The 72,089-nt window shown below is 36.1% G+C and overlaps 1 protein-coding gene across 1 annotated transcript; it reads right to left on the bottom strand.

Annotated features, from left to right (window-relative positions):
* Window positions 1–22,335: 22,335 nt before the first annotated feature.
* Window positions 22,336–33,706, bottom strand: LOC120067169 (transmembrane protein 120 homolog). The gene is made up of 10 exons (XM_039018641.1): window positions 33,194–33,706; window positions 32,917–32,995; window positions 32,686–32,780; window positions 28,615–28,719; window positions 27,751–27,830; window positions 25,324–25,414; window positions 25,131–25,238; window positions 24,806–24,892; window positions 23,017–23,085; window positions 22,336–22,887 (listed from the first exon to the last, which is right to left on the bottom strand). Exons 1-10 carry the CDS (start codon window positions 33,431–33,433, stop codon window positions 22,744–22,746), a joined length of 1,098 nt encoding a protein of 365 aa, XP_038874569.1. The 5' UTR covers window positions 33,434–33,706; the 3' UTR covers window positions 22,336–22,743.
* Window positions 33,707–72,089: the final 38,383 nt, after the last annotated feature.

A 72,089-nucleotide genomic window follows, 5' to 3' on the forward strand; every position in this document is an offset into this window, starting at 1 on the left:
TTTCGAAGAGCAGAATCGAAGTATAGTGTATTCATACATCTTTTTCACTTTATTTTAGGGAAAGATTATTTGAGTCTCTTAAGTTAAATAAACTAGGCAGAAAATGCTGATATGTATGTATTTTCTTAACAAATTAGTATTTGCAATTTCTGAGGGTCGTTCTAGCTCTATACGAAATTCTTAATTAATAATAAGATAAATCAATTTTTGGGTTTTTGGGGGAACTCCATAGATTTAGGTAGTATGGCGATACATTTATACAAAACTTCTACCCATTTAAGAAGTAACCATATAAACGAAGGAACCCACTATTTTTTTTATACATTTCTATTTTGATTTATTTACTTTATGTTTTTTTTTTTTTTTTTTTTGATACCTAGTATGAATACAATTTGGCCCCTTATAGGAAGGGCCAAGCAAGGTGGACAATGGGTGGGAGAAATGGATCGATCTAGCAACGATGGAATTTATATTATGTTTACTGAATCACATGAAATTTTACCTAACTTCATAGGTGTAATAGATGTAATGCATGAATTACATATGAACATAGGAATAAAGAGACTTTAATACTCAAATTGGAATTTGCAACAACTACAAATGAAATACAAAGGAATTGGTAAATTCTATTTAGACTTATGGAGTTTTGTAGAAAATATCTATATCAAAACAAGATATTATGCATGGATCAGGTATATCATGGCGAATTCTTCAGAAAAAATTGTGTCTTCCACAATGGAATCTGATAAGTGAGATTTCGAGTAAGTGTTTACATAATCTTCTTCTGTCCGAAGAAATGATTCATTGAAATAATGAGTTACCATCGATATCAACACATCTGAGATCGCCAATTTAGTATATAGCCAAAATGGTGTATAAGTATATGGATAGGGTTGGGATACCTTATCTTGGGGACACTATGGATGCAGCCTGCTTTGTATATTGATACAAACGATATGATCCCAAAATCGTTCATGTGGGAACATGCGAGTGAAAACATCCTATGCAAAAGATGTTTGCATAAGACTGGACCACGGAATAGTCACTTTTCTTTATAACGATCATTTACTGTCAAAACTGACTGTTTCAATTCAATGATCTAAAGTAACTCGATCTCAATTTTGAGCTAACTATAAACTCCTATTTATTCGGGATTATCCTTTAATTTGCATGAGTGAGAGTGTATCAACATTGCTGCTCAATAAGCCTCTCGTTTTAGGGGTAAGACTGGATAGATAGCTGAGGACATAGTCCTGCAAGACGAAATTCACTCCTACCCATCTTAAGGTTAGCAGATAGGTTGTTCTTTTAAGTATTAACTCCTAGTCTTGAACAAAGGGGTCCTACCCTCTCTATGGCTGAGAAGGACTCAGTTTATTGGTAGGACTATAAACCAATTGTTTATTACAGGACCAGTGGAGACTTAAGGAGCAAGAAGTATTATAGGGATAAAACGGTAATTTTAACCTAACTATAAATATGAACAACCCGTGAAGGATTGACTTACTGATTATGGTTAAATCAAGTAGACAAAAATATATCTACAGTGAGGAGAGTGCAACCACTGAGTTATAGTGGAGTGTCTTGGTAGTTAACGAATATTGATTAATTCAGTTAAAAGAGTTTACCCAATTAATCTCAAATCATTGGAGCTCATGATCTATAGGTACATTAGGTCCCTCTACTAGCTCGTAAAAGAATTAAACTTGAGAATAACATGTTAATAGAATTTGAAATGTTTAAATTTGGTTTAGGGTTTGGATTATTATATTCGATATAATTAATGTTTAATTAACAAATTAAACGGTTTTAGAGAGTTGAAAATATTTAAATAAAATTTAAACATTAATTACATGAATAAAGATTCATGTTTGGATCAAGTATTTAATAAATTTAATATTTGATATTATATTAATTAATTAATTATTAATTAAATTTGTTTAATTAAATAATTATTTAAAATAAAGTGTCCTAAATCAATTTGAATTTAAAATTATCAAATTCAGAATTAATTCTTTTAATTTAATTTGATTTTATCTGAATATTAAATTAAAATTAAAAGGAGATTGATAAAATAATAGAAAAGTGGGATTTTTCCACTTTTCTCATTACAAATTACACCTAATCCATTATTCTAGTGGGAATTTGAGTGTCATTCCCAATTAAATCAGGTTGCCTGGTCAATTTCAATATGTATCAGTTTTAATTTCAGTGAAAATGATCATATGAAACGAATTTTTGAAGGAAAAATTCCTTGTCAAACCTTTCTTCTTCAACTCTCCATTTTCACCTCAAAACTCTCTCAATTTGGATCCCACGATCCAATATAAGGTCTGAGAATAATAGAGAAGGCTTTTATGATAGTCTACTTCAAGGATTGAAGAAGAATTTTAACGAGATTTGGAGCAATCAAGAGGATTCATCAAAGGTAATCTCTTGAAACCCTAAATTCTGGAAAAACCATGAACATGCATGCAAATCCACTAAAATTGATGTAGTTAGAGTGCTTAGGATCCTAATAGCTTCCTTATGTTGAATGTTAACTCCATCAATTAGTATCGGAGCATGATTTAAGCACTTAATTCACGTTAATTTTAGTTAGATGGGTGTTTTCATGAGTTGCATGAATGGGTGCTGAAATGGATATATCAAAGTTTTGGCGTTAGATTTCTCTTCAATTATGATGTAATTATTGTAATTGGCTCTTTGTTTATGGGTCTTAATGTGTCATTAAGAGTCTGTAAATTTGAGAGTCAATAGAGTTGCAATTAGGTTATAATTGAAGAAGATTTGAAGCATTCTCAACTGTAGAAAGTAGTTGGTAAGGCTTCTGCCTCACAGTATTGCAACACTGCCCTTGGAGTGTTGCAATACTGTTCAATCTCTAGTCCAGAGCACGCGTGCTACCAACCAATTCAGTCGATTCGGGTTGTGGAGGTCTGGTTCAACCTATTTCAGATCGGTTCAGCCCAAATTTCTTCCTTGGAGGTCTGGTTCGGGAGGTTTGAATCTGGTTTGGGCAGTTCAAGACCTGTTTTAAGTTATTTTTGTAATAATTTTAGGTTTTTTCTTGCTTAGGATGCTAAAACTAGTCCATTTCAGTGTATATTTAATTATTTATGCATTTTGAATGTATGTTTAATTAAATTAAATCTTATATGTGCATAAAGTATGTCATACAGATTTAAAATCCCACCATAGGAAGCACATATCATGCATTGAAAGTATGTTATAATATGTTATAATATATCGTATCCATGATTTAGGATTTCATGTCTTTAATATAATTGTTATATTAAATTATGGAATGCTTGATGTATGTTATAGCATGCCTATATTTTTATAAAGTGCTATAAAATGAATTAGACATTTAAAATCTATAACAAAGATAAGATGCATGTTGAAATGCATCCAAAAAAATGCATTTTTTGGACTTAGAATTTAGTTAGTTTTATGCTTAATTTGTGATCTTTGATGCTTTTATTGTTTAATTGTAGAAAATCAAGCAATTGGATGAGAACAAGCAATTTTGGAAGATTAATGACCAAAATATCCCCAAGAAGGTCAAAGTTTTGACATAGAGCATTTATCAATGGAGAAAAAAGAAAGAAAATTCGGAAATCGGAGGCAGGACAGAGTTGAACAAGTGTCGCAACGCTGGCCCATGACACTACAAGGCAGAGAGCTCATGGAAATAGGGTAGCGTCGCAACACTATTTGTAGCATTGCGACGCTATGATTAGTAATGCTGAAATTACTGTCAGCATTGCAACGCTACATTGGACCGCTGCAATGCTGCAACTACTGCTTATATAAGCAGTTTGTGGCTGAATTGATTCAGGATAGGCACTTTTAAGGCTATTTTGTAAGCGAAAGCAATATTTCGGTGAGCCTCTTAGAAAGTGTAATTCTGGACAGAGGTGGCATCTCGGAGCTCAAATGATCGAAGATTTGAAGAGATCGTTGGGTTGCGATTCCGGATTCGAGGACAAGAGTCAGGAACATGGCTTACAATTTCTTTCCTATTTTATTTTTTGTCCTTTGTGTTTGGAAACCTAATGAATGGTCTATGTTTGTGTTGTAATCATGAGTGACCGATTTATGTTTCTAGGGCATTGATTTAGTTTTTTGGATTGTGATAACTGAATTGGTTGTTTCTTGGATTGAATTTATGCATAATTATTTTAGCATGTTAACTAATCACTAATTGAATGTTCTTTATTTAATGTCTGTCTCGAGAGAAAAGGTGTTGAGTTGGATCTAGCATGTTAAACTGTTAATCGAGTATGCATGAGAGTGATAGAAGATTAATAGAGATTTTTTACGGAGGAACTTAATGTTATGGCTAGTCAAGCGATAGAAGAGATTCGGGTCAATAGTTAGTCATTAGAATGGGTTGAGCTCGAAAAAGGATACCTGGATAAAAGATTCCTAGATCTATAATTTGCATGAAACAATCTAAGGTCCAAATTATTAATTTGGTTGATCTGTTTAAAGAAATCATATCCTAGAACGTGTCTTTGTCTAGTTTCGCCCCAATGTTATCTTTTCTTGCTTTTTAGGATTAGATTAGATTAATTCTCATCATAGTCTGGTCCCCTAAATAAAATTAGATAGATCTCTGAATAGCTAAAAGAGTCAAACCAATTCCTCAGAGGATGATACCTAGTCTCTTGACCATTTTACTATATTATAATTTAACGTGTGCGCTTGTGCTACCATCACATGCTCACTTATGGTTAACAAATAACAACTTGTTTTAACAGTTAAAATAGGTCTTTATCTTGTAAAACTCTAGTTACAAACTCAATCGGACTATAATCCTGCCTAAGACTAGAGGTTTTTAAGTTGAGGGTTTACGGAACACCTACTACTTAGGGATTATAGCCGAATTTTTTAACGTTGTTAACCCGATTTTATGAGCAAGCGTGAGCAATTGAGGTAATAGAATAGTTTTATCACTTAGACATCGTAGTTTAAATCCAAATATGATCGTTATACTTGGATAATCACCTAGACTTAGGATGTTTTTTAGTCGGAATATACCTAATTAATAATATACCCAAACAAATAGAACACTTCATTGGGAGATTAATAGTATATATGATATATTATTTTTAGCTTTCACGTCCCTAAGAGTTCACACTATGAGATCCATGCTCGGCTTCGTGTCGAATTTGTCGCAACTACTCCATTCAAAAAATGTTTGCATGGGTCAAGAACAAGGGGAATAAGGAAAGTAGTTCATAGTAAGTAGGTGAAGAAAATGTGTCAACATGTCCTATAGTCTCTTCCATTAGTTCGAATCGTGAGATTCTTATGTTGGGCTTGCTGTTGTTTTTAAGTGGTATTAGCTAGTCGTTTTTCAGCGACTATTCCCTCAAAGGGTTGTAACATAGGATTCAGAACAACTTAAACTTCAATAATTAATAAGGTTTCTTAGTTTCTTCTTTAGCATTTTCTTCCAATTCGAGGGCTTGTTGATATCGTTCTATGAAATCTGAAAATGGAGGGTCACACTTACAAGAGTTACTAAGTGTTAGTAAGTTCTTGACCGAAAACAGTAACTAAATAACTAATGGAATAAAGAGTTATTCTAGAATTAGTATTTAGTCAAGAATGTCTTGCTTCAATGAAGGAACATTTGACTGCCCCTCGGTAGCATCTATTCTGACTCACTAAAATATCGTTGCAAATAAATAAAGAGGGTACATTATTACTTTTGCTAAAATGAATTTGGATTTAGATGCAGTTTTCTGATAGAATTTGATTATGTTTCAGCATATGGAATTCAATATCCAAATTTTAGCTTCCGATAAATTTAACAGCGAGGGTTATTCAAACTGAAAATCGAATATCAATACAATATTAGTAGTGGATGATTTGAGGTTCGTTTTAATGGAGGAATGTCTCCCAGTTCCCAGCTCAACTACAAATCGAAATGTTCGGGATGCATATAGTAGGTGGGTTAGGGTAAATGAAAAAAAAAAATCGAACCTATATCTTAGCTAGCATATCAGATGTGTTAACTAAGAAGCATGGGAGCATGAACACCGCTAAGGAGATCATTGAGTTGTTATAGGCGATGTTTGGACAATCTTCTCATCTGTTCGACACGATGCTATCAAACACATTTACAATTCCTGAATGAAGGAGGGGATCTCTATTAGATAACATGTCCTAGACATGATGGTCCACTTCAATATCCAAGAAGCAAACGGGATTGTTATAGACGGAAAGAGTCAAGTCAATCTCATCATGGAATCTCTTTCGAAGAGCTTCCTGACATTTCGTACAAAAGTTGTGATGAATAAAATAGAATATAATCTGACTACTCTTTTGAATGAGCTACAGACTTACCAATCCCTGATGAAAATAAGAATCAAGAAGGGGAATCAAATGTGTAACCCAAGGAAAACTTCAGAAGGGATCGACATCTAGGATGAAACCTTCTAATAAGAAGTCTAGACCTTCTAAGGATAAAAGTATTCAAATGAAAAATAAGGGAAAAGGAAAAAAGAAAACTCCTGCAAAGAAAGACAAGAAAAAGATTGCAAAAGGAAAATGTTTTCATTGCAATGAAGATGAACATTGAAAAAGAAACTGCCAAAATATCTTGCTGAAAAGAAGGTTGAAAAGGAAAAATAAGGTAAATTTGATTAACTTGTAATTGAAACATGTTTAGTGGAAAGTTGTCATTTGATCTGGATACATGATTCAGGTGCTGCTAACCATATTTGCACTTTTATTCAAGAAACTAGATCTTGAAGACAGTTGACAAAGAACAAGATGACTTTCAAGGTGGGAACATGTGAGGTCATTTTGGTTCGTGCAGTTAGATATCTAAATTTATTTTTTGGAGATGTTTACATTTGGTTAGAAAATGCATATTTTGTACCTGATATGAAAAGGAATTTAATTTCAATCTCCTGTTTATTAGAACATATGTACAAAGTTGCTTTTGATTTCAATGAAGTGTTCATTAGTTCAAGAAGAGTTCAAATATGTTCTATAAACTTGAAAATAACTTGTATGTGTTAAAACCAATTAAGGCGAAAGCTGTTTTAAAATATAGAGATGTTTAAAACAGCTGAAACTCAAAACAAGAAATGAAAAATTTCTCCCAAGCCTATCTTTGGTACTTAAGACTTAGACACATAAATTTCAATAGGATTGAGAAATTAGTAAAGAATGAACTTCTAAATCAGTTAGAAGACAATTCTCTACCTCTGTGTGAATCATGTCTTGAAGGTAAAATGACTAAAAGATCTTTTCAGGAAAAGATCTAAGAGCCAACAAACTTCTAAAACTTGTACATTCAGACCTCTGTGGTTTGATGAATATTAAAGCTCAAGGAGGATCTGAGTATTTCATTAGTTTTATTGATGACTATTCAAGATATGGCTATGTTTACCTTATGCATCATAAGTTCAAAACTCTTGAAAAGTTCAAAGAATACAAGGTAGAGGATGAAAACTTATTAGGTAAAAAAATTAAAACACTTCGATCAGATCGAGGTGGTGAGTATATGGATTTAAAATTCTAGGACTATTTGATAGAACATGGAATTCAATCCCAACTTACTACACCTAGTACACCATAACAAAATGGTATAGTTGAAAGGAGAAATAGAATCCTATTAGACATGGTTCGTTTGATGATGAGTTTACCTCACTCTTTATGGGGATATGTAGTATAAACTGCGTTATATATTTTGAACATGGTTCCCTTGAAAAGTATTTTAGAAACACCGTACGAGTTATGTAGAGGACGTAAAAGTAGTTTGCGTCACTTCAGGATTTAGGGATGCCCAATACATGTGTTGGTGTAAAACCCAAAGAAATTGGAACGACATTCTAAAGTATGTTTATTTGTAGGATATCCCAAAGAAACAAAAGGTGGTCTGTTTTATGATCCTCGAGATGATAAAGTGTTTGTATCAACAAGTGCAACATTCTTACAGAAAGACCATATAAGAAATCATCAACCTCACAGTAAACTAGTATTGAATGAAATGTATAGAGAAACTACGGATAGATCAACAAAAGTTGTTGATCAAGCTGTTCCTTCAACCAGAGTTGTTGATGAAACTGGTCCTTCATATCCTTCCCAAGAATTGAGAATTCCTTGACGTAGTGGACGGTTGTTCAACAGCTTGACCGATACATGGGTTTAACAGAAACTCAAGTCATCATAACTGGTGATAGCTTAGAGGATCCATTGACCTTAAAACAGGCAATATAGGATGTAGATCGAGTCCAATGGATAAAATCCATGGACCTTGAAATAGAGTCTATGTACTTCAATTCAGTCTGGAAACTTGTAGATTAACCAGATAGGGTAAAACCTATTGGTTGTAAGTGGATCTTCAGGAGAATACGAGACCAAGCTGGTAAGGTACAAACCTACAAAGCTAGACTCGTGGCAAAAGGATATACCTAAAGAGAGAAGGTAGACTATGAAGAAACCTTCTCTCTATTGCCATGATCAAGTCTATTAAAATACTTTTATTCATTATCGCCTTTTACGATTATGAAATATGACACATGGATGTTAAGACAACCTGCTGAATGGTTATCTTGAAGAAAGTATCTACATGTCTCAACTAGAATGGTTCACTGAACAGGGTCAAGAGCAAAAGATTTGCAAGCTTAAAAGATCTATATATGGGTTAAAATAAGCATCTCGATCTTGGAACATAAGATTTGACACTGCGGTCAAATCTTATGGCTTTGAATAAAATGTTGGCGAATCTTGTGTTTACAAGAAAATTATCAACAAAATTGTAGCCTTTTTGGTACTATATGTTGATTATATTCTACTAATTGGGGATGAGGTAGGATTCCTTATTGACGTCAAGAGATGGCTAGCATCGCAATTTAAAATGAAAGATTTAGGAGATGCACAGTATGTTGTTGGAATTGAAATAGTTCGGAATTGCAAGAACATAACGTTAGCACTATCTCGAGCATCTTATATAGACAAGATGTAGTCTAGATATAAAATGCAAATTTCAAAAGAGGTTTATTACCTTTTAGACATGAAATTCATATGTTTAAGGAAAAATGTCCTAGGACACCTTAAGAAGTTGAGGATATGTAAAGAATTCCTTATGTTTCAATAGTTGGGAGCTTAATGTATGCCATGTTGTGTACACATCCAGGCATATGCTTTTCAGTTGAAATAGTCAGCAGGTTTCAGTCTAACCCTGGATATAGTCGTTGGACTGCCATTAAAAACATTCTCAAATATCTTCAGAGAACGAGAGATTATATACTTGTGTATGACTCTAATGATTTGATCCTTACTAGATATACTGATTCTGATTTTCAGACTGATGTAGATTCTAGGAAATTTACTTCGGGATCAGTATTAACTCTAAATGGAGGAGCTATAGTATGGAGGAGTATAAAGCAAAGTTGTATTATTGACTCCACCATGAAGCGAAATATGTAGCTGCATGTGAAGCAGCGAAAGAAGCAGTATGGCTTAGCAAGTTCTTAACCGATTCGGAAGTAGTTCCAAATATGCATTTGCCAATCACCCTCTATTGTAATAACAGTGGAGCAGTTGCCAACTCAAAAGAACCAAGAAGCCATAACCCGAAAAGCACATGAGCGTAAATACCATCTCATCAAGGAGATAATATACTGAGAAGACGTGATCGTCATGTAAATAGCCTTAAAAGACAATTTAGTTGATCCATTTACAAAGCCTCTCACAAGTAAAGTGTTCGAGGGTCACCTAGTCGGACTAGGACTACGAGCTTCATAAATCTAGGGCAAGTGGGAGAATTCATGGGTATATAGTTGCCCTAGTTTATTGTATTTATTCTCTCATACTCAACATTGTATATTTGTATATATTTAAACCCACAGAAGTTTTAATCCAAGTAGGAGTTTGTTGGGCTATATGTGCTAAATCTCGTAGTTTGTAAACTTTAGATATATTATATTCAGAATAAAGATGTTATTGAGATTGTTTCAATAAAGTTGTTATTGAACATATAAATTGCATTTATAAATTCCTAAATCCACTAAACTAATAAACCCATGGCTATAACATGAATACTTAAACTTTATGTAGAGACATAAAAGAGAATCAAGTTTTAGTATATGACCAAAAAAGTCTATAAGTATATGGATAGGGTTGGGTATCTTATCTTGGGGACACTATGTCACACCCCCTCCCGAACCTACCTCTTGAATCCGACTTGACTACAAAGTTTACATCAACAAGTTTACAAATTTTAAATAACTTTTACAATAGTAGTCCCATCCAACTACAAACTTTAATCTAGTAACGATCTAACTCGTGGCAAACTTTGACCTCTTGTCGCAACCTGGACTCTTTTGCTACCTGCAAGGAAGACATAAAAGTAAAAAAATAAGCTTCAAGAAGCTCGGTGAGTGGTATACAACTTAGAGAGTCTCTTACAACTTATAACAATACAAGCATATCATAAGTACGAGGTTAACATCCAACCCTCAGTCTCGAATGAATCTATTCTCAACCCTACCTACATACATGGTAGATAGTTAAACTAAAACTCAACATTCTGTTCTATCTTCTATGTGTACATAGTTTCTTCTCTTTTAGCTCAGAAGCGAGGCCTGTTAATCCTCTGACCATCCTATATGAGGCTCTTCCCATAGGCTCAGGCACTAGGCCTCATGACCCCCTAACCATTCCGTGAGATTCTGCTCCGGGCTTAGGAACTAAGTCTGCTGACCCCCTAACTATCTCGGCCACATATTCTCATGTTCATTTCGGCTATTCATTCACAACATAACAAAAACATGAAAGATATGCTTAAGACCTTAAAGGCACCACTCATATTGATTGGCAAGAACCTTTCTCTTTCTCCAAGTTCCTTGGTTTCCTCTGGCTTCCTTTTGAACCCTAAATTCCAGATTCATTTAGAAGCTCAGATTACTCATCATTCTAGACCTTATTTTGAGACACTTTCTTCTACAAATAGGTTTAGAAATGTCTTAACTTACTTATATTAAAATCTCAGCTCATAGCGTCTTATGATTTTGCCGGAATCTTTAAATCATCAAGACTGGTCCAAGTTTACCCGAGAACTCGACTCTTCTGCCTTTCCTTCAATCTCTAGCCCGGTTCCTTTCTGCTTCTTCTTCAGTAGCCCTGCCTTGAAAACTAGACATCAGAGATTTCGCATGGCTTTGGAATCACTTTAAATGCACGAGTAGTTTGGAAGCACTCCTCGTTCCAAGTTGCTGCTACTTCATAACCTCACTGTTCGATAGCATCTCTACCTTTGAGAACCACTTGATCAATGCATGGTCTTGCTATCAACGCAAGCTCTTCATGATCAACGCAAAGCTTCTTCCGAATCTGCCCTCAAACACTCTTCCTAATGTCCTTTGAAGAGAATTTGTGTTATGAATTGAAGAGAAGCCTCGAGGTGGTATTTATAGGCCTTTAGTAATAGATCCCCATCATCTCTTAAGGTTCCAATGCATGACACCTCCTACTTAGGAACTTTTGGAATGTCTGCACCTTGCTTTGCCACCACCTATTTCCATGCCACTTCCTACTTGCATGAAGTTGTGTTGTCCTCCCCATGCACAAGTCCTCTTTGTATGAAACCCTATTTGTCCACTTCCTTCTAACTTAAGCTCAAACTCCTCTTGGTCTAGCCACTTGTCCGGATGAATCTATCAGCCCATAACTCCTCTTATTATCGCATACCCTTCATGGCCGCATGCTTACTTAATCACCCTCCTTTGTGCCATATTAACTTCAAGTCAGCGGAACCTTGCTTGGCCGTATACTTCTTTCCTCACATGGCTCACCCTTGGCATATGTGTTCATTAAGGTCACTGCATATCCCTTATTGCATGCTACTCGCGCTAGCCTTGTCATATGTGCCCACATGCCCCTCGAATGTCTTTGGCGCATAATTCAATCTTAGCACATAGCACATTACCATCGCATAGCCAAGCCTCATTAACGCATGATTAGGCCCTTCAGCGTATACCAATCTCGGCTATAACTCTTAGCTAACTCTATGCGCACAACGTGTTTCTCATGTCCCACCTAGTCATATGCATTCAACTAGCTCCTCAAGGCCAATGCTTAGTCCACATGACCACATTCTCCTTCCCATGCCCAACCTTACGTTTGGCGCATACCTCATAGACCATCGCAGAACACCTTCAACAAATGGTCCTTCAAGACCTATCATCGCATGAGCATCGCACAGCCTTGCCATGCTCATCGCATAGCTTCAGCGCCTATCGCATAACTTCATCGTGTAGTCCTAGCGCACACCACACAACCTTGCACTCATCGCATAGCTTCATCGTGTAGTCCCAGCACACACCACACTAAAGGAAGTCATAAACAGGGATTTCCATGAGTAGTGGAAGGGATTGTTTCAAATTCCATTTGAATGAACACAAACAATTACAGTCTAACCAGAAACTAACAAGTTATGCATCAATAGAAATTACAGTATATTAGAAAAGATTCAAGGGATAGAGTATGCATAACTTTGAAGAACCATTCTTCAAGTATCCCTCGAACAGTCTCCAATGCGTCCAACAGCAACACTGGGAATGCAATGACCGGAAGAATACGACCATGAACACAACGATCGTCTGAATGCTCCTCGAACCCAATTGAGTTCAACTCGATTCACGAACTAATTAAAGACACCACCAAGTGTTATCTTGGTATTCTCGGCGTGAGAATCTAGGAGTTGTGGGCTTTGTATGATTTTGGCTTAAGGAAGACAGGAGGTTTATGATTGAGTGGACGATCGAGTATGTGGGAGATACGAACAGTGTCTATCGCATAGACAATGTACTTGATCGTTTAGTAAATGTAACCTATCGCATAGACTTTGCTACTCGATCGTGTAGCAACGATCAAAAGAGTAACTATCACATAGTCAACTCTTAGCTGATCGTGTAGATTCTGATATGCTATTGCTTAGTAAAACTCTTTTACTTGATAGCTTTTTCCATGAGAATGTCCGAATGAAAAATTACTTCTAATGGAAATACATTTTCCTTTTATCTCAAGGTTACCATAAAACTTCCAATAATCTCCTATTCAATCGATTATTAGAGAAAAAGAATTAATTATCATATAATTAATATATTATGAATAAATATGATAACCAACTTATCATATTATATTTATAACCTATAGTTTTAATATTTCATCATATGAAACATATAAACTATAATTCTTTTTTTTATTTTATAGTACTTAATATAAATCATATTTATATTAAATCCTCCAACTAATTTATCTCATACATCACACCAATTATATCACATATAATTGAATTTCCTATTGTTAATTTGAACACTTCAAACTAACCTCAAAATCTGATTCTCAACTTGAACCCATTGAGCTACCAAGGGGACCGCATGGACCTGTAGCTTGAAACTCTAACGGTATGTAAATAACTGACTAAACTCTTTAGTCAAGAGATTCATTGTTCGTTAACTGTCGGGCACTCCACTAAAGACCGACAACTACACTCTTCGCACTACAGATATATTTTTGTGTCCATATAACCAATCAACAATTCGATAACTTTTCACAAATTCCTTGTAAGTACAGTTGGAACAATTTACTCTTTTGGCCCTATAGTTACATCTAACTCCTTAAGTACCACTGATTCCTCTAATGAACAATTAGCCATAGTTCTACTATGACCGAGTCCTCTTTTCCAAAGAGAGGATGTGGCCACAATGTTCAAGACCCGGAATCAGCCCTTAAGGGAGCAATTTATCTACTTACCCCTGCTTCAGAGAAAGAGTGAATTTCGTCTTGTGTAACTGAATTCCCAGCTCCCCAATCAGATAAATCCCCAAAAAGATAGACTTGTTGAGTTGGCAATCTGGTCACTCTCACCTATACTAATCAAAGGACCGCCCTCAAAAGCAAGAGTTCCCAAAACACTCAGGATTAAGGTCATGTCACCTATGGTCATTTTAGTGAAATGTTAGTCTCAATTATCAAAGATGTTATATAAAGAAAAAAATCATCTCGTGGTCTGGTCTTATACAAACTCTTTGTATAGGACACCCTCGCTCGCGTGTCTCCACATGAATGGTCAGGATCAGACCATATGTAGCACTTTATGACATTTAGGTTATTACTATCCCTTATTGCATGCTACTCGCGTGTCTCCAAAGCGGGTCGTATCCATAGTGTCACCAGGATAAGGTATCCCTCTTTTATCCTTATACTACAGACCATTTAGGTTATTACTTAAGGCATGATCCACTTATATGTCTCACATATATGCTTAAGTTTACATAAAATAACTACGGATCTTAGTTTATTGGATATGAGTAAATGCAAATAAAATAATTCTTATTTTATTAATAGAATGTGTACAAACTATTTACAAACTACAAGACTCTGGGAGAATTAGGACACCAATCCCAACACACACATCCTTGCGCTTATCGTAAGCTCATCGCTCGCTACCTCAACGCACGTTGCCTTGCTCTATCGCATAGCTCTAGCGCGCATCGAGTAGCTAGCACCTTGCGCTCATTGTCGTGCAAGGATGTGTGCTCATTGTCGTGCTCATTGTCTCAATCATTTAGCTTTGCGCTCATCGTCTAACGCTATCAAGCAACCCCGCAAGTAGCTATACGATCATCCTCACGCAACGCTCCAACGCCTAGTGTCCATGCTCGCGTGCAACCGAATGCATCTTTGCTCGCACCTGGCCCATCCTCGTCACTCGATGACCTTTCCTCGCTGCTTGCTGACGTAGCCTTTTTTTCATCTCAATGCATGAGCAGCCCTTGTCACGCCAATGATCAACCAATATACATCCATCATGGTTTGACCATCGTTTAGTGCTTTAGCTGCATATCCTATACCAACGCATGATGCCCTCACAATCCTCAACGCATGGTTGTCCTAGGCTTCAACACTTAGCCAAATTTCCACCTGTTAAGCTCCAACTCAAAGCTACTCAAACGTTTACTCCAATACTTTTGAATTTTTCTTCCTTTTGACATAAGATTTGACTTATACTTGGTTCATTTCCTTAATTACTTGCTTAAGTAGGGAAAATAGGATTTAGGTTTCACACACTATGAATACAACCTACTTTGTATATTGATACAAACGATGTGATCCCAAAATCGTTCATGTGAGGACATACGAGTGGGAGCATCCTATGCAAACAAATGTTTGCATAAAACCAAACCACGAAATAGTCACTTTTCTTTATAACGACTGTTTATTGTCAAAACTGACTATTTCAATTCGATGACCTAAGGTAACTTGATCTCAGTCATGAGTTAACTATAAACTTCTGTTTATTCGGGATTATCCTTGAATCTGCATGGGTGAGAGTGACTCAACATTGCTGCTCAATAAGCCTCCCATTTTAGGGGTAATATAGATAGCTAGGGACATAGTTCTGCGAGACAGAATTCACTCATACCCATCTTAAGGTTAGTAAATAGGTTGTTCCCTTAGTATTGGCTCCTAGTCTTGAGCAAAGGGGCTTGCCGTCTCTATGGCTGAGAGGGACTCGGTTTATTGGTAAGACTATAAATCAATTGTTCATTAGAGGATCAGTGGAGACTTAAGAGCAAGATGTATTACAAGGGCAAAACGATAATTTTGACCTAATTGTAAATACAAATAACATGTTGTGAACCCTGAGCCCTAATTTCTCTACTTGAGTATGTTCCCTACTGAGACCAATGTGGTGAGTAGGTTGATGTGAAAATTGTTGGGGTTGATGCCCTAAAGTCTCGTGTCCTGTAGTTTGTAAATTGTTTGTACAAACACTTGTGTTGTATAATATATGATATTTACTTCACATATTAATTTTGCTCAGTTGTATGTTTTATTTTCTTTACCACAAATCAATAAACATAAAATCCCTGGTTATCTGTATGTAACTTAAGCATGTATATAGTGACATAGAAGTGGATCATGTCTTGAGTGATAACCAAAATGGTCTCTAGTATATGGATATGTGAGGGAAACCTTATCTTGGTAACGCTACGGATGCGGCCCGCTTTGTGGAATGGTCACAAGTGTTGTGACTTGTCACAGATGGTCTGATCCTGATCATTCGTGTAGGGGACATGCGAGTGGGGACATCCTATACAAAGAGTTTGTATAAAACCTGACCACGAAGTGTTAACGTCTCGTTATATAACACCGTTCATGACAAAGACTTCATTTCACTAGGATGATCATAGGTAACATGACCTCAATCCTGAGAGTTAGGAACTCCTGCCATTGAATTCGGTCCTTTGATTTGTATGGGTGCGAGTGGCCAGGTCGCCGATTCAAACCTACCATTTTGGAGATTCATCTGATTTGGGAGCTAAGAACTCAACTACACAAGATGGAATTCACTCCTTTCCCGAAGCAGGGTAACTAGATAGATAGCTCCCTTAAGGGCTAATTCCAGGGCTTAAAAGATGTGGTGTCATACACCTTCTCTTGGCCCGAGAGGTGTTCACACATAGTTGGACTATGTTGTATTGTTCATTAGAGAAATCAGTGGTACTTAAAGAGTGAGATGTAACTACAGGGGCAAAATGGTAAATTGACCCAGTTGTATTTACGAGCATCTGTGAAGGGTCATCGTACTCATGATTGGTTATATCTGATGGACACAGAAATATATCTATGGTAAGAAGAGTTCAGTTGTTGGTCTTTAGTGGAATGTCTGGTAGTTAACGGATGGTGGATTTCGTGGCTAAAGAGTTTAGTCAGCTATTCACGTACCGTTGGAGCTTCGAGCCATAGGTCCATTAGGTCCCTTGAGTAGCTTGGATAAAGTCGAGAATCAGTGTTTAGGTTAGTTTGAAAAGTTCAAATTGACAAGAGGGAGTTCGATTATATATGATATAATTGGACTGGTTAATTATATATGATATAATTGACTAAATGTATAAGATATATTATTTTGGAGGAAATTAGATATAAATATAATTTATATCAAGCGGAGGATAAATTACTATAGTAGATATGTGATATCAAACTATAGGGTAAGAATGTAATATGATTATATTCATTAATTATTAAATTGGTTAATTATATGATAATTGGCCGAAAACTTCTCTCGGTCGTGCGTTAATGGGAGAATCCAAAGTTGGTTATTGTAATCGAAGAATGAAATGAAAATTTGTTTCATTTTGCAAAAAGTTCGAAAAGATTCGCAATCAGTATGAAAACGTAACGATCGCATAGCTTGAGAGCCTATACGATAGTAGCTCATTGTCTAAACGATCGAACACTAGCGCCTAAACGATCGCACGTCTGTCCCTAAACGATCGTTTAGCTTTCTTAAACGATCGCATAGTGTGCTGCATTTTCTAAACGATTGTCTACCTTTTATTAAACGATCGCTTAGTAAAACCTACACGATCGTGTAGCTTCTTCTAAACGATAAGCATCATTGCTATACGATAACTCTTTCTCTCATACTTGCTTATCGTCTACACGATTTATCTTTTCTCCGACCTCTACCAAATTCACCAAAGATCACACTTTGGATTCTCACTCTGAGAATACCAAGGGCTCCAATTCTTGGTGTCGTCCCTACTGTTTACTTGTTCGCGCTTGTTCAAGTTGCTACCATTCATGTAGACGATCGTGCTACTGCAGCCGACTAGTTTGTGGGCGATAGACTTCGCGTAGAGGTGCTTCCACTACTTCTGAATTTGACGTTTGAAGAGAGTCTTCAACTGGTATGAGAATTTTTTCCCTTGTATTTTTATTGTTCGAAGCATGTCATTAATTAGTATTAATTTGCATAACTATCTGTTGGAACGTATATGTTGTATTTCAGCCACAATGAAATCTAAAAGATCTGAATACACTCATGGATGCTCTTCGTTAAGAGTTCCTTCAAAACTTAATGTGTAATGGTAGAGAAAATGGTGAAAAGTTAGAAGAAAATTTTGAGTTGAAAACTTGATTCTTGGGTAGAGCTTGAAAAATTGGCTAAGTATAACTCATGCGTTGGAGGCTATAAAATTGGCTAAGTTTTGTGCCATACGTTAGCCATGCTCATTTGAGAGGTTATTTGGGTGTTGAAGGAAGCCAAAGTGTGGCCAAGAGAAAAGCTATGTGTGGAAAGGCATGCGACAGCCAAAGTCTTGAGAGGTTAGCAAAGCATGCGGTAGCCTCAAGTGTGTGCAAGCATGGGTGCTAGGCATTGGAGTTGCGCGCACTGGGCGATCGTGCAGCAATGAGCGGGCACTGAACGATCATGTAGAAAATGAGCGGCGCTACACGATGAGTCTGTCTCTTATACACATCTAGATGTGTATAAGAGACAGGTGCAACAAAGTGTGTCGCTGGACGATGCGAAGGGTCGTGCTAAACGAAAGCGCTAGACGTTGGACGATAGCGTTAAGGGATAGGGCATTGGCACTGTACGATCGGCATCAGTGCTAGGCGATGACACTAGGCGATGGTGCTACGCGATGGGCATGGGCGCTAGACAATAGCAGTGTTGTGCTAGACGATGGGTGTCAACACTACACGATGGGCATCAATGTGCTATGCGATGGGCAAGATCGTCAAGTGACAAGCATTAGCGTGAAGTCACTAAACGATGGGGCGGTGAGCTAAACGATTGGACTTATATTGATCGACATTAATCACTGATTAAAAATACCAGATGTCCTTAGCACCAGATTTAACTTCATGAAAAATGAAGTGTCACGTTATGCTTTAATGAGAAGCGATGGAAAACAGTATAAATAGGGGAGGTCGAACTTCAAACAATCAGTTTGATCAATTCCTCCGTGCAAATTTAGAGTTCTTGGTGTCGTTGGAAAGCTCTGAGAGTCTACTTTTAGAACTGCCGAATGAAGTCCTCATCGAATTAAGGCTGGAGAAGGAGAAAAAGGACCAGAGGTTCTGTTCTTAGGTGAATCCGAGCCATCATTAAAGAATTGAGTCTCTAGGACATACCGCGAGAAGTCTAAAGCTAAAATTTTGAGGTAAAAATACTTGAGACAATTCTTAACAAGTTTGTAGAAGGATATTTCTTAAGATCAGCTCTAGAATTCGAGTTATTAATTTTGTAAGATGAATATGGAATTTCATGAACAAGCAGGCAGCTGCTTAAGTTGAATAAGCTGACAGCTCGAAGGAAACGCTTGAACAGACCAAGGGTTGAGTTTTTCCGTGCATTAGACCTACTATGTAGGTCGAGAAGAGCTTGTAGTGGAGTCTTGGACGCATAAGCAGCCTTGAGGAGGACCATATGTAGCTGTAAGAACACTTAGAGAGAAAAGTGGTGGTTGCTTACGTGGTGTTGCGTTTGTGAGGAGCGGTTGGAAGCTTTGCATGAGCCTAATCTCAAAGAAATTCCTAAGTGTCTAAACCTACAGCAAGGTATGTTGTTGTGAAAGTCTTCAAGAGGAAGGCTAAACACAAAGCTTACTTAAGGGTTAGTCTCAAAAGGGAGATTTATGCTAGTAGCTAATATATGCTTTTGTGTCCACATGATTGACACCAGTAATAGAAGCATATCGACCCTTGATGAATAGTTCTAAAGTTGTGAGTGACTAAATATTTACAATGTTTTAAAGAAAAATTATTCTCATGCTAGCTAGTTTTACAAAGTAATTTCCAAGCAAACCATGAGTAATGTTTTATACGCATGCCATGTATGAAAGTTTATAGAAAAACTATTTATGTGTGTTTAATTACACAAAGCATGTGTTGTTATCTTTAAAGACATGTTTTCTATGTGTTATGTTTTACATGCTTTAAAGATAAAGTCATTGTATGACTAGTTTTACTTGAAACTCAATACCGAGGGACATTTGAGAATGCATCCGAGCAGCTTGATACTGAGGGACAAGTTTTGAGAAGGTATCTAAGCAAAAGTACTTAAGGTATGACGGTACTTAGTTATGGCCATGTGCACATAGGTAGTTTGAAGTCAGAAATTGAGCAAAAGGGTTCTCTCTTGACTAAGTCAGAGATTGAGCAAAAGGGGTTCTCTCTTGACTAGCAGTTGACATTGGGATTTAACCACAGCAGGGTTATTCTCAACTAAGGAACAATTTAATATTTTATGATGAAAACAGCTTTATGTGCTTTATGCTTGGAAAATGTTTATATTGCAGTACAAGGTTACTGTAGACATTTATATTTCAGTTTAATCTCTTTATTGAGATTTTTGCATGAGAATTAGTTTTCTTTCTTAAGTCACTCACTGGGCTAGCAAGCTCACCCCATTTTCAAATATTTTCCTTTCCCCCAGGTAGCGGTCAAATCCTCGGAGGTAGCCTTGCATTTGATCTACCACCCAAGACAAATTTATTGTAACCCGTCTGTTAGGTAGTTACTATAAATAGTGTACACATGTTACCATTGGTCATATTGGGACTAAGTTTTTGGGTATTGAGACTTGTGAAACTAGTAATGTAATCTTTGTAAATATTTTGTGTGTTTAAAACTTTATGTTTTTAGCCATAGAGGCATTCGCTGTGTATATTGCATGTAGGTATCAGAGTTATTTCTGCTAGAGTTATTAGGCAATAAGTGAGCAAAATGGTTGATAACTGCTGCAATTATGTCATTTCCTAGGCTCAGAGAGTCGTCTGAGAGAGGGTGTGACACATGTGAAAGATCAACTTATTGATTATGGTTAAATTAAGTGGAGAGAAATATATCTATAATGAGGAAAGTACAACTACTGAGCTACATTAGAGTGTCTCGATAGTTAACGAATATTGATTAATTGGAGTTCATTATATGTAGGTCCATTATGTCCTAATCGTTGGAACTAATTATCTGTAGGTCCATTATGTCCTAATGAAGGTCTAATATGTCCCTCTACTAGCTTGTAAAAGGATTAAACCTTAACGTGTTGAGAGAATTTGAAATGTTCAAATTCGATTTAAAGTTTGGATTATTATATTCGATATAATTAACGTTTAATTAACAAATTAAACGATTTTGAAAAGTTGAAAATATTTAAATAAAATTTAAATATTAATTACATGAATAAAGATTCAGGTTTCGATAAGGTATTTAATTAATTTAATATATGATATTAAATTAATTAATTAAAAAAAAATTCTTATAAATAGAAAAATCCCAAAAAATTTCACTTTAACAAAAAGTTCTACTTAGAACTTTTTGCTATAAATTTAAAATATTTTTAAATATTTTTTTATATTTAAAAAGACCCCTTAAATAAATATGTTTAATTAATTAATTATTTAAAAAACATTTTAAATTAATTTAAATCTGAAATTATCATATTCAGAATTAAATTCTTTTAATTTAATTTGATTTTATCCAAAAATTAAATTTAAATTAAAAAATGATAAAATAATAAGAAAGTGGGTTTCCCCATGATCAATCTCAGTATATATCTATTTTAATTTCAGTGAAAAAGATCATGCAAAACGAATTTTTGAAGGAAAAATTCTTCCAATTTCACCTCAAAAATCTCTCAATTTTCAATTTGGATCACACACGTCCAATCTAATATCTGAGAATAGTAGAGACAACTCTTGTGATAATTTACTTTAAGGATTGTTGAAGAATTTCGTAGAAATTTGGAGCAATCGAGAGGATTCATCAAAGATAATCTCTTAAAGTCTTTAATTTTGAAAAAACCATAAACATGCATATAAATCTACTAAAATGGATATAATTAGAGTGCTTAGAATTCTAATAGCTGTTATGTTTCGACTCCATCCATACGACAGCTTCACGAGTTGGCCCAGCCTGCTACTCAATGCTAGCAACATCACAAACATCATCCTTAATTTATAGGATGTCCATCTAATAAAATCTTAATTTATAGGATTTCCACATAATAAAATGATGGCTAGAAAAGTTACCAAGCACCGTCTTGCATCTTCAAAACTACACAACTTCTTGCATCCACAAAGTAAAAAATAAAATATTACATGTTTCATCCAAAGCACTTCATTACAATGTTTATCAAGGTGTACAAAGTTCCATGGTACAAAGATGATGTTAAATGATCAAAGACCATTCACAAGTACAATAAAACCTATTGAGGATGTCATATTCTATGGTATCAGCTCAAGAATTTCTGTTCAACTTGATACTGGAATGGCTAAACCTTTTTTTTTTTTTTTCACCCTATAAAGTTACATTCAGTCTTCATAATCAAGTATAATCTGCAGAATTTGGTTAAAAGGAAAGGTGATTCAAATTTTGTTGGGATGTAACCTAGGTAGGCACGAGGATTTAACCTTGCTCAAAACCTCTATGCTCACGAAGTTTCTATATTACCCTCGTTTCGAGAACAATGCTGAAAGATCTACCCAAAGGAAGAACATGGGAACATTTTTGCTAAGTCGATCCAAAATGAAAAGGACCGAAAACTTTGATAGTGAAAACGTCCAAAACCATTGGTTTTTTCCATTGGAATTAAAGACGATAAACAGCTGAAATTACAATAAGAAAATTCAAAAACTCACTAGCTTGCAATGAACAGCAATCGAAAAGAGAAGAATGTAGAATGTTACATGGTAACTGGAATATGAGTCCTGCACTTAGTAGCACTTCCATCTTCTCCAGGGAAGAACCTATGCAAGACCAACTTTACATGATAAAAGTGAATTGAGTCAAAATGATATAAAAAAGGGGAGGAAGGACAATTCTCACAGCTCAGCTTCGACAAAACATATTCAAGACCTGGAAAGGTGAAGAATAATAGATCCTACAAGTTGTTAATTTAAGTAATCCTACGTATTAAGAATTGGTCTGGCCCAATTCCTGCTTGCTCTTGCTTCTTTTCATCTTTGCCTTGAATCTTGATTTTGCCATTAAGGTTTGAACTGTATTTGAGAAGTTCCCAACTGCCATTAGAACCAAAAGGAATCCACAAAATAATACCTGCACCGGAGTCCGGACATTTATCCGTCAGTTTGTATCTAAGCATGTGCCATGTTTTCACAACCTTTTCAGCAAGTTTGAAATATTATTTTGAATTAGAACCAGTAGAAACAGAAAACAAGTAATCACCTGCCATTCAGGAACCACGCCGACTAATGCAGTCTTGAGGAGAAGTAAGCCAACGTATGCCTCAAAGCCCTATAAAAGTAAATTAATATATTACTATAACTCATATTATAGTTCCATTATTTAGTAATTGACCATAACAGATTATGATTGCTAAATGCCCTTCCTAAACAAAGATGGTTCATACTGACTGACCATCATAAATCCACTGAACCGCAAGCATAGCTCAACTGTCTTAGTAAACACAAAGTTTGGTGTTCAAATCAAAAAATAAATCCACAGTGCCACCATTTGTAAATAGCGAACAGTAAAAAGAATTCCATTTACCATAATGCACAAAATTTCCATAATAACCAATCATACCCTGTGAAGCTAGATTAAAATAATATTTCCATATCACCTAAAATTCAACAAAAGTCTTCTCACACCACCACATGGATACCTAAACCATCCTGAAAAGTTGTATTTATACCATATAGCAGAAGGGGTTTATGCCTTTGAGGAGAGAAACCTAAGCTCTATGTGAAGGTATTCCGACTTAACTAATAACATTCTTTCTAATTTGATATCTTACAACGTTGCTTAAAGTCTAAAAGTTTTACCATCTCTACTTTCAAGTATGTTTATATGAAAAATTAAATGCTACCTTCTACATTTTTTGAGATTCTCTTAGTGAAGGGTAAAAACATTATTTCTGGTAAGCATTAAATAGAAAGAAATTAACCAAAAATAAAAATACCTAATCACTAATATCTAACATTTAAACATGACTTTAGAACTCAAGGACACAATTGTACAACCTATAGAACAGATCCTCTTCAAGTAAGGTTGTAACTATTAAACAAAACTGTCATACATAAGAGTCTTTCATGAATAACTAATCATATTACGTCATATATATATATATATATCTATATGTTTGTTAACTTTTCAGAAAAATAAAGCACTTAGGTGGAAAATTGTTAGCAAATAATAAAAACAGCAAGAGTGTATTAAAAAACTGGTTGGGTAGTTTTTATAATCTAACCAGAAAAAATGAACTTCAAAATAGAAAATTCAATTAACATATTGAAATTTTGATCTTTTAAATTTTTTGTTCCACAATAAATTTCTACGAAAGTTTTAATATCCATCAGAAAAAAAAAATTGTAGTTAAAGAATTTTAGGCACATATAATCAATTTCTTAACTATACAAATGATAGTAAGTCAGAGCTTGTTTTTGTAATTTTGACTCCAATTCATTAGACAATGAGAACTACGTTAAAACAAAAAAGGTGGGTGCATTAAGACGCCCTCTACATTAATTCCAATTAGAGGAAAGGTAGTTAAATAGGAAAAGAGTTTTGCTAGTTTGAACAGACTGAAAAGTTGCTTAAAACACTAAGACCCCGTTTAATAACCATTTGGTTTTGTTTTTGTTTTTGAAAATTAAGCTTATTTCATCTACATTTCTTCCAATGATTTGCATCTTTCTTAAGTACAATAGATGAATTCTTAGCCAAATTCCAAAAACAAAAACAACTTTTTGAAAGCTACTTTTTTTTTAGTCCTCAAAATTTGACATGGTTTTTTAAACTATTGGTAAAAGGTAGATAATAAAGGAAAAAATTTGGAGGTAAGAGTAGTGTTCATAGACTTAATTTTCAAAAACAAAAACCAAAATCAAAATGGTTACTAAACGGGATCTAAGGAAATAGCATTAACCAGCCATGAAAAATCTAGTTTCCACTAACTTGTTCATCAACTGCCATGAAAATTTTGGAACATGGAAAATATTGAGGCTTAAGTCACCTGTAATATAAAGAGTATAGGACACAGTATCCATAGTTGACCATCTACACCAGCTGTTTCTCCCCAAACGACATCCATTCTCTTAGCCTAGTAATAAAAAGAATAAAAAAGGAAATCAATAGATTGATAAAATGACAGAACAAGCAACCACCAATTAAAAACATATGCAACATTCATAAATGTTTATTATCAGATGCTTAAAATTTTGAGTGCCTTGGGTAGGGAAGGGATAATGAGCTCCAGTCATAGATTATATTGAGGCGACAAAAATTAGAATATATTGCGATGAAGTTGAATGCAACAAGAATGCAGTAGAAAATGGCACCTTCCCAAGAGCAATCCGAGTATAAAGCCTCTGACGCTGATATCTATTTTGTAGAAGCATTGCAACTCCTTGCATCATGGCCCACTGTAGGAAGAGTTGTACACCTCTCTGGAGAATAATTGAACCCATGCTGTTAATCCAATGCATAGAGTACGGTATGTATTTAGCGGGGTAATAAACAATAGGAAAAAACCTGCTTTTGGGCACAATTTGGCTGTCCTTTGATCTCCCACGTAAGACTAACAAGTGCCATAATCATAGCGCAATAGTGATGATATATCCACCTGTAAAATCATGACTCGCGAACTTTACCATAATGTTCGTAGAACTAACGATGAATCATAGAGCATAATAGTGATGATCTATCAACCAGCAAAAGCATGATCACAAACTTTGCCCGTGTTATACCACGACACTACAAAAACATTGATAAAGTACAAATCCTATGCACATCAATCAAAAGATAGAGAATAAAGTTGTTTACAAATCTGGTGTAACAGACATCATTCCATCAAGCACCAAATGTAAATCTGAAATTATAACATATGCACTGACAAGAGAACACATTCATGATAACCTTTTTAATGCCCAACCTTTTTCTTCAAAAGTGCCCAGGAAAGAGAATGATTGCTTTCACCTACTTCAGAGTGAAAGAGTGTAATGAAAAGAGGTAGTTTTGTGGGCTTTTACATAGGGACGGTGGGTTATGGAGCATGTTAATCACTTTTTAGAAAGAAAAACAATTTCATTGATAAATGAAATATAAGAGTAAAACTCCAAAGACCAAGAGGTGAATTACAAAAATAGTCTCCAGTGTGAGCATGTTAATCATAACCATCTACGGTAGGTAGATGAGCTTTACTACTGTAGATTGCTAGATTGTTAGTGAGGAACTATTTCCATATTGTAAAGATCTTTGAACTGTAACACTAACTATAAAAAGGTTGGGGACTTCAAAGACCATAAGAAAAAAGTAAACAATGTCTTCTCAACTCTTCTCTCCAGATGTTTCCTCTTTGAGGATTCCCCTTTAACCAAAGATTCCAGATGAGTCAGGAGAGCACTCTTTATCTGTAACACCTTCTCCTGCGCATTGAACCTTTGACCAACTATCGTTTGGACCTCCATATTACCAGCTGAGTTAGGAAGAATCCAATTAAAGATAAAGTCTATAGACTTCCCAAACCACTCCCTGATCATAAAACAATTGGGTCTTAGACTCTAAATAGCAGAGTGGTGAATATGGAAATATTCTGCTGCTTTTAAAAAAACTTCACTTTTTTAATAAGAAACCGAGCTTTCATCAAGAAAAATGAAGAAAATGTACAAGGACACAAAAAAAACCCGCAATATAAGCAACCCAAATACTAACTACAGGAATGGACTCCTACTCAAGAGGATTAAACCAAGATCAGCACGTCTCTCACGGTAAGCATATGATTGAAGGGTTCGTTTTGGCATTGATAGCCCCATAGCAAGATCTCTACTTGAACTGGAGAGCCTTACTTTGTCCAGAATATTCTTGGCTTGGCTTGTATCCTTGGCCAAGTATGCTTGTAATGTTGTTAAATTTGTTTTGTTGGCTGTTTTTGTTGTTGGTTTTAGGATTTGCCGAGGATGATATGGGGGTGTTATCGTAGTTGTTTTGCTTACTTTTGTATCTAAGTATTGAACTCTGATCAATAATCTCATTACATTATATCAATGAAGAGGCTTGTTTCTGTATTAAAAGAAAACAAAACAGAAGGGTCGGTAAACCTACTCCATGATCTCTCAACCTCCCTAAAAAAATTTGATGTTCATCATGCACCAAACTCAACTCCACCACAACACGGCAAAGAAACGATTTTGTCCTTAGCATCACTTGTGGCCAAAGATGAGTCCATAGTTCTCAAACCTGAAAGGGTTAGAACCCCATTTGACATTGAGAATGACCATTCGCTTCAATTGTGGTCAAAGTCAGAGTTAGTTCTCAAGTTGAAAAGGGTCCGGGCCCATTTGATGTCCTTATTTGATAAGAATAGGGAAGAAGATAGTGTGAATCAAGCTTTTTGGACATAACCAAATGACATGAGATGAAGACCTTTAAGTTCAACCAAGGAGGCATTTGGGGAGGGAAAGATATATGAGCTTAGAGGAATTGATAAATCTATTAGACCTCCCATAGTAGAAGAAAATTCACGGGGGCTCCTTAGACATTAAGATCACCTCCCAAAAGCCACATAGAAGTATAGAACTACACGAACCTTGTAGATCCCAAAGATCACTCCAAAAATCCATTCTCTCCCTTCAACCAGAAGGCTCGTAAATACTAGACAGTCCCCAATTGAATTCACCCACCATCCACCATCCACCATCTTAACTGTGGTAGAAGGGAATAAGAATGAGAATATCCATTGTCCCTTGAAGAACCAAATAATGATTTTTGTTTGGTTTCACTTGTGTAGCCTTCTCTTTTGTACTTGTTACATTATCCTCTATGAAAACTGATTTCTCATTATAAAAAATTTCAAGTATAAATACTTGTAACCTTAAATAGTCAAAGCTACCATAAGACTATTTTAAAATAAAACAATGAATAACAGCATAACAACGAAAGCAAAAGTTGCAGCACACATACCAAGGGCGAATGTCACTGCCATTGACTCTTAGTATGTTTTCACGCAATGCCAATCCTGTGTATAGGAACAAGAGCCATGCCTGGAAAGAAAAATGATGTGTTGAGCTTAAATGAATCTTCAAAAGGCATTGAATACACTATATGAAGATAACCCTAGAAATGCCCAGAGAACAAGATTTCAAAAATTACATCATTAATAGAGATATAAGAGAAAACAAATGAGATATCCTCCCTTAAAAAGCACAAAATTACAAGAATTTAGATCATCTAGGGCACATTTAGTTTGAGTTTTGCATCAAATGAGAAGCCTGAAATAGGATGATTAGAAACTGAAAATGGGAAGCACGTGCTTATATTTGCACAGGAACAGGTTCCATATGCCTCAAAATGATGAATGTAGAGTACCGAGTACAAACAATGTTTAGATTTTAATGTAATTTATAGAATGTTAGAAAATATTTCTGTCTGTCTCTCTCACACACATATATTTAATGAAAACAACAATTTTTTATATAAAATTAAATTATGTTTTCTAAATTAATTAGAAGTATTAAATTAATTTTTTTTTCCTTTTAAAAGAGACAAGAATATATTAAAAAAATAGAACTAAGCAACAGCCAAAGAACAAAGGAATGAGATGATCCTCAAAATAACTACAAAAGGAATATCTTCCAATTGTGAAGGATTCAGTGACGAATGCCAAGTAGATATAAACATTTATATTTATCTCGTCAATCATGAGGTATTTGCTCCACAGTCCCTACTACCAAGTATAGAAGGAGCCAACTTGTACAGAAACAAATTCAATATGCATCAAAACATTCAATTAGGGAAAGAAGAACCGATTTAGGGAAAAAAAAATACCTGGTACAGTTGAACTGGAAATGCAGGCAAGCATCCATCCCAAACCCAGCCTCTTAGAACAAGCAGCAGAGATGGGAAAAGGAGAAAAAGAAGAGCAGTCCTGTCCTGCTTGAAAGAGATCAACGTGAGGGCACCTCAAGCTAAAATGACATAAGATTTGCCCCAAAGAAAGAAGGAAATCCATTTTGACAAATATCATTAACATAGGAATGTCGAGAACCACCCAAATTGAGAAAAATATCATGTAGTAATTACTAAAGAAAGAAGATTACAAACACCAGTAAGTTGCTTGAGACATTTAGCTACAATCACCTCTCACACCACTCGGTAAATTTGTCCAAAATATGCATTAGTTCCTAATCATTATAATCGCATTTGTCCATAACAGTTTTTTTTTTTTTTTTTTTTTTTGCCTCTACCCTAAAGTCTAAACTTGATTCTACATAGAAGTTGAATAATATTATTCTTAGTGCTTATGTCCAAAACCCATGAGAGGTAGAAATCTTGAAATAAGACCTGCCAACATTTCTCGTCAACAAAACAATGCAATAAGTGATTTATATTTTCACTTCCCGTTTAAAATCTTTAAGTCAACTTTGTCTCCAACTGTAGTTTAGTCTATTACAGAGGCAAGATAGAATTGACCAGAAAATTAACTGTAAATTTAAGAGAAAAGAGAAAAGACAGGAAGATAAAACTCCCGGCAAGTCCCTACAAAATTTCCTTTCACTCTATGACAGTTAGCTGAACAGAAGATGTGCTCTAAAACTTAGATATCCCCCTAGAAAATCAGAAGTCAGCTGAATGTATTCAAATAATTATTGACACGATGGCATAGCTTTGCATAAATCAGTAAATTTTATTGAGCTGGTAGGAAGAGTTGATAGGCCAGGATTCACATCATTAGGGACTTCTTAAACAATTACCATCATAGAAGCCCTTAAATCACTTTGATTTGTCTCCTAAGATTATTTTTCTTAATAAAAATTGGCTTGGTTAACAAAATGAGAGATTGATAATGTACTGCTTGAAGTAGACTGGAGGAATGTGATAACTATACACCACGTCCATGAACTCCTGGGGTGGGTTTTTTTTTTTTTTGGTTTATGTTTTTTGTTTTTGTTTTTTTTTTTCTATATTTTATTTTTAAATGAGAGAAATCAGGTTTCAGTATGATAAATGAACGCATAAAACATAAAGCCATGAAAAAGAGCTCAAAGAAATGAAGCCAAGAAAAAAAAATTGAATAACTGTAAGGGGCTACAACTATTAGGATTAACACTCTTTTTTTTTTGGATAAGGGATCCACACTATCAACGCTATATATATAGAGATACCCAAAGGGAGGCCTTCAACTGAGACACTTTGCAAAATCCTCCAAAGACCGTTTTCATCCTGAAAATTTTCTCCTATATCTCCCTAAGCAAAGGATGCCGCCTGCTACCAAATCACCCTTCATTAGTAAAAGAAGGGTGAAGAAGCACCTCCAATAAATGAAAAAGAATAAATCCTCCATCACCTCCATTACAACAATAATGGTGGAGACTTACCTCATCCGTTAGATCCCAACAACCCCTAATACCTAACGAATTCGTTCACCTATTTGTCTTTGAATCTTTCTTTGGCTCAATAGAGAATTTGATGAGCTAATAATTTATCCTTATATGTGATGCTTATTCTAGTAAACAAAGAACAAAATTTTTTTTCTTCGGCAATACCTCCATATAACATGATTGGAGTCAAACTAACAATATATCCAAAATTCTATAAGATTTTTGTAGTAAAGTAACATCTCTGTATAATATGAACCAAGCCACCATATGTCAACGCCAAACACACCACTCGGGTCCTAAAACCAAAAACCAAAGATGAAGATATCGAGAAGAAATTCATTATGTGTATTCTACCAAAGCAACCAAATAAAACAAAAATCAAACCTTCTTTGGGATTTAATCATCCATAGCAGCAAATAAAAGGGAAGATCAGCTAAGCCGCAAAACATGTAAAAAGAGATTTGCAAGAGCATGTTCCGAAAGAGTTGATAGTCCAAAATTGGAAATCACTAAATTTTGGGAAAGCAATCCCAAGAAACATAAAAGCAACGCCAAAAAAATCTGAATGTTGTGGTTTATAAGGGAATCTCCAGAACTGAGAGTCACAAAAAAGGGAGGCATCCAAACAAAGTTTTGAGGTAAGGTTGTTTACTTGAGATCCAAAGACAACTTGACCAAACTTTTGTTATTATCTGTTCCATTTGTATAAAGCCTTAATTGTCCAAATAAGAAGCTGGTCATCAACTGGAGACTTAACTTTAGAGCCCACTTTTACCAGAAACATTATTGTATTAATGACAAGAAATTAAAATGAAAAGTTAGATCAGGATTTACCCAAATGGACAAAAGATTGCAATAATGGAGAGAGAAATAGCAATGAAACTACTAAGACTGAAAGCACAAACTAGAAGTGTTCAAAAGAATAATGCACTGACTCCAGATTCTTTTCTATATTCTGGAACAAGAAACATCATCCTATTTCTTTCATATTATCATTACAAAACAACGCCATTATGCAATTAATTCATAATACCTTTGATGTAGATTCAAGCAAATGCCGAAGGCTAAAACTAGGCCAAATATCCCTTATACTTTGAGGCCCAAATGATGTTTTATTTCCAGAATCTGATTCTTCTCATATTTCCTTTTCTGAACTTTGAAAAATTCAGAAATGTGGAGATATTATTTGCCATAGCAAACCAAGGCCGGTCCTTAGCTCTACTCTAGGAGAAGAAGGACGCCAAACATTAGAGTCCATCCTATAATCGCTAGAATTCACCTTCTTCCATAAAGTCTCCTTCTCTTGACAGTCCAAAGCCACTTTGAAAGAAGAGATTTATTCAGATGATGTAACGAGTCAATACCAAAACCACCATACTGTATAGGGAGCAAAATCCACTCCAATTGACAAGGTGGGAAAAGCAACAATGTTTAAAATCTCCACCGTCTCAGAAAAAAAAATTCTCACAATCTTATCCATCTCTTGAGTCACTCACAAAAGGAGCCTTGAGAAGAAAAAAGTAACTTAAAGGAAATGTGGTTGATTGTGCAACTGTTAGTCTTCCCCTTTAGAAACCAACATACCTTTCCCACTTTACTTAAATTTGCTCTAAATTTGTCCACCATGAGCTCCCAAAAACTCAAAAAAGCTGTAATTACCTCCCAGAAGGAGACCCAAGAAAGTGAATGGTAAAGTTTCCACACAACATTCAAGGATCGAGGCTAGATCCATGAAACACAATTCTATCCATCCTTTTGAATGTCTCTCCCTAGGTTGTACAGCATGTGCAGAAATATAGTTCCAAAAATGTGGAACCTCATCCTCTCACATCCATTTTTATATGAAGCTGTGATGGAAGCTCTTTGAAATTTTCAGGACTACTCTGTCCTCCGTTCCCTAGAACTTTAGAAAGTTCATTTTGCAAATGCTTTCACAGCGCTCTTGTTCAAGATAGAGCAAAGGTTTTCAAACAATTTATGTAGTTATTCAGTATCTCCGATTTTCCGATTGAAAAGGGTGATTTAATAACTCCTCTGGCATAGGGTTAGAGGACACATTCTTCACATACTGTAGAAATCAAGGACATAGTTGTACAATCTATAAAACAGATCACTTCGTACTGTAACTTCCGTTCTATTCTATCAATAAGCGTTTGTTTCTAACCAACTTCAACCGGAAAATAAGCCAAAATCTAGACGGGGTAAGATTAACTAATCAGGCCCATCTGAAGCTTCACTATCCAAATGCATAGAAGAAAGAATCTTTCAGTCAGCTGTTGATGGCCTAAAAAAGTAGATCACCTAATATAGGTGTTCAAGTAAAATACAAAAGCGAGGGAAAAAATAACTCTTATAACAAAGCACTAATTTCGGAGAGTTCGAGGTATGCCGTAGCCGTAATTATTGAAAAGTATAATCAGGATGCAAATTACTACAACATGCAATAAGGAGTAGCCTCTGGGACCAAAAGGGAAAAGATTTGAGATAATACAATACAAAGAGTAAAAGAAAATCATACTCTGTAACTGTTATATTCCTCTTTAACTTTCAACTGAACATCTTTCCTTGAGGCACGCACATTAATAGGTCCCAGAAACATCTGCAAGAACTTCCCTGCCATCAAATTACATACTCATACTCAGAAACTAAATGCAACAAGAAGCATGCGGACGCTAATCCTCATATTGTCCTTCAAAAGAGAAATGACATCAATTCGCGATCTCTAAATACAAAAGGAAAGAACTCTAACCTTGCGGCTTCCCAGGAAGAAACGATGCAACCTCTCCATCGACCATCATACATTTAGCTCTTTGCAAGTCATCTTCCAGCTGATTCACGCAAACAAAGAACAAAATTTAAAAAAAATTAGGTTAACCTGACAGCTAGCACGAACAAAACGTAAATAAACAGCAAAAAAAAAAACTGAAAAAAAAAAAAAAAAAAAAAAAAAAAAATGATGAATCGATCCGTCGATTTCAGAACGACAGATTTGAAATTAAATGCGTAGAAAATTGAAAGATATAGACCTTTTCAGCAAGCTTGGAGTCCAAAAGCTTCTTGGAGAGAAGCGAATTGAGTAAAGAACGAAGACGGCGAATTGAAGACTCAAGAGAGAGAGCACGCTGGCGGAGAGACTGTTCGTCGCTGGCTGTTCTGGAGATTAGAGATGCAGCCGAATCATGCAGTTCCTTCGCCTGCTCCACCACTCTCCCAACTTCATCCTCGACGTTGTGCGACGAATCGGCCATGTTGTCGGTCTCCACCATAACTCTCCGCCTTTGAGACGACGGTGAATCCGATCTTTGTTGAGGCTGCAAGTCCCCAAAGGTAGAGGACGAGAAGGCGAATCTCGTAGGCCACCGCTTGAGAAGCTAAATAGAGAGAAAGAGAGAGAGAGAGAGACTAATGGCTGTTTCTTCTTCAGAGATTCACATTCACGTAACCTTTTCTCTCTTCTCTCTCTCTCGCGCACACACACGTAATCTCTCTCTCTTCTCTCTCTCCAACCGAGTCCTACTCCCAACTCCAAACTCACACGCTCCTAACTTTCCTATTTAGAACCTGAAGATACATTTTTTTTTCTTTGAAAAACATTATGATACAGATAAATTTAACATATAAATTAATTATAATAATACAAAATACAGTATAAATAATGAAATACAATACAAAAAGCGTTGAAGTACACTAATAAATAAAATGCAATAAATGACTTGTACTGATCGTAAAAGAAGAAAAAATATTAGAAGGAGAAGTATGAAGAACTTTTTTGTTGAATTGTTGAATATATTCAAGTGGACTATATTTTAGTACACTTTGTGGGAATTTAAATGTGAATATAAAGATTAGATAATTCCAGGGTTTGATCTTTTTTTCTTTTAGTTTTGGACTCGAGTAGTGAGTTTTTTAAATAGGCTACCTAATTTTATATTGGGAAAAATTAGATGAGTTAGCTAATCTTTTTCTTTAAAGAAAGTAAGCGTAAAAATAAATAAATCGCACAGATACATATCTGGAAAGTATCTAGAAGTATTGATATCTGATACATGTCTAATACGGATTTTTTGACTCACATAAAATATTTGTGTCTCATAGCTACCTGCCTTTCTAGTTCAACTATTGCGAGCAAGGCCAAACTGAGCAAAACTCAATTGATATATGGATATTTTTGAAACTACGTGTTCTTTGGTTCAGATCTCTGAACTCTTAGTTGTACTAAAAAAACTATTTAGTTGGAGATAGAACTATCGAACCATATAGATTTGTGAAGATAGTAATTATTAAATGCACCTAATCTCATACTCCCCCATTATTAACACAAAAAAATCTATTTTTAAAAATTAAACAAATGGGCACATATCAATTTTTTATTGGGTGCAACCAGGGTTAAACAATAGATGGGTGCATGATGCATCCAAGTCCTTCTCTTGTGAAAATTGGACTCTTAGTCTTTGACTCATTTTTTACTTGGCTATCCCACCTTGCTGAGTCATTCCTTTCCACGATATTGAACTATGGAAAACTAATAAAATAAAGAAATAAATCTATTTATTGAGAAAAAAGAGAAAAATTATTTATAAGAAAATAATATAGTAGATATTCTCCACAGATATTCAAATATGTGATAGTTTTTTGTTTTGAATTATCGATTTCAAGTGGATATTCTCCATAGAGGGGAGAGACTTTCGAGTATGGAATGGTGTCTAATTACTATTCTAATAGTCAATTGATTTGATTATTTACTCTAATTAATTATACTGTATTTGGTTGCTAGAAAATACTCGTAGAATATTAAGGAGCATTTGGTCCCAAGTTGATAACATTTTCTTAATTTTAATATAGTTATTAAAAAGGAAGAGTGGTTTAAAAAATGTAATCAAATTTCTTCCTCAATTAAAATATAAAAAGTATTGAAAAGGTTTTAACTCTGTCCTTATTTTTAGTTTTAATATAGTTATAAAAAATTTAAGTATAAAATACGTAATCAAACTTCTTTCTTAAATTAAAGTATAGAAAAATGTAATTGAAAAAAAAATTGAAAAAATCTTAGAAGAAAACCTACACACAAACTGGGGTTGCTTTTCGGAGAGATAAAAAGTTAAAATACTTTTAAATTGACCACTTTTAGATTTTAGAAAATCTGATACAAATTTAACATTTAGTTTTCACTTTTATACTTAAAAATTAGATTTATTTTATATATTTATTATTCTCACCTAATCAAATCCATCTTCTAAATTCATTAGTTGAATGCATCTATATTTTAAAAATATTATTCTATATTGATTTTTTTTTGGAAAAATAAAGCTATTTCCCTCCATATTTAAAATTTAATTTAGACCAAACAAAATGTATCATATTGAACAATTATTTAAAATTTAAAATTATAAAAATAACCCCTTAACTAAGTGATTAGAAGTTCAAATCTCCTTTAATATACTATTACTAAGAAATATAAGAGATCAAATTCAACACCAAAATGCCTAAATTAGTTTTTTTTAAAAATAGTAACATAACCCTAATGGACTGTTAGAATATTCTTCTAAAACAATTTTTATTTTCAGTGTTAGGTTTGTTTTTTTTTTTATTTAATAAATATTTGTAGTTAAATTTTAGTTTACTTTTGCATATAGAAACTAATTAATCATGTAGTCATTAACCATAAATATTTATTAGGCACCAATTTAATAATTTATAGGCTACTATATTTTTCTAATATTTCAAATAGAACACTTTTGAAAAAAATAAAAAATTTCTTTGAAACAAAAATTGAAAATTAAGAAGAAACTCAAGAACCAATTTAATTGGATTATGAAAAGAACCCATTTGAAAGGACAAGCTTTTAATTAAAATTGACTTTAAAGAACTTAGACCCATTCGGTTTGTGGTCCAAAAATTTATTTTTGAAAATAAAGAATTAGTAGAAAATAAAAATGAATTTCCTTTTTACAATATCCGAAAACACGATTGGTTCCAAATTAAAAATATGAAAATTGAATTCAAAATTCAGAATTTGTGTTTGGTTGTAAATTTGAAAATCTGATAGAAGACTATTTTTGTTTGTTAAAATTCATTATTTTAGATAAATAAAAACAATAATTTAATTGTTTTGTTATTACAATGAATTTTTATTGTTAATAAGAGAAAGAAAAATAGTGGAAGGAGATTACACGATGGAGAAATTGTTTGTGATTTGTGAAAATACAAGTGATAAAATATATAGAATTAATGTTGATAAGATCTTACAAGTTTGTAGAATTAATGTTGATAAGATATTGCACCATTTAAATTAGTGGTATTGTTCACACAAGATTTCCAAAGAAATTTAATTCGTGAAATTTTTGTATTGATTTTAGTGATGTATAGTATAGTGAATACAATCTCTAATGTTTAATCCTTTTATGTATTCTCTCAAACAGGGGATAACGTTTAAAATTTCTAATTCTTCAATCTTCGAGGAGTTGTTTTAAACTTCAATTTTCTGGAATTCAATGAAGTTCTAATCTTCCAAATCTTCAATCTTTAGAAGGTTGTAATCTTGAGATGATTTGAGTTTCAATCTTCTAGAATTCAATGAAGTTTTAATCTTCCAAGTCTTCAATTTTCAGAAAGTGGTAATCTCGAGATCGATCAGAACTTCAAAGTCTTAAGAGCTTAAGAGCTTTAGTCTTGATCTATAGACCTCTCCAAATGAAATGACATGGCCTCTATGTATAGAGATTTCTCATGGGTCTTGTATGAACTTGGGCCCAGTTGTTATTGACCTTGAACCCAATCTTTAATTTGACCCAAAATTCTATCATGGGCTTGAATTGGATTGGGCCTGAGCCACTTTAATTAGTCGGCCTGATCCATTTTATAGTTTCCACAATGGACCCGACTTTCATTGAAATGATGTGGCAAAATTTAATCGGTTAAAACTTCTCATTCAACAAATGCTCCCTTTTCGAGATTTATGCACATCTATGTGGTGAATGAATCTTGAAAAAGATAATTTCAAACTAAAGTTTGATTTTTTTTACTTCTTTTGAAGCATTATCTTGATCAAATATGAATTTGACTCATGATTTGATTTTGCATATATTTGCATCAATTGGTCAAAGCACATATTTGGGCTTTTTGAAGATAAATATATTTGTGTTCACAAAGTCACCAAATTTGTAGTGAGATTTGGGATTCATCAACTTTTGCTTGGGGGATAGAAATTTAGAATTTAGATGCTCCCATTTGATGTCTTGCAATCCCACATTGTGGGATTTATTCACCCAAACATTGATTTGGAAAATGTCCCAACTTTCAATTAAGGTCAAGTTTGGAGTTGAAGTTGAGTTTGGATAGATTTGAGTCGGTATATAACACATTTTGATTAGTACATTTTGATTTGGGAAGAAATTTGGATATGTCCAAATATAGATCTTTAAATTTGAACTATGTTATGTTGGAAAGAAATGAATGAGGACTCAAATTCTATGGTAATTTCGCTTCAACTTATATTTGTGCTCCAATTTTGATGGACTCAAACAATATCCAACTTTTAATTTTGAAATTAGATCTTGGATGTTCCTCATTTTGATATAGAATGCTCCCATTTTTTTCTCCCAGAATATTTTGGCCAGATTTAAAATCCAAAAAATTATATCTCGTTAAATCCAGAACTGTCAAATCTTAAATCTAAAAATTTAAACTCCTTCTTAGGTTTAGATTTCAAATTCAATTCAAAATCTAAATTCTTTTGAGATTTGATTTTTTTTAAAAAAAATATTATATCTTTTCCAAACCATGATTTCTTTTTTCTGTAAACTGGGATGAGATCATTAGAAATCACATTGAACATCATTTTAGTAATTTTCTTGAACAAAATCTTACAGGTGAGAAAATAAGTCGCAAATGAGACTTGAAAGAAAAAATGATTTTACTTTCTCCATCTTCCACAGTGTGGATTCAAATTAATCCTAGCTTTTTTTTTCGTTTCTTCTTATTGATTGTCTTTTATACTTCTTTTTTTCTTCTGAATCTACTGCTTATGCTAGCCAGTTTTTCTTCTCTTTTTTTTTTTCGCCATCGTTAAACAACATAGTAGCTATGGCTGACGTCGCATGTCATGGATGGTGGTGGGCGTCAGCCTTTTTTCTTCTTAGTTCATTTTTTTCGTCATCGTCATCACCAACATATTCACCATCGTCTGCGGAAGAGGTTAGCGATACTTGTTCCTCCACGACATTGAGAGATTGATTGAGAGAGAGGGTGTTGTACGGATGACCTATTTTTTGGGTCCAAAATGTCAATTGACCCTCTGTTGACATCATCACCATACCAAATTACGTAAATTGCCCTCACAAGTGCCTCACGAGGTAAGTTTCGCTCTCGTCTGATTAAACACTCTCACTCTCACTTGAAATTCCCTTATTTGATGTGATTGCTCGTTAGTGTACGAATGATTTGACAATTTTCACGACTGAAGCCTCAAATCAATAATATCTAAACACAATACAATGGTGATTTCTTTAAACTCTAAACTCCATTTCACTGGTGATGACTTTTCTGGTTTTCGACGATATTTTGTTGAACGAAGATTTTTCGAACGGGGATTTCCAAGATGAGGCTTTTTCAGAACGGAACAGGTTTTTCAGAAAGGTGTTTCATTATTTTGAGTCTGTTTAATTATTTTTGCTGTGTTATTTCTGGAAAGGTAGCATTACGAAATCTTGTATTGGGAGAAAGAGAGCGAGAGATAGAACGAGAGTGAGAGAGAGCAAGAGTAAGAGATAGCGAGATTAAGAGAAAGCGCGATTAAAGGAGAGCGAGATTAAGTGAGAGCGAGATTAAGAGAGAAAGCAAGATTAAGAGAGAGAGCGAGATTAAGAGAGAGCGAGAGTACACTTCAATTGCTTGTACAACTTAATGACAAATGTTCTCTTGCTTTGTAGGATGATAGAAAAGTGTCTACTTATTCGATATGGAGGTGAGTGGGATGAGAATGAAAGTTCGTATATTGGGGCAGAGTTGACAGGAATCATTGTGCCTGTTACATTGAAGTATGAAGAACTTAAATCTCACATTTACAGGATTACAAATGTCAGTTCTTCAGAGTTTGATCTTATACTGAAAGTTAAATATAAGCTTGAATATGAAGCCCCTCCATAATACATAAGGAATGATGATGATGTTTGCTTCCTTCTTTTCTGAGAAGAGCTTAGTAGACTTCAGTTATCTGTAACGTTGAAATCGAATCAGGACGAAAATATTAGAATGAGGTTTGGAAATGTGAGTTATGATGATACGAATGTGGACAGACAATACGAGGAATCATATCAGTTTCATCGAAAAGAGGATGATATTTCATTGTCTACCAACACTATACCATCAACATTATCACTAGACAATGACCGCACTAATCCAGCAAGATTGAATTCAGAATTGGGCGGTACTTTAGTTATTGGTAATGAGAGATCATCTAGACTTGATTACATGGATTGTGGTCATCCATAACAAATTTGTGGTCCTTCAGTGGATGTTAATGAACAATCAATAGAATTGAATGAAATGGATCGTGATCATGGAGATGTGCGTCGTTCTACAACAGTTTCGGTGGTTCCACCATCTGTGTCTTCAAGTTATAGGGCAGATTGATTATGCCTCGTACCTCTTCATCTGGGATGGAAGACGTTGAAGTTGGTCAACTATTTTTGAGTAAAAAGGACTTGAAAATGTGATTATCTATTTTGTCCATCAACAAAAATTTTGAATTTAGGGTCAGGAAGTCAACCAAATCTTTGTTCACTATCAAATGTATTTGGGAGACTTGTAAGTGGAGCCTTCGTGCAGTGAAAATGGAAGGGTCTGATATATTTAAGATCACAAAGTATTGCAATTCGCACACATGTTCCATTAGAATTCTAAAGCACGACTATAGACAAGCAACTACTACGGTTATTGGTCAGTTGATTAAAGATAAGTTCACAAGAATAGGACATAATTATAAACTTTGTCATATCGTTGAGAATATGAGGAGAGATTATGTCATGAACATAAATTATGATAAAACGTGACGTGCAAGGGAAGCCGCATATGATCTCACTAGAGGTACTTCAGAATACTCATACTCCATACTACATGTTTATGGAGAAGCGTTAAAAATAGAGAATCCGAGTATAGTGTTTGAGATCGAACTTGAAGATGAGGTACATTTCAAGTATATGTTTATGGCATTAAGGCCTCGTATTAGAGGTTTTGCAAGCTGTCGACCTGTGATAATTGTTTGTAGGTCGCACTTAAAAAGAAAATACAAAGGCACCATGTTGGTTGCGGTTTCTATGGACAGGAACAATCAATTATACCCACTAGCATATTAGTGGACAATGAAACCGAATTGAAATGCAGTATTGGAGAACCCGATAATCTGATGTTTGTGTCTGATCAGATGATATCTATCAGTAATGCTATTCATACATTTTTTCCTACGACATTTCATAGATTGTGCACGTGGCACATAGAACAAAATCTTATTACAAACTTTAAGGATAGTACGGTTGTTAGGATATTTAGAGATGTAGCAAGGGCATATCGCTGTCTCTTATACACATCTAGATGTGTATAAGAGACAGGATACGATCGTTAGGATATTTAGAGATGCAGCAAGGGCATTTCGCATGATAGAGTTCCAGACAAAATGGGACGAACTTCGTAGTTTTCGAGACGGCGCTGTCACGAAATATCTAAAAGGCATTGGTCTTCAAAAAGGTGGGCACAGGTTTACCAAATAGAACGAAGATATGACAACATGATGTCCAATAGTGCAGAGTGTTTCAATTCGTTAGCTAAAGAGTATTGACTATTGCCCATAGTATGCTTGATTAAACATGTTAGAGGAATGCTCCAATCGTGATTCTACGAACGAAGGAATTACTGGGCATCTCGAACGACATTGCACTCTGACTTCTGTGAAACCCGATTGGTAAGTGAGGCCGATAAGGGCAGACGATATCAGGTTGAGCCTATTGATTGTTATTGGGTCCACGTACGAGATAATTGATTGGACGGTATTGTGAATCTTCACACAAAGGAATGCACGTGTAAGAAATTCAACTCACTTGGTACCCCGTGTTGGCATGCAATTGTTGCTGCCAAGGAACGAAATATACCCATTCAGAGTCTTTGCAGTTGATTTTATATAATGGACTCTTTAATGACTGCGTATGTGGAGCCTATAAATCCACTTGGGACATATCTGAATGGAAGAGACCTCTTGGATATGTAAAAAAGACTATCCTTCCTCCAAAGTTTGTGGCACAAACAAGGCGATGGAGAGTGAAAAGAATACCATCCAGAGGAGAATTTTGCAAACAAATAAAATGTGGTCGGTGTGGGAATTATGGGCATAATAAAAAAAAAATGTAGCGAACTGCTTACACCCATACGACGTACTGAAAATGCCAGAAACCATGACACAAACACCTCTCATCTAGTTTAATTTATAACTAACTTTATCTTGTAACGGTCTGTTAGTATGTGTTATAAATACCATTGATCTGACCCCAAAGAAGAGTTTTACATACTTGTAACATACTTTCTTGTTTTTCATACTTGTAACATACTTTCTGTGGAGTAAACAAAAAATAATAACAAGTTGGAGTATTTCTATAATAGCAATCTTCCTCTTGTAACATATTTTCTATTTTTTCAAAGTCTCGCCCTCTCTCAAAGATTCGCTCTCTCAATCTCGCTCTCTCTCAAAATCTCGCTCTCTCAATGTTTGAACTTTGAACCTTGAACTTTGATATAATGTTTTATATACCATTGATATAATAAAAAGAGCAGTAGCTTAATTATACATGTTTTGATAAAATGTATAATAATGAACTTTGAACTTTGAACTTTGATAAAATTATTTTATACATGTTTTACATACATAAAAATACAAGTTTTTACATACACAAAAAATTACAACAAAAATACATGTTTTATACACATAAAAAATATGGAGTGTTCGCCCACAATTGACACACTAACTGCATCCTATATTCACTCATTTTCTCCTGAGTGATTACGGACAGATCAGCACCAGTCACCAGATGTTCTAGTAATTTTATTGCAAAGATGTCACAATCAAGCAACCCGTGCTGTATGTCGGCATTCATAGGTCGCGAGATTTTCCAACGGGATATGGATAGGTCCAGCTTTGAACGATCCACGTCACAGTAATGAAGTAGGGATGGTACTGTGATAGTCAATAGCTCCAGCCAATTCACCAGCTTTGTCATTGGTATGTATAACGGAAGTGAATCAAACACGAATATATGGTCTCTATTAATTTCCATTACAAGGACCATCCAGTGCTCACTGATATTCATTGTTGTATACATGAAATCCACATCTGCCCATTTAACATCGAATTTACCAGTGACGTAGTTCTTATACATGCTATGAAGCACAGACACGGATACGACTATACGATATGGATACAATTGGATATGACTCGTCAACTTTTAAAAAACTAAGTTACGGATACGTTGAATGATACATCATTTTTTATATATTATTTTAATATATATTTCTAAAAAATGAGGATACTGATACATTGAAGGTACATTTTCTCTTGCTTAAAAAAATAGGTTACCTAGTTTTAGATTAAAAAAGATTAGATGAGATGTTTGTCTTTTTTCTTTTAAAAAAGTAAGCGTAAAAATAGATATATCAAATTGCTTGTCAGATACGTATCTAAGAAGTATCTGGAAGTATCAGTATCTGATACGTGTCTGATACAAATTATTTGCCTCACATGAAGTATCTGTGTTTCATAGTGTACGTTTCTTCATCCTCCCATGCTAGGGCAGCCTCTTGTTTCGTCTTATTCTTTAATCGTTTAAATATCTCGCCACGAGCATTAAGATGACTCTGCCAAATAAAATGATAAGTTAAGTAACAAAATATACCATAGTAAAATGACTCTGCACAACAAAATATATCAAAATTTACTGTTACATCAATTGGCAAGATGGTGAACTTGTGCATGCACATGTCAGGTCGGGTATAAAATTTTTATTTCATGAAATGAAATAAAGTATTTATGGTCTGCACAAAAAATTACCATGTCAGTAAAAGTACAAGATATCCAAATGTAAAGAAGTCAAGACTAGGAAACTTACATCGCACTCAACCCACGAACTCGGTTCAATCAATTCCTTGAAAAATTGCTTGGCAAGTGGTTTAAAGGAATTCTCTCGAACCTTGTTATCGGTATTCTCATATGAGATTCAGCCCATCATTTTTGTAAAGATATTAAGTGGAACATCATGTGCTACGTTGTATGCGACAATCGCTCTGGATAGTGACGTAGCGACACCTGGGAGAGGATACTTAACCATATTTTCTTCTTCACTTGAGCTAGAAGTGTATATTTATCAACAACTTTCCTCTTATGAGTAGTTCTTCGAGATTCCTACATAAACAGATAACAAAAAATTACTCGTTAAGAAATATAAAAATATAAACAAAGATTACTGATAAATAAATTACTCACCAGTGTAACTCCTTCTGTGGTCGTAACAATACCCGAAATGTCGGCCTTTGGAATGTCAGACATGTCGGCCTTTGTATGTGGCATGGTAAGTAAGTCAGGCATGTCGGCCTCTGTTTGTGGGACGTCAACCTCTATAGGTTCGACGTCAGTGGGTGATGTTTTGGTATCAAGCTCTAGAGGGGGGATGAGAGTAGGTGAAGTGGTGGTATATTAAGGCTCTACAGGAGAGATGGGAGTATCAGAGGCAGTCACATCAGTGGTATCAGGATCTCGAGATGGGATGGGTGACCTTGTCATTTCCTCATTCACCGTGGAACCCTTCAATTAGTAAAGTAAAATGATGAGTTCACGAACACGTAAAGACATAAAATGATAGTAAATGCAAACCTTGCACATAGACTGCAACAGTGACGGGATGGCCGACAATTGTCCTTTCATGTCTGTCATGTTTTCCTCCATATTGGATACACGACTATCTAAACTTGATATATGGCCATCCAACCTCGATAGTGAGCTGTCAATGGTCCACAGGTACGAAGAAATTGAATCGTTGGGATTGGCTTCCTCCCTGCGGGCAGCACACTCAGGACAGTTTTCATCCATAGATCGCTCTCTATGGGAGTCCACAAGATGGACATCAGGTGGGTTCAACTCGTCCTCATCACGTACGTCCCCCACCACATCATGGAACATATCATTACTAGGTGTGTATGTCCCTCCTTCCACTCTTCCACATTCAGCATCCTCGTGCTTAGAATGCTCGTGTTCATCCCCTCCCTCCACCCTTCCACATTCATCATTGTTACCTCCACGATGATCATTATCGTCGCTTTCAGAACTACCCCCACTACTCGACCTATTGCCACTTTCAGCACTATCATCATTGGCACCTAGATCAAATATAGGTCGTCTGTGAAGGATCTCATATCTAAGAGTTCCATGAACGCGTTCAGATCGCTCCAATCTCACAGTGACCGAAATACAATAATATTCATTCAACACATACAGTTATGCAAATAAACTCTAATTAACGACATGCTATAAACAAAAAAAATCAAAGGGATAGAGTTCCATGCCAGTTGAAGACTATCTTCAAACTTCAGAACTCCAACGCAGCGGAAATCCTCCAAGTGATCTACCAACGCCCGGCGGGAACGTCGACTGCAGTAGCATGATCGACACGAACTTACGATCGCTATGGGGACGACACTACCACTAAAGAGTCTCGGGTATTCTCGGAGTGAAAACTCAAAGGATGGGCTTTGGTGAGTTTGGTAGAGGAAGGAGGAAACACGAATCGTATAGGCGATAATTAAGTAGGAGGGAAAAAGCCACTATCGCATAGCAGAAATGCTTATCGTTTAGAAGAAGCTACATGATCGTGTAGGATTTACTGAACGATCGTTTAGGAAAAGGTATACGATCGTTTATTAAATCGGCACATTATACAATCGTTTAGAGAAGCTATCCGATCGTGTAAGCGAGAGTGTGCGATCATTTAGCGCGAAGTGGACGATTGTTTAGGCGGAGAAGATCTATCGTATAGTCTCTTGAGCGATCGTTTTTTTTCACCAACGCGCCCTTCACGAAATCTTTTGGGTGAATGACAGGCGATCGATTGCATGACTCAAAAATGAAAACATTTTTCATTTTAACCCATTGGTTTACCATAACCGACGTTGTCCACTAACCCAAGTCCAAACGTGATATTAGGATTAATTATCATATAATTGATAAATTAATTAATTAATAAATATAATCATATTATATTTATATCCTATAGTTTGATATCATATATCTACTATAGTATTTTCTCCTCTACTTGTTATAAATCATATTTATATCTAATTTCCTCCAAAATAATGGATCTCATACATTTGCCAATTATATCATATATAATCAAACTTCCTCTTGTCAATTTGAACATTTCAAATTAACCCAAATACTGGTTCTTGACTTTATCCAAGCTACCCAGGGGACCTAATGGACTTGTGGCTCGAAGCTCCAACGATACGTGAATAGCTGACTAAACTCTTTAGCCACGAGATCCACAATTCCTTAACTATCAAGCATTCTACTAAAGACCAATAGCTAAATTCTTCTTACCACAAATATATTTTTGTGTTCATTGGATATAACCAATCATGTGTACGATGACCCTTCCAGATGCTCGTAAGTACAGCTAGGCCAAATTACCATTATGCCCCTGTAGTTACATCTCACTCCTTAAGTACCACTGATTCCTCTAATGAATAATACAACATAGTCCTACTATGTGTGAACACCTCTCGGGCGAAGAGAAGGTGTGTGGCACCACATCGTTCAAGCCCCGGAATCAGCCCTTAAGGGAGTTATCTATCTACTTACCCTTGCCTCAGGGAAGGAGTGAATTCCATCTTTGTAGCTAAGTTTCCAGCTCCCAGATCAGATGAATCCTCAAATGGTAGGTTTGAATCGGTGAACTGGCCACTCGCACCCATACAAATCAAAGGACCGCCCTCAATGGCAGAAGTTCCCAACTCACTCAGGATTGAGGCCATGTTACCTATGGTTATCCTAGTGAAATGAAGTCTCTGTCATGAACGATGTTATATAACAAGACGTTAACACTTCGTGGTCAGGTCTTATGCAAACTCTTTGTATAGGACGCCCCTGCTCGCATGTCCCCAACACGAATGATCAGGATCAGACCATCTATGATAAGTCACAACACTTGTGACCATTCCACAAAGCGGGTCGTATTTGTAGCGTTACCAAGATAAGGTTTCCCTCCTATATCCATATACTATAGACCATTTTGGTTATCACTCAAGACATGATCCACTTGTATGCCACCATATACATGCTTAAGTCACATACAGATAACCAGGGATTTTATGTTTATTGGTTTATGGTAAAGCAAATAAAACAAGTAACTGAGCAAAATTACAAGATGTGAAGTAAATATCATATATTAAGAACACAAGCGTTCGTACAATCTGTTTACAAACTACAGGACACGAGACTTTAGGGCATCAACCCCAACAGTCTGTCTACTGGGGTATCCCAAAACTCCCTCTCAGCGTCTGTCATGACAATACCCTCTTTAACCTTTATCTGCATTAATAACTCAGTAAACTGGTTAATGTCAATTTAACAACCAAATAAACATATTATGCATAGAGTGAACGTACATTATTAGACTCAAATATCTCTCTCTCGAGTACTTTGAAGAACACTGAGTGGGAGCATGACTATCGTAATATGCGAGGCAAAGCCACCTTACTCCTTCACTCTGCAATGTTCCAAGTTATCGATGCAACTAGGATCTCGTACGTCTATACCTAAATGAAATTTAACATATATTAAGAACAATAGTAATGTAAAATCAAACAACACGATTATTATGTTAAGCAAATTTACCTGGAACGCTTGTGGAAATCCACGCAAAGAGACTACTTCACGACGTAATTTTTATTTTCTTTCACCTTCATCTTGTATAGACTACTCTTATCATTCAATGCAATCTTTAAGGCATCGAATGTCTTCTCCCAAATAATGATACCTCAGTCTAGACTGTTGTAGTACTCTATGTTTTGGACGTACTTAAAAGGTTTAAGGGCCACTGCATTTTTCTGTTTGTTCTTTCCCATCATTGCAAACTCAGTATAGTAGATTAATGTGATCTTCACAGTATCCTCATCATTTTCAAACTCCAACTCCTTGTATTTTTCTTCTAGTAGACGAACATGTAAGGTGTCCTTCGTCACTCGATTACCAAAATACTTGATTGCAAGTTCATACGAGCACTGCTCATTCTGATTAACTCGCGTAGGGGATCGCCACAAACTAGTCATCAAGAAAAAATCATCCTTCGAAAAAGTGACGGCCTTTCCATAAACAGAGAATGAGATTGAGTCAGATCTTGTCCTCTTTACTTCTCTCAACAACATATGATGGATAATTGGGCTGTTAAACACCATGTCAACATTTACAAATCGCCCAAAAACTGTTATCTTAAACATCTCGAACTGCCTTGAGGTAAGTTTCTCCTTCACAATCTTGTTTGCATTAACAATGTGGGCCAAGCTCGTTACTTGACCGGGAAATCGGTCGACTACGGGTATTCTAAAATATGTTGACATCTTAAATCACTCCTACATGAAATAAAGATTCAATCAGTAAACTCCTTCAGAAAAAAAATTGTAAAAAACATTCTGTTTAAGTCTTGCTGGTATTGCTCTCGCTAACTTCGCTCTCGCTGGTATCGCTCTCTCTAGTATCACTCTCTCTGGTGTCACTTTCTTTATTGTCGCTCTCTCTAGTGTCGCTCTCTCTTACCTCGCTCACATTCTCTCTTTTTACTTGTCTTCAACCACATAACACATCGAAAATAAAAAAAACAAACAAAAAAAAAATCATAGGTTCACAGTATTTCTAAACCCTAGAACGACCCACCTTTTCTGGTGTCGCTCTCTCTAGTATCGCTCTCGCCGATTGCACTCTCACTTATCTCACTCACAAACTCTTTTTACTCATCTTCAACCATAGAACACATCGAAAACCAAAAAAATAAACAAAAAAAACCATAGGTTCATAGTATTTCTAAACCCAGAACAACCCACAAAGCCCCATTACTAATCAGTTTAAGACATTTTCAAGCACAGATTGAAAGATTTACCGATCAGATTCGATTTGTCGGCGACAGTGGAATCGTTTGCAAGCCCAAATGACAGATTCTAAAGAGTTTTTAGTTTAGGAAAACTTGAATGAAGAGTTTTTAGTTTTGGTTGGTCTTCAGTAAAAGGGTAAGAAGACGAAGAGGTAAGGGCAATTTACGTAATTTGGTATGGCGATGATGTCAGATCAATTGACATTGTTTTTTAGAAATGGGTCATTTGACATTTTGGACCCAAAAAATGGGTCATCCGCACAAATTTCCCCAAATAGTGAGAAAGGAGAGAGAGAAATTGGGGGAGGGACGGGATGAGAGGGTGTAGAAGAGGGGAAAAAATTGGAGGGTGAGAGTAGGAGAATGGAGCAAATTAGGTTCAATATTTCTTTTTTTTTTAATTCCACTTTTTTAATTTTTATTAGACTTGCCTTTTTTTTTAATCATCATTCGATTTTGATACTTTTTCTTTTCTTTTCTTTTCTTTTTTTTATCATTATTATATTTTTATTTTTTCCCTTTTTAATTTTTTTTAATTTTTATTAGACTTGCCTTTTTTTTTAATCATCATTCGATTTTGATACTTTTTCTTTTCTTTTCTTTTCTTTTTTTTATCATTATTATATTTTTATTTTTTCCCTTTTTAATTTTTTTTAATTTTTATTAGACTTTCTCTTTTCTTTTAATCATGATTAGATATTATTATTATTATTATTTCAAATTTTTACTTTCTTTTCCAACTTTGTAGTTTTTTCTTAATTTTTTTAGCCATGTTTTTTTAAGCTTTCTTTTGCTTTTTTAGTATCATTAGTTTACTTTCTTCTGTTTTTTTACAACGTCAATTGTTTTTTCCTTTTTTTTACTCTATTTTTTTATCAACCCCTTTTTATTTCTAATTTTTTTGTTTATTTTTCTTTATCAATAATTTTTTTACAACAACTTTTTTAGTGAAAGAATTGGATTTGTCATTGTTTTTTATTATTATTATCTTCTACTAATTTTCCCCCATATTTTCTTTCTTTTTTTTTCTTTTTTTTTTCTTTTTTGTAGAAATGTCTTTATACATGACTGCTACCTCCAAATTATCGTTGACCTTCGAGAGGTCTAGATTACATCTGCTGACCTTAGAGAGGTCTAAATCATTTGTTGACCTTAGAGAGGTCTAAATCACCTGCTGACCTTAGAGAGGTTTAAATCACCTACTGACCTTAGAGAGCTCTGGTTTGTGCTCGAGTGTCGTCTAAGAATAGTGACATTAGAAGGCTCCTCTATGAAGCAATTAGGATCTTAAGCACTCTAATGTCATTAATTTAGATTAAGCATGCAAGTACCAAGTTGTAAAAACAAAGTTATTGAGAGAAAACCTTGGTCTAACTCAAAATTGAAGCAACTCGTTGGTTATTTCTGATCATGAACGGTTCGAGGACTACTGCTAGAGTCTTCCTCGCCATTCTTCGATCTTAGAACAGGTTGTGTGATCTGAATTGTGATAAATTTGAAGGGAAAAAAAGTTTGAGAGAGTTCTGAAGTTCTTAATTTGTGAGAGGGTAATCCAACTTCATAAGCCTTCAAGCAGAACCAATCTTAGCCAATTCTGCTTCTATTTAAAGAAAAATTCATGCAAATTATGCATGAACAAGTGGGATTTGAGGCGTTCAAAGTAGAAAATGTGGAAAATTCCACTTTGATTAAAATTCAATTAAAATTTAATTTCTAAAATTAAATTTATAAGAATTTTTAAAAAAATAATTTAATTAATTAATTCTAATAATTAATTTTAAATAAAATTAGTTTTAATTAATTAAAATTTTCAATTAATAATAATTTAATATCAAATATTAAATTATTTAAAATTAATTTTAAATAATTAATTAATAGAGAAATACTTATAAATAGAAAAATCTAAAAAATATTTATACTTTATAACAAAAAGTTCCAAAACTGCTTGTATTTTTTTTAACTTATTGCTATAATGTGTAAATATTCTTAAATATTTTTTATATTTAAAAAGACCCCTAATTAATAATATTAATTTAATATCAAATATAAAATTAATATTTAACACCAATCCTGAACATGAATCCCTATTCACGTGTCCAATATTTAGTCATATTTAAATATTTCCAACTCTCCAAAACGTTAAGTATATCGAATATAAATAACGATCATTTCCTAAGTCAAAATTGAACAAATTAAATTTTTTTTATCAAACTGTTATAAGGTTTAGTTCGATATGAGCTAGCAGAAGATCTAATGGGCCTACAAATCGTGAGCTCCAACGATTTGAGATTAATCGACTAAACTCTTTAACCTAGTTAACCAACATTTGTTAACTACCGGGACATTCCACTATAGCCCAATAGTTACACTCTCCTCACTATAGACATATTTCTATCCATTCAATATAACCATGATTAGTAAGTCAATCCTTCATGAGTTGTTTGTAATTATAGATAGGTCAAAATTATTGTTTTACCCTTGTAATTACGTCTTGCTCCTTAAGTCCTATGAATTCTCTAATAAACAATTGGTTTGTGATCTAACCACTAAACCGATTCCCTTTCGAGCCAATGAGAGGGTGAGGCTTCTTGTTCAAGATCTGGAGTCAGCACTTAAGAGAACAACCTATCTATTATCCCTAGAATCGGGTAGGAGTGAATTCCATCTTGCACGATTATGTCCCTAGTTATCTACCCCATATTATCCCTAAAATGTGAGCTTATTGAGTCGACAAACTTGGGTCACTCTCATCCATATAGATTAAAGGATAATCTCGAATAAACAAAAGTTCATGATTAGTTCAAGATTAAGATCGAGTAACCTAGATCATCGTATTGAATAGTTAGTCTTAACAGTAAATGACATTATAAAGTAAAAGTGACTATTTTGTGGTTCGGTCTTACGTAAACTCATTGCATAGGATGCCCCCACTTGTATATCTCCATATGAACGATTTATAATCACATCATTTGTACCAAATGCAAAATGGGCCGCATTCATAGTGTCCTTAGAATAAGGTACTCAACCTTATCCTTATACTATAGATTGTTTTGGCTTATTTACTCGAACTTGATCCACTTTTATGTCTCCACATATAGTTCAAATATTCATGTAATAGCCAAGGGTTCTTAATTTATTGGATTTAGGGTTTTTAATTACAATTCACATATTCAATAACATCTTTACTGAGTAAATCTCAATAACAACTTTATTGCAAAATAGAATATGTTCATTGTTTACAACCATGAGTTTTAGGACATAAAACCCAACAAAATCCTACTTGGACTAAAACTCTAGTGGGGTCTATCATATATCGTGTTGAGTGTGAGAGAAAAAATAAATACAAAAAACTAGGGCATCTCATATCCATGACTTCTCCCACTTGCCCTAGATTTATATAACTCGTAGTCCTAGACTTATTAGTTGACCCTCAAACACTTTAGCCGTGAGGGTTTTTGTAAGCAAATCAACAATGTTGTACTCCAAGGCTATCTGTTTGACGATCACGTCTCTTCTTTGCACAATCTCCCTAATGAGATGATATTTGCACTCAATATGCTTATCGCGCTTATGGCTTCTGGGTTATTTAGAATTTGCAACTGCACCACTGTTATCACAATAGAGGGTGATAGACAGATGCATATTTGGAACCAGTTCCAAATCTGTCAAGAACTTCTCAAACCATACAGCTTCCTGTGCCACTTTACATGCAGCTACGTAGTTCGCTTCTATAGTGGAGTCAGCAATACAACCTTGCTTTATACTCTTTCATACTACTGCTCCTCTATTTAGAGTAAACACTGACCCGATGTAGATTTCCTTGAATCTTTATCAGTCTGGAAATCATAGTCAGTATATCTTGTAAGGATTAGATCCTTAGCGTCATACACGAACACATAGTTCCTCGTTCTCCTAAGATACTTGAGGATATTCTTAACGACAGTCCAATGATCATATCCTGGATTGGACTGATACCTGCTGACTATTCCCACTGCGTAGCATATGTCAGGTTGTACATGACATAACATACATCAGACTACCAGCTGCTGATGCATAGCAGATATGTCTCATATCCTCAACTTCTTGAGGTGTCTTAGGACACTGTTCCTTAAATAGAGGAATTTCATGCCTGAAAGGTGATAGTCACCTTTAAGAATTTTGCATCTTATATTTTGACAACATCTTGTTTATATATGATGCTTGAGACAAGTTAACATTCTATTATTGTGATTCTGAACAATTTGGATTCCAAGAAGATACTAAGCCTCTCCCAAATCTTTCATTTGGAATTAGGTTGCTAGCCATTGCTTAACATCAGTTAGGAATCCTACATCATTCCCAATGAGTAGGATGTCATCAACATACAATACTAGGAAGGCTATAGTGGTGTTGACAATTTTCTTTGTAGACACAAGGTTTATCAACATTCTGTTCAAAGCCATAAGATTTGTGTTCGAAGCTAAGTAGGTGTCGTTAGTTCTACCTAACCTGAAACAAACAATATTTGTAAAGCTCAAACATCAACCTAAACTAACTCGTAGTTAAAGTGAAAGTAAGAGGTTAGTCCACAGGGAAATGTTATTTAATATTTTCCTTTACCAAGCTTAACTATGAAAACTATAAAATATGGGGTTTTTTTTTTATTAAGACAAGAAACATGCTAAAAATAAAAAGATAAAGGATAATTGTAACCAAATTTAAAACAATCTTGCTTCTAATCCAAGTTATACCTTCAATGCAATTCTTATCATCGAATTCTACAAATTTAATTCACAATCAAATTAAGCTCACAACTACTTACTTAACTAGATTAAACTAGTCTCTACAAAGGCGGACAACTAGCAATAACCTAGTAAAAAAAGTGTCCTAATCAATGATTAAAGTAAGATAGCCCTAACCCTAATCTATTTACATGCTTCTACCTCTATTGGGTTCGATAGTGGCCATATAGAAGAGAAAGCACACACATTAAGTTCTAGGATTCAATTGCGTCGATTAATTAACCGAATTTTCTCTAAATCTAGTAATTAGTACGTTTTTGGACAACCATTCAACACATAGTTACTATTGCCTCTTGGAGATCTTGGCTAGACATTCTATCAAACACATTAAAAGCAATGCATTCAATCATGAGTGTATGTGACAAAACCAAGCATCTAGGCTAAACATGTTCAAGATATAGATCATTCAACATGCTTCAAGAATTAAAATCAGATTCAAGAATGCTCAAGTTCAAATTGCTAATGATAAAGAAAAGTAGAAAACTCAAAAGAATTTGCAAGAACTCTTGAAATAGAAACAAGATTGAATTACTTCACAAATCCATAGACAAATTCATAAAAAATTACAAGTTATTGATTACAAATAAAAAAGAAATCAAAATCTAACCTAAGTAGGAAACAAAATTACCATAGAGACTAATCCATACAGAGAGAAATTCCTGCCTCCATCAAAATTGTGCTTCCTCCTTCAGCAAAAATGAAAGAAAAACTATTTATAGTTGCAGGGTAGCATTGTGACACTGGGGTCAGCGTTACAATGCTAAATCGCAAGAAAAAAAAGCCAAGAAACATTGTGCTTGAGACGTGACACTAATGCTTGACGCTGCGTTTTATGAGGCGCGTCTGCAGGGATGAATCGTGTCAAACTCTAGAGCGTTGCAATGCTGCCCTATTTTGCAGCGAAAGCGAGTGTTCTGTCTTCAAGCATTGCTCGACGCCTCTCCTAGGGTCGTGACGCAGAAACTCGATGGCCTTACTTGATGACTTGATAGCATTTACTCAATGGTTGATGGTATTAACATGATTACTCGATGATCGATGACCTTTACTCGATAGTCTTTTTTGATAATTACTCATGGTACTCAATGATACTCGATCACAATTTAGTAATTTTTTTGATTCTCTTCAATTTAGTTGATTTTCTTGTCATTTTTTGGCCTAATTTTATCAGAGTGACTCTTAAACGCCTCGGAGACCGCTTTATCTACAGAATTAGCAATTAAAGGAAATAGTCAATACTATTTTTGGAAAATTAACATAGAAAATATGTATCCTTTAAAGACCTCACAATTTGATCGCAGTGTTAAATTTTATATTCCAAGATCTAGTTGTCCGTGTTAACCCATAAACTGATCGTTTAAGCTTGCAAACTTTTTGCTCTTGGCCTTGTTTGATGAAACCCTCTGGTTGAGCCATATAGACACTATCTTTAAGATTGCTATTTAGAATTGTTGTCTTGACATCCATTTGCCAAATTTCATAATCATAAAAATTGGCAATTGATAAAAATATTCTAATCGACTTTAGCATGGCAACATGGGAGAAAGTTTCTTCACAATCCACCCACTATCTCTGAGTATAACCCTTTACCATCAGCTGAGCCTTAAAGGTCTATACCTTTCCCACTTGGTCTCGTTTCCTTTTATAGATCCATTTACAAACAATAGGTTTTACCCCCATCCAGTTAATCTACAAGTTCTTAGATCGAACTGCAGTATATAGACTTCATTTCGAGGCCCATAACTTTCATCCATTGGTCTCGGTCTACATCATTCATTGCCTATTCATTGGTTAATGGATCCTCAATACCATAATCACGTATGACGATCTGAGATTTTGTTAAGCTCATATAATGGTCGGGTTCTTGGACAATCCTTTCATTATGTCAAGGCACTCTCAACTCTTGAGAAGGATGTGACTGACCAGAATTATCGGCTTCATCAACAACTCTTGTTGAAGAACCTACCTGATCAACAACTCTTGTTGATTTATCTGTAGCTTCTTTGGAAATTTCACTCAATACTAGTTTACTGCAATGTTGATGATCTCTCATGTGGTCTTCCTCTAAGAATATAGCATTTTTCGATACAAACACTTTGTTATCTTAAGGATCATAAAACAGACCACCTTTCGTCTCTTTGAGGTATCCTACGAATAGGCATAATTTTGAATGACGTTCCAACTTCTTTGGATTTTTTTCCAGCACATGTGCAGGGCATCCTCAAATTCTTAAGTGACATAAACTATCTTTATGCCCTTTTTATAACTCATATGGTGTTTCAGAAACACTTTTGGTAGGAAACATGTTCAAAATATACACAGCAGTCTCTACTGTATATCTCTAAAACGAATAAGGTAATTGAGCATAGATTATCATTGAACGAACCATGTCCAATAGGGTTCTATTTCTCATTTTCAATACACTATTTTGTTGAGGTGTACCGAGTGTTGAGAGTTGAGACTGAATTCCATGTTCTATTAAATAGTACTGAAATCTCAAGTCCATATACTCTCCACCTCGATCTGATCGAAGTGTTTTAATTATTTTACATAATAGGTTCTCTGTGGGGTTGAGCTCTAAATCTCATAGGGTTCTATAGTTTGTAAACATGTGTATGAACAAACATTTGTGATGTAATAACATGATATATTTTCTTCACTATTATAGATGAAATATGAGATATTTTACTTGCATTAACCACAAACCAATAAACTAGGATCCCTGGTTATCGTTGTAACTTAAGCATGTACGTTGAGACATATAAGTGGATCGTGCTTTAAGTGACAACCTAAATGGTCTGTAGTGTATGGATAAAGGAGGTAAATCTTATCCTGGTGACATTACAGATACGACCCGCTTTGTAGATGTTACAAGTGGTGTAAAGTGCTACAAATGGTTTGATCCTGATCATTCATGTGGAGACATATGAGCGGGGGTATCCTATACAAAGGAGTTTGTATAAGATTGGACCACAGTCTCGTTATATAATGCTGTTCATGATAAAGACTTTCATTTCACTAGGATGACCATAGGTAACATGACCTTAATCCTGAGTGAGTTGGAAACTCCTGCCTATAAGGGCGATCCTTTGATTTGCATGGGTGCGAGTGGCCAGATCGTCGACTCAAACTTACCACTTTGGGGATTCGTATGATTGGAGAGCTGGGAACTCAGCTACACAAGACGAAATTCACTCCTTCCCCAAAGAAGGGGTAAGTAGATAGATTGCTTCCTTAAGGGTTGATTCCGGGGCTTGAACAATATGGCGCCACACCTTCTCATAGCCCAAAAAGTGTTCATTCATAGTAGGACTATGATGTATTGTTCATTAGAGGATTCAGTGGTACTTAAGGAGTTAGATGTAGCTACAGGGGAAAAATGGAAAATTGGCCCAACTGTACTTAAGAGCGATTTGTGAAGGGTCATTGTATTGTTGATTGGTTATATCCAATAGACACAGAAATATATTTGTAGGGCGAAGAGTTCAGCTATCGGTCTTTAGTAGAGTGCCCGACAGTTAACAGATAGTGGATATCTTGATTAAAGAGTTTAGTCAGTTATTCACGTACCGCTGGAGCTTCAAGCTACAGTTGCATAAGGTCCCCTTGGTAGCTCAATGGATTCAAGTTGACAATCAATTTTTGGATTAGTTTGAAGTGTTCAAATTATCAAGAGGGAAATAGATTATATATGATATAATTAAATTATTTCAATTATATGTGATATAATTAATTTGATGTATTAGATACATTGATTGGATGATAATATAAATATGATTTATATTAAATGTCATAAAGGAGAAAAGAACTATGGTTTAAATATTACATATGATGTGATATTAAAACTATAGGTTATAAATATAATATGATAAATTAGTTATTATATTTATTTATAATAAAAACAATTATAAGATAATTGTTTGGTTGGTTATTATTTTCTCATTTAACCGTGTTATGAGTGGGAAGTTACTATCAACTTTAATAACTGATGAATAAAAGTGAAAAGTTTTCAATTTTTGGAGATTGCATCACATTCGATCGAGTGAAAGAAAAAGATATACGATAGCCTTTGAGAGATGAACGACGAGGCAACGACTTTACTAGATGACAGCTTCTTATGTACTAGACGATCGAGTACCATGATGGGTGGAAAATGGAGAGCAAGTATGCGTGCGTCTTATGATGTGCGTTGATCTTCATGCATCGATGGTCATGCATTGGACTAAGAAATATGCAAGATGCATTTAAGAGTGTATGCAATGACCATGCATTCCTGCCACAAGTTTTCTTGCTTTCTCGCCAAGTATAACGAGAACACAAGTTTCTCGGGGTGATCCGAGGTCGAGCTCAGGGAATTGTAACTAAATGTTGTGAAGTAATGTGTTTACGGCGAAGAATAAAAGAATAACGAAGTTAAGAGACTATGCTCTACTCCTACTCTTAACTAAATAGATTAAGCAATGGAAGTATGACTATGAGAGTTGGTAGAGATGCGGCAACTATTAACGCGTAATAAGATGCATGGAAAAATAGATAAAATGGTGGAGGGGATAAATTCACCGCATCACTAAGCTTGATCGCAAGGGTAATCCTAACCAGCACAAGTTATGTGATCATGCTATACACAAATATACGCATGCGATGCATATGCAAAAATGTCGATAGAACTTATGTCTAAGTCTCTATTCTTGCTTATGCAATCTAACACACATAAAACAAGGTGACCACATACCACCATATCCTATTTCTAGGTCACATGAGATGTGTAAATAGCAGATAAAACTTATTCCTAAGTTTCTTCTCTTACTTATGCGATCCAATCTGACTCTCCCAAGCCTAGATTTGGTCTTTAGAACACTCTCCCAAGTATGTCCAAATGATGAATGATGCACTCATAAGACAAGATGATCACATAAAGCATGGTTGACATAAGATTATTCCTATCTCTAGAAACACTGCTTACTTTGCTCAGTGCGTTCCACTACTTACCCTCTCGGGCAGTTAGTCATCACTGATCAGCTCATAGACAAGCATTGTTACAACCTCACACTAAGCAAAGAGAATTTACTCACTATACTCACGCAACGCACACCTCTCGGTGGTTTGCTACATGCTTCATATGTCTATGTCGTATGATTAAGTATGCGATACTCTTGCAATCTTACTTAGTTCGTTGCAATGAAAGTAAGGGATGATAAAGAAGAAGTTAATGAAGATGGAGTCAAAAGAAATAAAGAGATGCATTGATTACAAAATGTATTAATGTATTAAGCCAAAATGTAATACAATACAGAGATAAGAAGAGAAGTGGAGGGCTAGATGTAGGCAATCTCTTACTTCCATCAGATGTGTGTTAAGGCTACCGGTGGTGCCATGGATGGGTGGTGAAGTAGTCTCTCTCGAGATCTATCTCTGACAAAGCTTCGGTCGTCACTTGGAATGGTTGAAGGAATGAAAAACTCTCAAGGAATGTCTTCTCACACTCTCATCTGTGATCACAAGGTCCTGCCTTAAAGCAGAAGCTCGAATACTCGGAATTTGGGCTCTAAGGCTCTATTTATAGAGCTCAATCGCCGACAGCATTAATAGTCCCACTCTGAGTCTCCGCCACTAACGACGCGATGGACCTGCGCTGAATCTCTACTACTAACGACGTGGTAGGTAAAATGTCAACATCATCTTTTTTATACTCCCAATGTATGCGTTCATGCTTGGTTTTCGAAGTACCATCGCATTCCACCACCCTTGCGTTCATCCTTCTATCATGGTTATTATCCTGTAGCCACAACCTCTATGCGATGGACGCATGCGATTAATAGCCACAACATCCATGCGATGAACATACGCGATCACCCTTGCGATGGTCTGGGATTCACCGCATGGAATTGGTTCCTGCGATAGCTATAAAAATAGACGTTTTGTCGCAAAATAACGCATAATATTGGGTTAGCCAAGATTTTCAATGTTGATCGACGCAAGCTCACTTTTCACATGAATTCTTAGTATAATCACTGCATATTCTACTTGTTAGCCCTCATAATTCTAAATAAAAAGGCTACAATAACTTGCATTTCTACCAGTTATCATACTAGTGTATACGATAGACTTAAGACATTCTCCCACTTACTCGATCGTTTAAATTGATCGTATACTTCCTCCTTCCCTCTACCAAAACCACATAGAGCCCACACCTCCTGGATTCCCACACCGAGAATACCAAGGCAACCGAGTGGTAGTATTGAGTGTTGCTGTTGGAGGGTCGAGAATCGGTTTTTACTAGATTGGGGTCGAGGATTTTGTTGGGATTGATGTACTAATTCTCCTAGAGTCTCATTGTTTGTAATTTATACACATTTTTATGAATAAAATAAGAGTTATTTTATCTGACATTACTCATATCCAATAAATACAGCTCCATGGTTATTGTATGCAAACTTAAGCATGTATATGAGATATACAAGTGGATCACCTAAACAGGTCTGTAGTATAAGGATTAAGGAGGGATACCTAATCCTGTTGACACTACGGATATGGCCCACTTTATAGAGGTTTGCAAGTGTTGTGAACTACTACAGATGGTAGATCCTGACCATTCAAGTGGAGATATGCGAGCGAGGGTATCCTATACAAAGAGTTTGTATAAGACTGGACCATGAGATGATTCATTTCTGTATATAACGCCGTTGATACTGGAGATTTACATCTTACCTAAATGACCATAGGTAACATGACCTCAATCCTGAGTGTTTTGGAAACTCCTGCCTTTGAAGGCGGTCATTTGATTAGTATGGGTGAGAGTGGCCAGATTGCCAACTCAACATGCTTACCTTTTTGGGGACTTGTCTGATTTGGGAGCTGGGAACTCAGTTACACAAATTGGAATTCACTCCTTCCCCAAAGCAGGGGTAAGTAGATAGATTACTCCCTTAAGGGCTGATTCCGAGGCTTGAACATAGTGGCCACAACTTCTCTTTGGAAGAGAGGACTTAGTCATAGTAGAACTATGACTTATGTTCATTAGAGGGATTAGTGGTACTTAAGGAGTTAGATGTAACTACAGAGGCATAACGGTTATTGGCCCAACTGTACTTACGAGCGATCTTGAAGGGTTATCGCACTATTGATTGGTTAATATGGACACAAAATATATCTGTGGTAAGGAGAGTTCAGCTGTTGGTCTTTAGTGGAGTGTCGGGCAGTTAAAGGATAGTGGATTCCGTGACTAAAGAGTTTAGTCAGTTATTCACGTACCGTTGGAGCTTCGAGCTACAGGTCCATAAAGTTCCCTTGGTAGCTCAATGGATTCAAGTTGATAATCAGTTCTTGGTGTTGATTTGAAATGTTCAAATTGACAAGAGGTAATTCGATTATATATGATATGATCAGTGTGATGTATGAGATACATCAAGTGGAGGATTAATGTAAATGAGATTTACATTAAGTACCATGAAATATAAAAATAGCTATGGTTATATGTTTCATGAAATGAAATATTAAAACTATAGGTTATAAAAATAGTATGATAATTTGGTTATCTTATATATATTTATAATAATATTAACTATTGGATAATTATCTCATTTTCTCTAATAACCAATTGAGTGGGAGGTTATTGGTGGTTTCATGGTAACCGTGAGATAAAAGGAAAAGTGTTTTCCTAAATTTAGTAGTTGATGATTGAGAGTTTCTATTCTAAAAAATTACACATGGTGGCTGTCAAGTGAATTAGATTTACTAAGCGACAGTTTGAAGAGAGACTCGACGATCGTGGAGTGATTCTATACGATAGTTCACTCAGCTGGCCGATTAGCTAAACGATCGTATTTTGTAAAGTTAACTGGATCCCTCCTATTACCACAACTGAGATGATGCCAGGATCTAATCCCCTGAAAAGAAGAACAAATATGATTAGTGGCGCCCGAATCAATAATCCAGGTAGAATCATCATTCTCCACTAAAGAAGTTTTTAACACCAGTAAATCATATTTTCCTTTGTTTGCCTTGGCCACCTTCTTTTCCTTCAACCAGCGAGGACAATCCCTCTTTCAGTGTCCCTCTTGGTTGTAGTGGAAACATTTTCCCTTATCAATAGGCACCGAACGCCTATTTTGCTGGGCGACAAATGGCAGGTTAGCAGGTGCTTTCTCCTTTCCCTTACCACACTTCTTCTTCTTCCACTTTCTAGTGTTAGAAGGAGAAGGTGCAGACTTTGTCCCTGAGGTCGAACCTCGATGGAACGTCTTTGAAGATGAAGCAACATTTGCCTCACCTCTTTTCCTCTCCTTACTTTTCAGTAAAGATTGGTATGTCTTCAACTCGTTGAGGAGAGTTGTAAGATTATATTCCATTTTGTTAAGAATCGCATTGCTAACAAAGTAGAGGAAGCTTTCTCGCAATGAATGCAGGATTATGCTAACCTGACTGCCCTCATCGATCCTAGACCCATTCATCTCCACCATATTGAAGTGGACCATCATGTTAAGCACATGTTTGTGAACAGAGGTGCCTTCCTCTATTTTGGAGTTGAAGATGTATTTCAGAGCCTCATGCTTAAGCTGTTCAGACGGTTGTCCGAACATCCCCCACAGGGACTTCATGATCTCACGCGTTGAGACCATGGGCTCATGCTTCTTGGCCAACACATCGCTAAGATTGACCAAGATATAGGCTTGGGCCTTCTCACTCGCCTGTGTCCATCGCTCGTACGCCTCCCGAACATTTCGAGGCGGCGTTAGGAGTTAGAATATGAGGATGCTCTTCTGTAAGGGCGAACATAAGATCCTCGATGATGAGTATTGTCATGATCATATGTTTCCAACTAGCGTAATTGTCGCCATTTAACTTATTGGCACTTAGCAAAGCAATAGTGGCTGTAGCCATTTTAAAACCGTTGCTGAAAAACGAACAAACTTTTATAAGTATTTTGCTAAACCACATTTTAACACCAAGTAGTTATAGCAAAATAGTTACCAAGTACCCTAAGTGATAAGACTTCTATTTTATAATGATGCCCCAGCGAGGTAGGACAAATGTCACCGGTGGGGTGATCAGATGCCCCTTCACTAGAATGAGACACTTTCAACCATTAGGCAGAACCAACCCTTGGAACTGAACCTAACAACCACTATTTATTCGGTCCAGAATTGTTAATTCTTGATAATTCTGCGTAAGTGTAACTCCTCATTTTCGGCCCCAAAGTCCTGCCCTAATGCGCCTACCGTAGGGAAAAAGTAGATTAGGACAAGAGACTAAGTAACCTTATCCTATACAGGAGATCAAATAAAGAAACGTGCAAAACTGCCATCCTATAGGGGGACGCTTTCAGGGTGTCTCGAGGCGATGTACAGAAACTTTATTCAACCTAACGAGAGAGACCATGGGATATGTTAGTGCACTTCCCGCTCTCACTTACTATGAACATTCTTTCCATCTACCTTGATATGACCTACCCAAACATCATCCTTTAGGGGGACACTCCCAGGGTGCCACGAGACCAAGGATAGATCTCACGATGTGGACAATAAAGGGAGGAAGCGAGAGGTTCAAATGAAGCATCAGATGCCCCAAGTACCTCCCACTGAATGTTCTATCTAGGGGTTCATTAACCTAGACAATCCGGCTACTGATTTTAGTCTAAGTCATTTTTAATCTGCTCAAAAACAATTTTGTCTTTGAAATTAAACAAGTTCAAGTAGTCACATTAAACTCTTTAATGGATTGTCCTTAACCTTGCATGCATGCATCAAATCTATCTAATTCACCTTTCTAAGTAGGTTCCCAAGTAGGGGTGTTCCGTTTCCATCACCTTAAATACCCCAACCTAGACAGAACCTGCCTTAGACAAAAAGTCCCTTATAGATAGATTTGCTACACATTAACCTTTTAAACTGATTAAAAGATTAAAACCTATGTTTGCTAATCATATTAGAACCATGATAATAGGTCTATCTCAACCAAGTTTTAAAACACTTTTAAAACCATGATTTAAACCTAAGTGGGCATGCATGTCTTTCTTATAGATTTTAGTTCTAATTTCCTTATAACCATTATAAAAGAAACAACTAAAACCATACAATGCCACACAACTAGGTATTTATAACGCTTACAAATTTAACCTATGTGTCATACTTCATGCAATATCTGTTTATTACTATACATAACTTTTACATACAAGTAACGAACCAAGCACACATGCTCCAAACACCCTTATACTATAACACTTATAATGTAAAGATGATGCATGTCAATGCTTTATACATGCATAAATATAACTCTTATATTAGATGATGCATGAGCATGCTCTTATGTAATTAAATCATGTTTCTCTAAATCATAACACTTATAATAAAGAAATGATGCATGACCAATGCATAACCAAAGGTAGGATTTCTTCTATATGGCATACCATATGACATATAAATAAAATATACATCCTATGTACACTCACAAAGAATTAATGGACCGGAATGAACCACCTAAAAAACGGAAGTAAAAACTCTATCTATTACATTTTACATCGAGCAAATCGGTTCACATGTGAACTGGGTCTTGAACCGCCGGGCGAAGCTCCCCATGGTTTAGTAAACGCGGCCAGGTATATAATCGTTTAGTGCACAAGACAAAAACACGCAGGTGCTAAACAATCGTGTAGACGACAACGTAGCTGCGAAGCCCGATCGTCTAGACGATCATTTAACACGCGATAGGTAAACGATTTACTCTGCAATCATGTAGTCAGGAACTAAGCGATGAGGCTCGTTGAGCTACACGATCGTCTAGTGCCCATGCGTAAACTAGCTCCCGAGTATCCGATACTCAACAATCGTCTACCTCATCATTTACACGAGCCGACCAATGCTTGGTTGTCTTTTTCCTCGAAGAACAGCAACCCTTGCTATGAAGCTTCTTCACGAATGACTCACAGACTCAAACTCTTTGAAATTACAGACTTGATAGCAGTTAATATACCCAAAAATGCAGGGGCCCTTACAACTAACTTCAAATGTAAAAGAATTTAAACAATCCAGAGGCTTCATCCTAGAAACTCCATCAATCCCACATCCACATAATTATTTAACGATTAAACGGAGAGTAGATATGCTTTTACCCACCGAGAAAGTAAATGTAATTCTTTGCATCAATGAATTTGGAATATCAGAACCTGACTCTGATACCAATTGAAGAAACTCTTATACAAGAGTACCTCTGAGTGGAAGTGGATCGTTCCAAATACATTGTGACAGAATTTTCACATTTACGATCTAATAGACAAGTTATGCAATTAAAAACTAATTACCGGCATGCTTTGAACAATAAATAACCAGAGAACGGAATATGTACCAGTCGAAGAACCTTTCTTCATAGCAAAACTCGTTCTCTCCAAGGGACTGCTCCTATCGCTCTCGCTGGAACATCCAAGCAATCGTTCACCAAAACCACCGGTAGTCTACTCACAAACGGATTTCACACGAACAAAAGAATGAAGATGACACCACCATTTAGAACCCTCGGTATTACCGATGTAAGAATCCAAAATGTGGGCTCTATTGGAATTTGGTAGAGGGAAGGAGGATAAAAGATCGTATATAACGACCAAGGAAGTGGGAGAAGGTTGAGTCCATCGTATAGACAATTCTTGATCGTTTAGAAGAATGTACACGATTGTGTAGTAAATAGGTTGTGATCGTATAGATGATAGTTTAGTAATTGATGACGGAAAATTGGGAGTCAATTTTACTCGACAACCAACTTCCCTTGGACGCGGTATGCGATGCATGTTCCTAAGATATGCGTTGATAGTCATGCGTTGATGGTCATGCGTTGGAATGAAAAATGCGTTAACGAATGTATGCGATGACCATGCGTCCTGCCATAAGTTTTCTTGCATTAGTACCAAGTATATTTCCAACGCAAGTTTCTCGGATAATTCAAGGTCGAACACAGGGACTTGTAGCTATATGTTTGCAGCGATGTGCATGCGACGGTTTGAATAAAAGAATGGAGGGGATGTTGCTAAGTTAATCCTACTCCTACTCCTATCTAACAGACAACACAATGAAAATATGTATGAAAGGTAGAGATGCGACAAACCTTGACATGGAATAAATGTATGGGAAAATAGATAGAATGCGGAGATGAATTCATTGCAATACTTAAGAGTGACCGCAAGGGCAACCCTAGTCAACGCAAACTAATGCGATCATACAACACTCATACAATAGTAAACCACCTCTCGGTGCAAATGCTACGACTTCTAATGCTAGAACGCATGCGATGTATGTGCAGAGGTGTCCATAGAGCCTACACATAAGCCTCTAATTCTTGTCTATGCGATGATACACAAACAAGGTAACCACATATCATCATTCTTATTCCTAGGGTGCATGCGATGCAGTATTGACAAACAGAGCTTATCTCTAAGTCCCTATCTCTTGCTTATACCGATCTAATCTCGCTCTCTCGAGTCTAGATTCTAACCTAGCTCTCTCAAGTCTAGACTCTAACCTAGCTCTCTCGAGTCATTAGGTTCTTTCTTTAGACTCTCTCTCGAGTAGCTCTAAAGGGGTGTTGGGCACAACATAAAACAAGACAAACGCATGAACTTGGTTGACGCAAAATTGTTACTATCCCTAGTGAACAACACATACCTTGCTTAATGCGTCCAACCACTTACCCTCCCGAGCAGTTGATTGTTGCTGACTTTACTTATAGAAAAGCAATGTGTTAGCCTATAGATAGGTGTTGCAACAGCTTCACACTAAGAAAATAAGGTTACTCACACACTCGTGCAATGCACACCTCTCGGTGGGTTGCTACATGCTTAATATTCCTAATCCACATGACTAAGTATGCAATACCCAAGTAATCCCACTAAGTGCTGCAATGAAAGTAAAGATGTTAAGCAAAGAAGATGGAGATGGAGTCGAAGGAATAGAGAAATGCATTGAAAACAGATTGTATTAATTCTTTAATTCCAAAATGTCATACAATACAATGTAGGAAAAGAATGGAAAAAGAAATGATTGGCTGGAAGCAAAGCTTTATTTCCAGTGGATGTGCGTCAAGGCTGCTGGTGGTGCTATGGATGGGTGGAGAAACTGACTCTCTCGAGATCTAACTCTGGTTGAAGGCTTCGGTCGTCACTCGGAATGGATGAAGGAGGTGAAGAACTCTCAGGCGTCTTCTCACACATTTTTTCTGGATCGCGGGGAAAATCCCCGGTTGAGGGATAATTTTCGGATGATTGAATTTTAGCTCATCAACCTCTATTTATAGAGCTTGGGTCGCCAATAGCATTAATTGGACTGCTCTGAATCTGACATTCGGCGTGTTAGTCCTTTTCTGAACCTCTTCCACTAATGGCATGGTAGATGAAATGTCAACATCATCTTTGGATTTTCTCGAGGTAGATGTGTTGATGTGTTCATTTCACCTACCTTGCGTTGATCTCATTAGTTTGAGTTGTTGCGTAGCCGCAATCATTCAATGACTGCATTTGCTTAATACCGAAACTCTACATGATGACCGCATTTGCTTGACGAGCGCAACTCCCATGCGATGGACGCATACGGCTGATTACCGCAACATCCATGCGTTGATTGATGTGTTTGCCTTTGCGATGGAGTGTTTCTCCGCATGCGGTCATCTATGCGGTGGTCTGGTTTCCTCATTTGTGTTCATTTCCTGCATTAGCTACAAAGATAGAATATTGAATGCATAATTAACGCAAAATAATGGGTTAGCTGAGATTTGACATGCTGATCGACGCAAGCTCATATTCTTATGAATTCTTATCATGATCGATGCATATTCTGCCTAACAACCTTCATAATTCTAAGTAAAAGGCCTAAGATGACATGCATTTCTGCATGTCATCACACCTCCAAACTTAAAATCATGCTTGTCCTCAAGCATGCGTTATACTCAAGAAATTTCCTCAAGCATGCATTATACTCAAGAAATTCTAACTCACCTTCATGCTTTCCTTTGCGATGACCAGCTTCTCAAAATATAATTTACACACACCTTTGACCATCACCACAATGCTCTCCTCCACTTTGGCTGCTTCTTCAAAAAGATCTTTTCTAAGTTAAATCTGGCAAGCCTTTGCTAAAAAGCCTTTATTCATTCACCGCAACTTTGTGTTCAGCTTTTGAGAATGCATTCATTCAAAATACTTCAAAACTTTGCGATGGTTTATTCAAATGCGACATTGAACCTAGTTACGCCCCTCGTTTTGTCTTACCCCCACATGTGTCATACAAGCATCCAACTTTGGTTGCATTCCATATTCAACTTCAACTCTTGTCTCTTTTGATTTGGCTTGCACCGGGCAGAGGAGTTGCACTAATGCGTTGATCCTGGCGACTTTCCTTCGTTTTGGCTTGTCCTCCACGTGTGTCATGTGGACATCCAACTATGAGCAAGTGCCTTTCACAACTTAACTCTTATCAACAAGGGTTTCCCTTTTGTGTTGACAGTGGAGTTATTATTCTCAAAAGCTCACCTCAACTTTTTTTTTTAAATGATCGCAATATAATGAACGTAATTCTCCGAGACCGCTGCCACCCCCAAACTTAGAGGTTGGCAGCGTTCTCACTGCAAAGCTAAAGACAAAATTAAAAGAATGCATTAATAAATGTTTGAACAAAGGTTTGCACAAGATAAAACTCAAGAATTCCGAAATTTGAAGAAGCTAATAAAAGTGAAGAATGCCTTGCGTTGATTAGTTAGAAAATGCGGTGAACTATATATACCATCATAGAAACATCGCAAAACAACACAATCGAGAAAAAGAGAATTTCAAAAGGATAAGGTATACAAGATAACAAGAAAAGACCTTAGGTGGAACAACGTGTGCGCTCATGCGTTAGAATCCACATGATTGAAGCCATGTATTGAAGGGTGAAAGGAATTCTTCCGTTGTTCTATGAACCGAGGAGACTTATTGTTGCACCTATAAGAGCAAATGTACCACAACCAAGGAAGGAGCCATATATCCAAAATAACAATAAAAAGAAAATAAATAACCTATACTAAGAAAGCAAAGTAAAGATAGAACGGAAGACGTCCCTGGAAAAATAGGAGTGTTGTCACTGCAAGGAGTCCTCTATGCAGGAGATGACTCTCAACTACTTGGGTCAAGTTGCCCTGACCATTGGAACTTCCAGCAATTGTTGGGCGCATGTTGGCCACCATGAGCTTAGAACTGCCTTCAGTTCTTTTGCGACTGATTACCCTTCTACCTTGGGGTCAACATTGGCTTTCAGTGCATCGCCTACACTTCAATATTGTTTGCAACCTGGTCGCACAATCTGTAATACACCCAAGATAAAAAGTTTGCTCGCAGAGACACAAAACTTAACAAACATTTAGCTTCCAAGTCCCCAGTAACAGCACCAAAAACTTGATGACGGGAAATTGGGAGTCAATTTTACATGACAACCAACTTCCCTTGGATGCGGTATGCAATGCATGTTCCTAAGATATGCGTTGATAGTCATGTGTCGATGGTCATGCGTTGGAATGAAAAATGCATTACGAATGTATGCGATGACCATGCGTCCTGCCACAAGTTTTCTTGTATTGGAACCAAGTATAATTCCAACCTAAGTTTCTCCGGTAATCCGAGGTCGAACACAGGGACTTGTAACTATATGTTTGCGGTGATGTGCATGCGGTGGTTTGAATAAAAGAATGGAGGGGATGTTGCTAAGTTAATCCTACTCCTACTCTTATCTAACAGACAACGCAATGAGAATATGCATGAAAAGTAGAGATGCAACAAACCTTGACATGGAATAAATGTATGGGAAAATAGATAGAAAGTGAAGATGAATTCATTGCAATACTTAAGAGTGACCGCAAGGGCAACCCTAGTCAATGAAAACTAATGCGATCACGCAACACTCCTACAATAGTAAACCACCTCTAGGTGTGAATGCTATGAATTCTAATGCTAGAACGCATGCAATGTATGTGCAGAGGTGTCTATAGGGCCTACACATAAGCCTCTAATTCTTGTCTATGTGATGATACACAAACAAGGCGACCACTGATGCGTTTTTTTTATTGAATGGAAATACGGATGATATGCATTGATGTATTGCGTTGTGCACTCAAGTTTCCCCAGCGGAATTCAAGTGTAAATTCTCCTGAGTTTCCTGGTAAGTCAAGAGTCGAACACAGGGACTTGTGAAAATAGTTGCGTTGGTAATGTTTATGAAAACTTTGTGGTAACCAAGTAAATAAATAAAGTGTTGGGTGTGTTGTTGCGTTCATGAAAAATAAGTAAATAAAGGCGGCGGATTTGAGAAAGATAGTTGCGTTGATAGATACAATGAGTATGTGATGAACGGGTTGAGAAAATCTTTAGCTATCGTTACTCGGGAATGCATCAGACTATGCGATCATGTTACAACCATGCACAGCAAATCATTTCCCAATGTAAATGCGATGCTCCTAAGTCTAGGACGCATGTGTTGAATGCAAAATGTCCATAGAGCTTATCCCTAAGTCTCTACTCTTGTCCTATGCGTTGATGCAAAATGCATGAAAGCAAGGTGACCGCATACAATCATATCTTATTGCTAAGATGCATGCGATGCGTTAATAACAAATAGTGCTCATTCCTAAGCGCCTATCTCTCGTTTATGCGTTCTAATCTGATTCTTCCAAACCTAAATTCTGACCTGACCTTCCCAAGTCTAGATCTTGTCCTTAGACTACCCTCCTGAGTATCTCTAATAGACGAATGTAGTATTCCTAAAAAAGACAATCGCAAGAATGAAGATTCCCTCGTCATGCTAGCTAATTGCTTCTCAACCCATTCAACTAATTTAGCTACTCATGTGTGAACAACAGAGAGTGAACAGATATAGAGAAAGAAATTTCATTCTTATAAATAAGTTGAATACAAAAGAACAGTGGAAAGTAAAGGTAGAGAGCCTGGTAGCAATTCCTTGCTGACCGAGGCTTTTTACACTGAATCTCTATTCTAAACTAAAGATGTTCCCACTTCCGCAGCCGTCGGCCCTCTCTCTGTCTTGGAGCTTCCGGTGCTTTCCCAAGCTTACCAGAATGATCTACCGGCGCACTTTCTTCCTCACGACCACCTTAAAGTGAAAGAAAACTATGGACAGAGGCGTGAGCTTGTAAAGTGATGAATTAATCGACTGCTTAACCCCTTCTCTGAAGAATGCACTTGGTATTTATAGAGCTTCCATTATGAAAGGCGGTTTCTCTCTCCCGATTGTACAGATGGGACAACTTTAATTCCTGATTGACGTATCGAATAATTATCACCGATAAAGCTGAATGTACTTTGTGACCGTTATCGACTGTCAACTTAATTTGGATCCGAGTGTCATCAGCTTTCTGTCCCATCGCTCTTAATTATCCTTTGACCCGAATGCGCCCACCATGTTGCGCTGACCAAGTTGCGGCGATTCTTCTTGGGCGAATGTTTGTGAGCAAGATCAACACAAAGCCTTGCAGTGAAGTTGTGCTCGACTAATGAATTCCTATGAATGCAATCTTTGCATTGTATTAATGAATATTCTGTATAAAAATATAAAGATCAACTGTTCTAATGCGTTGGACGCATGCGACCGCAATATTATAGATTTTATGCTTAATGGACGCAATTTAACATATTTCATCAACGCAATCTAATATTGTTTAAGAACTTAGCACTATGATAACGTGCATTTCTGCCTGTTATCAACCACATATCATCATTCCTATTCCTAGGGTGCATACGATGCAGTGTTGACAAACAGAGCTTATCTCTAAGTCCCTATCTCTTGCTTATACTGATCTAATCTCCCTCTCTCGAGTCTAGATTCTAACCTAGCTCTCTTGAGTCATTAGGTTCTTTCTTTAGACTTTCTCTCGAGTAGCTCTAAAGGGGTGTTAGGCACAACATAAAACAAGACAAACGCATGAACTTGGTTGACACAAGATTGTTACTATCCCTAGTGAACAACGCATACCTTGCTTAATGCGTCCAACCACTTACCCTCCCGGGCAGTTGATTGTTGCTGACTTCACTCATAGACAAGCAATGCGTTAGCCTATAGACAGGCGTTGCAGCAGCTTCACACCTGTCTCTTATACACATCTAGATGTGTATAAGAGACAGAGCTGACTCTCTCGAGATCTAACTCCGGTCGAAGGCTCCGGTCGTCACTCGGAATGGATGAAGGAGGTGAAGAACTCTCATGCGTCTTCTCACGCATATTGTCTGGATCGCAGGGAAAATCCCCGGTTGAGAGATAATCTCCAGATGATTGAATTTCAGCTCATCGGCCTTTATTTATAGAGCTTAGGTCACCGACAGCATTAATTGGACTGCTTGAGTCTGACATTCGATGCGTTAGTTCTTTTCTGAACCTCTGCCACTAACAGCGTGGTAGGTGAAATGTCAACATCATCTTTGGATTTTCTCGAGATAGATGCGTTGATGCGTTCATTTCACTTACCTTGCGTTGATCCGATTAGTTTGCATTGTCGCGTAGCCGCAATCATTCAATGGTCGCATTCGCTTAATACTGCAACTCTACATGATGACCGCATTCACTTGATGAGCACAACTCCCATGCGATGGACACGTACGGCTGATTACTGCAACATCCATGCGTTGATCGATGCGTTTGCCTTTGTGATAGATTGTTTCTCCACATGCGGCCGTCTATGCAGTGGTCCGGTTTCCGCGTTTGTGTTCATTTCCTGCATCAGCTACAAAGATAGAACATTGAACACATAATTAACGCAAAATAACGGGTTAGCTGAGATTTGACATGTTGATCGACGCAAGCTCATATTCTCGTGAATTCCTATCATGATCGATGCATATTCTGCCTAACAACCTTCATAATTCTAAGTAAAAGGCCTAAGATGATATGCATTTCTGCATGTCATCGATAATCGCTCGGACACTAGACGATCATTTAGAAAAACTTATACGAACG

This window comes from Benincasa hispida, chromosome 12 (assembly GCF_009727055.1).
Source record: "Benincasa hispida cultivar B227 chromosome 12, ASM972705v1, whole genome shotgun sequence".
Taxonomy (NCBI): domain Eukaryota; kingdom Viridiplantae; phylum Streptophyta; class Magnoliopsida; order Cucurbitales; family Cucurbitaceae; genus Benincasa; species Benincasa hispida.

Excerpts from the sequence above, each read along its gene's own strand:
- LOC120067169 (XM_039018641.1), bottom strand. The coding sequence starts at position 33,433 with ATGGTGGAGACCGACAACATGGCCGATTCGTCGCACAACGTCGAGGAT. Across the intron at positions 25,415-27,750 it reads GGCAGTGACATTCGCCCTTG|GTGGATATATCATCACTATT; the intron begins GTATGTGTGCTG and ends ATGATTTTACAG. Across the intron at positions 25,239-25,323 it reads CAAATTGTGCCCAAAAGCAG|AGAGGTGTACAACTCTTCCT; the intron begins GTTTTTTCCTAT and ends ATTATTCTCCAG.